At 44.4% G+C, this 72,089-nt stretch overlaps 2 protein-coding genes and 1 long non-coding RNA gene across 4 annotated transcripts; 2 read left to right on the forward strand and 1 right to left on the reverse strand.

The window, feature by feature from the left end:
* Positions 1–6,893: 6,893 nt before the first annotated feature.
* On the reverse strand, positions 6,894–9,291 carry LOC124699949 (putative cyclic nucleotide-gated ion channel 9). Its single transcript, XM_047232164.1, has 4 exons — positions 8,476–9,291; positions 8,082–8,389; positions 7,879–7,990; positions 6,894–7,784 (listed from the first exon to the last, which is right to left on the reverse strand). Exons 1-4 carry the CDS (start codon positions 9,289–9,291, stop codon positions 6,894–6,896), a joined length of 2,127 nt encoding a protein of 708 aa, XP_047088120.1.
* Positions 9,292–18,706: 9,415 nt separating this feature from the next.
* On the forward strand, positions 18,707–22,786 carry LOC124703792. The gene is made up of 2 exons (XR_007003297.1): positions 18,707–21,440; positions 22,511–22,786. It is a non-coding gene; the product is annotated as an uncharacterized LOC124703792 (long non-coding RNA).
* Positions 22,787–28,978: 6,192 nt separating this feature from the next.
* LOC124699950 (protein WHAT'S THIS FACTOR 9, mitochondrial-like) lies at positions 28,979–32,568 on the forward strand. Of its 2 annotated transcripts, XR_007001577.1 has the most exons (3): positions 28,979–30,532; positions 30,847–30,911; positions 32,551–32,568. XR_007001577.1 is itself a non-coding variant. In XM_047232165.1 (1 exon), the coding sequence occupies exon 1, from the start codon at positions 28,979–28,981 to the stop codon at positions 30,218–30,220; it is 1,242 nt and encodes a 413-aa protein (XP_047088121.1). In that variant the 3' UTR covers positions 30,221–30,674. The 2 variants fall into 2 exon arrangements, 1 of the variants encoding a protein (XP_047088121.1); XM_047232165.1 differs by lacking the exons at positions 30,847–30,911; positions 32,551–32,568 and having other exon boundaries at positions 28,979–30,674.
* Positions 32,569–72,089: the final 39,521 nt, after the last annotated feature.

The following is a 72,089-nucleotide window of genomic DNA, read 5'->3' on the forward strand; positions in this document are numbered from 1 at the left end:
AACTCAACAACTTTGAAAAATCACAATATAGTTTTTTGCGATGATCATATGTCACTACTTAACATATATTAGATAAAGAAAAATTGAAAACTTACATGAAAATATCGAAGGGTATTCATGAAAACCGAAATGGGTGCTTCTATGCAGTCATGAACCGAGCGGTTGAACTAGGACAACAATAGCTCATTCGTATGCAACAAGCTTCAAATATCACAATGTGGTACTACTTGACGTATTAGATAAATACGATTTCATAATTTTCAAAGGTAAAACTCTACTTCTAGGCACCCAACAATTTTTGCGAAAATATAATTATTTAAACTCTAAAGAACTGCATTTCTGCCTACTAAGAATAGTGCATGAGAATATGCGAATCAGTAATAAGAACCAAAGATATCTAGTGAAAGGCATTACAGGGGAAGACAAGCATAATATAGGCTTACAAATTCCTCAGCTATATCAAACATTGTATACGAAGATTGGCCCAGTGAAAGATTGGATTGAGGCCCAGCTTTATGACAGGACCACTCCATCTTTGTCACGACCTCTGTTGGGAAGAAGTCACGTGAAAACTGAATGAGAAACACAGCTTTTTTTAACTTATTATTATCATTAAATTTACATAGGTACAAGTAGAAGAAAATCAACTGTGGCACTGTATATACTCTACACATCAAATATTTAACAAAGAAAATTTAAATAAAGTTATGTCAAAAAAAAAACTAAACAAAGAAGCACTGAGCACAGAATGGGAACCGGAGTCGGAGAGCAATCCGTCCACGATTCATGTATGCATGGCTGATCGATCGAGGCGATCGCCCCAGGCCTACAAATATGACTCGAAAACAGAAGGATCTCATTAACACGCCCCGATCGATGCCGCCGATTCGACGACACCTCGATCGCGCCCGTTCCGCGGCGACGCCATACCCCAACGGCTGGCTGTCGCGACGCCACCGCCGGAGCAGAACCAGGCGCGCCGATGGTGATGGGGCCCTACCGGCCAACGTCCTCTCCGAGATCATCGCCCGCGCATCTTCGGGCGCCGCCGACGTCGCGCGCTTCTCCTCCACGTGCCGCCGCTGGGGCTTCGCCGTGGCCACGCACGCCGCCGCCATCTGCCGCTCACTGCCTCCGCCCACACGGTACCAGACGCACCTCACCCTCGGCTTCTTCCATCAAGAAAACCAAGACGTCGGCGCCTTCCACAGGCGCCGCCGACCTTGCGACTCTGCGCAGCCGAGCTTCGTGCCGACAGCGTCCGCCTCGCACCTCCTGGGCACGCTGTCGCTGGGCTCCCATCTCCTGGGCGGCCTGTTCGAGCATGCCCGCCCGGTCGCGTCCCGGAAGTCCTGCCGTATCGTTCCTCGCCACAGCAGCCTTCCGCCGCCATTTCGTTGGATGGCCTCCTACAATACCTAGCTCCACCCCATCAGACTAAGAGCTCGAGCACCTCCAAGCCAGACGATCTCCTCCTTCCGGAGCGCCTCCAGCCCGACGTGGCCTGAGATCGCCTTTCGCGTCCTATCCCAGCCCGTCAAGGAGGATCTGCCACAGCAGGAGCCGTGCAATTTGGTGCAGGAGCGGAGGTATCCCTACAAGTTGCCGCAGTAGCAGCTGGGCACCAGGCTGAGTGATAGGCGGCAGCGGCGAAATGTTCACCGGCGAGGGCGCCGGTGGCTACACCACAAGGATCTCGATCTCGTCGGAAACAATGGAAGGGTGAGGACGGACACTTCCTCTTTTGTTGGTATGGTAGATCTGCCACTATGCTTTCTTTCACTGGTCAAACAGCTCGGTGGCGACCTGGTGTTGCCTGAGGATAGCGCCTCCCACCTCTCATTTTTCAATACTAGCATTGGATGGCGCGGCGGCACGCCGCGCCTATGCCGTGGCTAGCTGATGGAAAATGGGTGAGATGACATGGATATGTCATTTAGATTGTAGTCTAACTTGCTTGTGGTTTAAAATTGATGGTGACGCCACATAACTCGAGACTGTTAAGCATGTGTGTGCTAACTATGACCAGCGAAATCAGAATTAAGTGAAAATATGAAAGAACATAGTTCATAATTTGTACAATGGAACTGAGCAACCAAAACGGTCTGGCTAGCATACTTGAAAGTTCTAGTAGTAAAATAACAATGTGATAGGGAAAGATAGAAAGTTGCATTTGGTTCACAACAACGGACAATAATTTAGAAGGTAAGGGAAAATAGCTTGTTGTTGACTAAAAGGATTGACACTTTTTTACTTCAATCGCATGGTTCACAGGACACAATCGATTTCCTTTTTTGCATCCGTTGGTGCCAAAGATGGCTACCTTCATTCTAGAGCCAGTGATTTATGTCAAGATTAGACTGTCACTTATTGCCACACCGTTCGCGTCAGCAAATGCATCTCATCCATCGAATATTCGGCCCGTTAGCAGGGTTCCTTAGACGTTGCTTGCGATGCTACCGAGTACAATCTTCTAAGAGAGCTTTCCTTTGATATTTTATTGAAATGCCGATGGTATTTTGTTTGGACTATGGGGATGTTGATTGACGTCTCTCCTGAGAAGGCAACACCTCTGGTAGAAATCCGACTGTTGATGGCCAACCTTGTTTCGTCGTGCCTCACGGTCGGTACCGATAGCCCTGCCATTTGATGAATTCTTTTGTCTCTTGTTCAAATTGCCAGATATCTTGCAGTCTAGCGATTGAAATAGGAGAATCCAGGAGGAGCTTTGGTGATGCCATTAGGTGTCCCGTCTCTTGCCGCGGACGGAGCTGCTACGGTATGAAAGAAGTGCAACAACATTGACATTCAGTTGGTTGCACTCTTCTCATATTGCACGGTAGTCTTCTAGTTATATTGTGAGGATTTAAGGTGTATATTACTGCATGATTTTCATTGTATGCGCTGTGCTGAACATGCCAACCAAATTCAATATATTTTGCAATATAGCATCAATGTAATAAATTCACAGATATAATGCAGCCTGCACATCTATAACCATAGGGCAGCAGTTTGTTTTTTCTTTATGCGTAAATAAATTTACCAAAAATGAATTACTAATATGGTAGTCAACGTCATCTGCAACCACAATAAAAATGTATCACTTAAAACCATTGCTGATACTTAATGATGCCCTAGTTTTTGTGATTTGAATGGGCCCACTTGACTTGGCATGAGCTTTCCTATACTAAGATACATGCTACACGCTTACATCAGGTTATACCTTTATTGTTCTGCTTGGGGATCTGGGACTCTGGGTAGATTGGAATGACAATAGAAAACATGGAGATATGAAACTCACTTGTTATCCAACAAATAACCTGATAGAAACAACATGGCGGATGTGAAATATTCACAAGATGCATCAGGATTCTTAGTTTAGATCTTATCACCTTCACTCATAGTACCTACCGAAGTTTGGCTAGCCTTTAATTGTTTATGTGCATTGACCGAACCATGTGAAGCATGGGCTTGTTGAAGCTGCTATTGTATCACGTCTAGTGGCGACATATTTCTTTTTCTGCCTGAAGCTCTGGAGTGCCTTCAGTAGAAACAACATGGTTTTACATTAGGATCTAACTTAGCCATTGTTCAGTCCTTTGGATTCTATGAAGGCAAAATCCTGTCCTCATGTGTCATGCCAATTGCAAGGTGATCTGTGTCAGATGGACAGCCAGGGACATATCAATCAGAGACAGAACTGATGCATGAAAGAGATCATCTTAGGCTGAACGTGCGCCCTCTGTCACACATGAGTCCAATGTCAATCTATGTACTCCCTCCGATCTATAATAAGTGTCGTCGTTTTAGTCAAATTCGCTCAAATTTAAACTAAAGCCACGGCACTTATTATAGACCAGGGGAGTAAAATGGTCTCGTTTAGCTACTGACTTCACCTATAAACTAATTAACTGACCACAGATCTAACCCTACAGAAAAATAGGTTACCATGTGTGCAAGATATCACTTTTTGTAGAGAACCAAACAAAAAGAAAATAAAACAAATGGTGAATACATTGAAATGCAGTACTATGTTAGGTTAAAAAACTACATATCCCTCACCGTATCAATTTTTCTGATAATGCATTGTCACCATGTGAATGAATAATTGAAAACGTGTGTACCAACTCGCTAAAAGTAAGGTATCACCATTTATAGAGAACCAGTTAAACAAAATGAAGCTATGGTCAAAAAAATTCAAGGGGAGCAGTATGTTAAGTTAAAATAGACTACCTGTCCGCCTCCCGTCATTTGTTAGCTAATACGTTCCGTACCAATGGACAAACTGAAAAATAGTTCCAAGCTTAGTTATCAGTTCTGATTCAGAATTTCATATCAACCAACCCGGCAGTTGTTCCACCATAATCTTTGTACAAATAAAAAATGACCACAGAAATACTTCAGCCTTCCATGTTTTGTAGAAACTAAGCAATTAGATGCATCAAAAAGAAGGAATATCACTATAGACATGGGGAACATGTTTGTTGTTCCAAAATGGTATTTAGCAATGTAGTCAAGGGAGTTTCTATATAGTGTTGACATACTGAAATGTTGCTGTGGAGAACATGTATCTATACCACAAACCATCGACCATGAGAACAATTTAGGATGAGATAAATTATAAGCGAAATAGGCTATTCATGTTAATTAATAATATATAATATATGAAAATAATATTACCTTGGCTCTGGTGCTATATTTGGACACCAATACCAATCGAAATTATATGCATCACCATGGAGAAGTTTTCTTCCAACATATATTTCATGTTACAAATCAGTTTGCTCACCTCGCAAATGCATAGAACACTGCATTTCAACTATTGTAGATGGCTCCTACTGGTAGTTTAGAATACCAACCACTTAGGAAAAAAATGTCATGGTATAATATTAGTCTAGTCCTGAGTGATAGTTAGATAGTGAATGCAAGATTGATGTGTGATCAAACTCTTTCTTTTAAAATAAATTATACCACCTCCATAATGACAAACACACTATAGCTCAATAAATTTGTAAGAAGATAGCTCACCTCAGATGCACTGAATGTCTGCAAAAACAAAAGAACATAAATCTCAGCCTAGGAAGATAAGGAGAAAAAGACTACCAAATTAAGAACCGGAATAAGGGCATATGCTAATCAATAATGCATTACTCATGAATAAAAGAAAGCTCTCTCTTACACTGACCTATGAGATGATTTTAAGGGCAATCAAATTAATTAATAGAGTGTAAAGGAACTCAACAAAGTTTCACCATGTAAAGAAGTTATTTCATATTTTAAAAACTGGAACTCATATGTGAGCACTAAATCTTAGCAAGATCTGATTGCTAACTGGCATTTTCAAACTTTGCAGATCCATGTCGTAAAAGGTATTTTGTGGCTTGTTGTGGACAAAATGTGCCACTGTCATTTAAGAGCAAACCGATACTCTGAATATTCAAATGTGGCTCGTATTTGGATGGCATTTTATTTTTTGGGGAGAAGGATGATCGTCCCAAATTTCAAATGAAAAAAGGTAACTCTCCTCTCTGAAAACATTCGAACATCGCTATCAAGTCGGATTTCAAGATATCCCAAAACTTTTGATAAAATTCAGCCGGGAACCCATCCGGTCCCGGCGCCCTATTCTTTTCCATTTTCATTATGGCCTTCTTAACCTCTTCCGCAGTAAAATCACAAATCAAAATCGCATTTTCCTCAGCAGAAATTTTCTTTATATCATGATTCATCGATTCGACCATAATACAAGAACTAGGTGGTGGCGGTCCAAAAGGATTTTTGTATTACTCACAGATATAATGTTTCAAATTTTCCTGACCCAAAATTGTTCCTTCCTCTTGTTCTAATTGGAAAATTCTCTTTCGACGACTTTTGCACGCTCATCCCACTTAGACTCCTCTTCACGACATAGCTTAGCTAAATCAGCATTTGCCTTACGCATGGTATGTCTCTCTTGAGCATCTAACGGGACTGTTTCCGCTTTGCAATCAAGGATCTCAACAATATTTAAGAGCCTATCTTTTTCAATTTTATATTGACCGCTTAAATTACGCGCCGAACCACGAAGATATTTTGCGGGAAATAATTTCTTGGAAATAGGCAAGAAAACGTCGATAAACACTTTTGTCTTTGACTTCACAGTGAGAAAATTTTCCATTGTTCTCTGAGATAATCAATAAAGACATTCATCATATTTTGGTTGTAAACTCATTTACTTACGCTACGCATACCAAAATTTAAGAAAGGACTATTAGGGTTTGTACCATAACTTGTATGGTGTCATTTTTACGGACTATGATGATGTTCTATTTAGTGTAAAAACGGTAGTCTCTAAAGCATAATCTACAAAAATATAATGGCATCATTTTATTTTATATCATCATTAATCCAATAAGCTTGCAGGCGGAGTTGAGTATCATGGATGGGGAAACTTTTGCGGGTATGAGGTGGACTTTGTATCACTCCTTGCGTCCATAGCTTGTTTGTGAGTCCTTATTACCACGTGCAACTTTTGTAAATGATGCAATTTCAGTTTTTCTTAACACATAATTCCTCTTTATTCATTCATAATCAAAGTTACATCGTCAATTAAAAGATCTTTTTTGGGTGATCGAGAGTTTAGGGATTCGCAATCGACTTAGACATAGCAATCCAGTATGAAATAGCAGACATATACTCCCTCTGTGCTAAATTGTACTAAGACATTTAAGTGTAGTAAAACAGTGTGTCACAACGTCTTATATTTCCACAGAGGGAGGGAATATAACTAAAGTTTGTCTAGATCATATTGACACACCACCCGATCCAGACGTCAAATCATTGACTCGGTACAGATGATGAAGGCTAAGCTATGTTAGGAAGTAGTAATTGGAGCCAAAGGCCGTGTGATATATTCAGTCATCAATGCCGAAGTCAGGCTCACGGGGCTTAGGCACGGGTACATGGATCATGACCTCCTCATCCCGCTTGGAGCGTTGCCTGTGCATCTTGGCGGCGAAGCGGGACACCAGTATGGTGGTCTTGAAGCTGGACGAGCGTCCCTCCTCTTCCTCCTCCTTCCGCCGCAGCTCGGCGGCCTTCCGCTTGAGGTGCCGCCGCCATGCCGCCTGGATGTAGGTGGCCGCCCAGGTGCGCCACTGCTGGGAGTAGAACCGGAACGTGTGCTGCACCTGCTTGCTGTGCATGCGGCGGAACTGCCCCGCCACGAACTTGAGCTCCTCGGCGTGGAGCGCGAATGCCTCGACCTCGGAGAGCGCCATGACGGTGCGCGTGGAGGAGGGCAGGCTGACCCCGGACTTGGGGTCGAGCGCCCAGGTGAGCAGCTCCTCGCCGCAGAAGTCGCTCTCCTGCAGCATGCTGCGGTTGAAGAAGCCGCTGCGGCCGCCGTCGGTGGTGATGCTCTCGAGGCTGCCGCGGATGATGAAGACCATCTGGTCCACGGGGTCCCCCTCGCGGATGATGTAGGTGCGCTCCGTGTAGAGCGCCGGCTTGAGCCGCTCGCAGATGGCGTCCAGCAGCCGCTCGTCCATGTTGTCGAAGAGCGGGACGCGGCGGACGAGACCCAGGCAGAGGTGCCGCTTGATGTCGCGGCGGAGGTCCTTGGGCAGGTTCTGGACCAGCGCCTCCTCGTCGACGCCGCGCGTGTTCACCCACTTGTACTGGTCGTAGCGCCGGACGCGCTCGCGCAGCTCCTGCGGCAGGAGGCGGTGGTGCATCCACTGCTCCGAGTCGCGCCGCTTCACCCGCATCTCCTCCAGGCGCACCGTCAGGGACTGGAGATACGTCTGCATTTGCGCAATTCCCCCACACGGATAGTCACTTGTCAGTACAGTTCAGCACAGACAGTAAATTAGTTCAATCTTGGGGGATTGGGGCTACCTGAATGTTTCCGATGAGCATGGCCATGAGGATGAGGCCGAAGGTGGCGAGCGATATGGCGAAGAGCGACTCCCCGGTGTAGATGGTTGTCTTGAGCCCCTGGCCAAGCGTACTGATCGATCGATCACCAAACTTAGTACTCTACCATTGCAACACAAATCCATCATGGTAGCTGCGCTGGAACTTGTGGATAATTACATTACCTCAAGTTGGCGAGGCCAAACCATAGGCAGAAGAGCAGCTTGGTGGTCATGTCTTTTGACCTGATGACCTCGGAGGTGACGGCGGAGGAGTAGATGCCATAGTCGAAGGGGTTCTGTCCGTCGGGCTCGCAGTTCTCGTAGATGACCTGCTTGATCACGGTGGTCCACTCCTTGAACTCGTCGTTGCTCTCCTCCGTGGAGCCGCAGTACATGTAGATGGTGTTACATCCGGGGAACTCGTCGCAGTTGGCCCTCCAGCAGTCGCTCACCCGCTCGATCGACAGCAGGTACCAGAACGCGCCCACGATCTGACACAATCAAGAATGCTCGATCGATCAGCGGATGATGAGGATGCAGGGTCATGATGGATCCGATGATATAGGGTGGGACGTACATGGCTGGCGAGCATGTACCAGAGGAGGTAGTAGGCGGCGCCGGCGAGGGCCGTCTCGGCGAAGACGCCGCTGGTGCGCTTGAGCTCCGTGGAGAGCGGGTATATCCGGACCAGCCGCGGCACGTACTGCGTGATGATGATGAAGAGCAGGTTGTCCTTGGTCTCCAGCACGGCGGTCTTGCTGTTGCTGAACAGGAACCTCCAGATGACCACCTGCGGCAGCGGCAGGATGGAGAGCACGTCGGCGACGAAGAACCGGCGGAAGTAGCGCTTGGCGATCTCGACCGTGTCGATGACCAGCTCGCCGCGGCCGAACACCCTGGAGGAGGGCGCGATGAAGGCGGTGCGGAACTGCAGCACGATGCGCGCCAGGAAGAAGAGGTCCACCACGGTGCGGAGCACGGCGGTGGAGATGGCCAGGCTCCTCTCGATGCCGATGCACATGTTGTTTTTGTTGTCATCCAGGGTCACCACGGGCCCGTAGAAGAACATGGGGTCGATGGCGATGGACAGGATGCACGAGATGAGGAAGCTCCGGTTCAGACGCACCAGGAGCCGGTCCTGCGGGTCGAAGATCTTCTTGGACGTGGTCTTCAGGTCCTCCTGGAACACCGCCGCCATGGCCGCGCCCGTGCGGATGGACCGCCCCAGCGTGCGGAGCTGCGCCGACCCCGTCGTGATCACGCCGCGCGCCAGGGCCTCCGGCTGCGCCAGCCGGCGCCGGGAAGCGCCAACCACGCCGCCGTACCCGATGTGGAAGGCGGAGCGCCGCCGCTCCCCGCCGCCGATGCCGGCGGTGGACGCCTCGTACGACATCCTGCTGCTCGCGGCGTCGTCGTCGTCGTCAAGCCTAAGCTACGAGGCAAAAACACGACGTTCAATTTCCATCCACCATGCATGAGGGCGCGGCAGCAAGAGACTAATGCCTTCGATCTGATGCGCGCACCTTACGAATTTCTTCTTGCTGCCGTCGATGAACTTGGTCTTGTAGCGGCCGCAGCCGAACATGATCTGCTAGCTGCTGCTCCTGGAAGGTGGCCGATCCGATTCATAATAATAATGTGGCCATGAACCAAATTAAGGTTCTAGATTCTTTCACTGCCGCTTCACTCTCTATCGATCGATCGATTCCTCCTCTCGACAAACAGATATCTGCCGCTAAAATGCCCAAATGCTTAAAAACAGAGAATTGTTATCTGCAATCAACGGAAGAAACCAAATTAATTTTCGTACGAGCTTTCACCTCTCGAATCAATGGATCGGTATGGAAAGAAACGAACCTTGTTCATCGCCTCCCCACTCCAAAACCGCTCTCTGCATCAGGAAAACATTTGGTTCCCCCGTTCGCATTCGGCCCAACCAACCACCATGCGGCTAAAAACGGCAAAGTGAATCACCGGCTGAGGATCCGTGGGCTAAACTTGGTGTCAAGTGGGATCTCATCTAAATCTCACTTGTAGTGCATTTTGCTTTTTGTAGTATAAATTTTGACACTAAATTTAAACTAGAAAAGTTAAAATACACTAAAAGTGAAATCCCACGAGAATCCCACCTTGACACCACCCCAATTTGGCCAGAGGCTAGTTTTGAGAGCTGCTTCTAAGCTTGAGTGAGCTGATTAGGAGTTGCAGATGCATGCTTGGGACCAATTATTTGTTCCCATCTGTTAAGTAGTGTTAATGTTTGGCTGAAAGGTTTGAAAGGTTGGAATAGGAAACTTGCGGCCGTGGTGATTGCAGTTGTTATTTGGGGGATTTGGAAGACAAAGGAGTTAGCATGTTTTCAAAGGAAATGGCAAGATGAACCAATTTGTGTGATTTACAGAATTTGCTATTGGATTGTTTTCCTAGAGCTCTTCGCAGGTGAAGGACCGCGCAAGGGACCGACTTCGGTGGCTCGCAAAGCTGGTGGAGCGAGTCGCGACTGAAGTGTTTGGAACGAGACGAAGCTGGAAGTCGTGGAATCCAAGGTTGACGATGTAGCTATAAGTTTTTGCTGAAGAAAGTCTTGCTTCAAGGGAAAGGATTATGTCAATTTGTCTCAGGCTGGCAAGAAAGAAAAAGAGGAGAGGTGTGTAATTCTGAGCTACCATCTGAAAAAGCTAATATGGAAGGGAGATGTATAAGTGTAGCTCTCAGTTCTTAGGAGTAATCCTCTGTAGCTTTGCTTCCCCTGCTATTTCTCTTCCCACTTTAGCTTTTTCTGTGTTTGTGTAGTCTCTCAGAAAAAACTAAACCATGGAGGTTAACTCTGCTTTGTTGCTGAGGCTGTAGCGAATTCATATGGTTTCTATCAATGAAAATCGGGGAGAGCCCTGTTAATCTAAAAAGTAGCATTTGCAAGTGACGGTACTAGTAGAATTCTTTGATTATGATATTTTGCTCACACTCAGCCCAACTAAGCAACATCGGATCTCAACCTAGTATCGCTCTTTTTTGTTGCTTTCAGATGCCTTCGACCTTTTCTTTCCACCCAAATTCGGTAATAACGATTTGTTGAAGGTTGTGTGCAGTGTCGTGGTTCAAAGGTCAACTGATCAATATACAAACCTGACGGAAAACCCATGAATAATGGTGGTAGGTTGAACAGTTTTATAGGGAATGCACATCAAACTAAGAAAAAAGGATGCACAATACAATTATGTCGTGTTTTAAGTTCTCATACTTTCTATTACAACTGATGATATTCCTATAGAAACTACAAACAAAACACACTTTTTTGCAAATTTATAGTTTAACCCAGGAGAACATTGAATACATATTTGACAATAGATAATCCAATAAACGAGAAATGCCAAAGAGAGAAGGAAAAGTCCTTGAGGAAATCCTGTATGCTCTAGAATTTTCCATTACTTGCACCTCGGATAGGCAACAGTATACTATACTCTATAAATGCATGTAAAATCATTAGATATTAGCCTTAGATCTTCATGTTGGAATATTTATGATAAAATTGGCACACAAACACATGTATATTATTATTAATATATTTGCCACTAATAATCTACAGAGGCACTATCCATTATATTTATATACTATATTTCTAGTATATATGGGACTTGATATAAAGGATTTAAGAGTTGGTGCATAAAAAGGAATCACCTCACGGTAATTTTTATTGCGGAGAAATGTGTAAATCAAATATTAACACTGTTCAAAAATTAAAATTTATTCTACTAATTATTATCACTATCATGTAATTAATTTTGGTAAGTGTAATAGTAGTGATCCTCCATCTACACACACATCTTATAGAAAACAATTACCTCTTGTAGGTGCGACAATACAAAGTTGAAGGTGTTTTCAATAAGGATAATTTTTTAACCAAACTATACAAAGCTGAAGGTGTTTTCAATGCATAGTCCGTAGGTTTTAGCATTATTGGTGTAATAGATTATTAACTTACCAATAAATAGATAATTGAGATCTTTACTCTAGTGCATTGATGTTCCCAAGAAATAAGAATCCCTCGGGTGTGTGGTAGTGGCAATACATTACATTATGCCATTCAGATCAAAAAAACTTACAAACAAGATTAATGGAGAATGAAAAGTTTCTTTAATTTACTTAGCATTGCACCCTCGATAAAATCCGCAAGCAAATCGGCCTTGGGGACAAGAACCCACATGTCTTGTTGAATGATCGTAAAAGACTAGGCTATCATCATGGTGATGGTTCTCGACATCGAACATAATTGACGAATACATCACCAAGTAAATAGTGCAGAACCGATCTCGATCGTGTATTTCTGTCGAGTCTGTAGTGACAAGAGCGTGTAGTGACGAGAGCATGTGTGGCGCCCCAACCAATACCTCTGTTCACCCGATCCGGCTGGAATCAATGGAAACAAAGATGAAAAACAAACAATGCATCAAATTTACAAGACATGAAACAATATTTTCTTCAAAAGGAACAAACAAAACAAGATGAAGAACTACATTGGTCGGGCAAGCAGGAGTGTAGGACCCACTACTTGTCATTCTTTCCAGTTGTCGGAACGTTGGATGGTTGTCATCTTCCCCTCCCTTGATTGCCCAAACGGTGTGGCCGGAGAACCACATAGGATATGTTGTCGTTTTTGACCCGGATGCCATTCTTCCAATTTAAACATAAGGCCATAGGCCCGGCTTTATAGATAAAGCCACAACGGCAAGCATAAGTTCGATACAACCAGCAACATCAACTGGTGCCTAGCACCCACGTACACACTAGAATAGTAGCTCATACATCCGCCCCTTGGGCACACCACAGAAGAAAACCCAGGTGAGGGAGCCGCAGAATCGGCCGTCAAGTGGCCTCCCTCCTCGTCCTCGCGTGTAGTCGCCTAAGCTCGCCCAGCGCCGCGTCCGGAAGGTCCCCGTCCCGCCGTCCGACCAGCACCCTCCAGCTCTGCATATGGATAGACATGGTGAAGAGCACATCAGCGAGGATGTCCGATCACCTTCCCCTCAATCGCTAGCTTGTTACGTGCGTTCCGCAGCGTCCAGCCTAAGGCTGCGAAAGCAAACCAAGCTAGCCTACGGAGAGGTCCGGAAAGACCTTGGACTATGGCGATGAAGTCGCCGACCCCGGTCGGATTCCAAGTACATGGAAGGAGTTCCCTCACCCCTGCCCACATAAACCTTGCAAGATGGCACTTGAAGAAGATGTGATCGCAATCCTCCAGCACGCCACACATTGCGCAGCTTCCGTCAGATGGCCCCTGCCTCTTAGCAACCTCGCTCGCCGACGGTAGCTTCCCCCTGATCAATTGCCATAGGAAGACTCTGATCTTGGGCGGGACCCTTGTGCGCCAGACTTCCTTAAAGTACGTGACTGCCGCGCCTTGCGACAGCCGCAGGTACATAGAGTGTGTGGAGTAGACCCCCGAAGGATCCAGTGCCCAAATCACCTGGTCCTCCCCCTCAGCGAAGGGGTGCAGATCAAAGATTCTGCAGAGGTTCTCCCATTCAACCATCTCGTCCGTACCGAAGGCTCTCCGGAACCTGATGCGCCATCCCCCCTCCGATCTCACCCCTGCTACCGTGGCAATTCCCAGCTCCACCACTGCTCCTAGCTGAGCCTGGGGATGGTGGTACGTGGTTGCAGGCAGCAATTAATGGATGCATGCACATGCAGTCGGGCAGTTCATATTTGCCGCTCAACTGGCAGCGGGTAACATGTTGCGCACCCCGAACCATTTATGGCGGCTTAGTTTTTCTGGTCTGTTTTCTTTATTTTTATGTTTTTTCTTTTTCTTTTTATTTCTATTTTCCTTTTCTTTCTCTTTTTTTCTATTTTGATTTCTTTGTTTTAATTTTATGTTTCTTTCATATTAAAACTTTATTCAAGTAGTTTTTATAAAATATCCATGGGTTTTAAAATATTACTTATGTATTCCAAAAATAGGTTAACACATTAAAATGTTAACAAGGTTTTAATAAATTGTTCATGTTTTCCAAAAATATGTTAACGAAAATTCGAAACAATGTTCACAGGAATCACAAAATGCCTTCACACACTAAAAATATATTCTTATCGTATCTAAAAGTTGTTCATGTTGTTTAAATAATGTTCACGAGGTTGTATATATTATTCATGTGTAAAAAACTATGTTTAAGGATTCTTTTTTTGCATGTATTCAGACAAATATTCATGGTTTTGAAAAATACATGTTCATGTATTCGCAAAAAACATTCTAGGTTCAAAGATATTCATAGTACAAAAAATGTCCATGTTCCGTTTAGAAAATGAAAAACATAAAACATACAAAAAGAATAGAAAATGGAAATCACCTATTATAATGTGCCCCTATTCTCTGCCTTAAGTCGGCGGTAGGCTCGCTCCGCATAGTGTGTTCCCGCCTAGGACCGCCAGGTAAGAAGTACAGTTTTTCATTTTTTTTTTCATTTTCCTTTGTGGTTGCATTTTGAAATATATAAAATTTAAAACTATTTAAATCTAAAAAAATAAACTAAAAGTTCTGATTTAAAAAATGTTCAAAATTTTAAAGGTTCATATAAAAATGTTCAAAATCTAAAAATTTAAATTTGAAAAAGGTATAAGTCTGAAAAGTTTAAACTTGAAAATTTTCAAAAAAAAATTCAAGTTTAAGAAAAGTTAAAAAAAAAACAGGGAGAACAAAACAAGACCAAAATAATGTACTCCCTCCGGCCCGAATTAATGCGCGTGGCCGTGTTTTAACCCGATTTTACGAAAACCCCCTTAATAGTTCAAATTCATTTCAAAATTGGTCCAAACCAAGGGGTCTTATTCTTCCTCGCATCGGGGCAGGCCGCGCGCTGCTGCCGTCGGCAGCTCCCCGGCGAGACGGAGTCCGCACGGATCCGCTCGCAGTTGGGAGGCTCCCGCGGAGGAGTCGCGCCGGCCGGCTGCTTCCCGTTTCCCTGCCCAAGCCGGCCGCTTCCCCTTTCCCTTCCCCTGGCGGCACCTCCACCATCGAGCATGGCCACCATCGGCCGTTGAGCTCCGGCCTCCTCTTTCTCAACACCCTCTCCGCCGCCGCCCCGCCTCCGTTGGACGCACTCGCTGCCGCCCCTTCCGTGCCCATCGATGCTGCCCCTTCCGCGCCCCTCTGTGACGTGGTCCTCCTTGGACACTCCTTTTCCTCGGTGAGTAATCCACCACAATACATGTTGCTCAAGCTTGTAGTCATCTGCCCTGTGTAGGAATTGTAGGAATTTGTCATTTATCTAGCACCTGTATTGACTCCAGTTGAGCTTGTTACCATCATATAGACTGTAGAGGAAAAGGTAAGGAGAGACAATTGTAAGCACAACTCGGAGTACACAGGCAATGCAGAGAGAAACAAAAGCATTATCGAAAGAAAAGCAAACACAGGCAGTGCCTAAATTGATGCCTGTATCTGAATTTCCATTTATTAGTCATCTTCAACAGAGATATATTTCAGCAGTTTTAAGATTTATTTGCACGTCAAAAATTGTGTTGAAGATTTCTAGGGTTGAAATACTTTCTCTGTTGTTTACAGAGTTCATTGATTTAATGCTGACAAATGTATCCAGAAAATATTTCTCTGGAAGAAAACAGCCAACTATTAGTGAGTACTCCTATTTTTGATGGAGTACTTTTTTTTATGGAGCTAAAACTGCATAGTTTAGGTACAATATGATATCCTCTTAAAAGCTAACCTATTAGTATGCATCTCATCCACAATGACCAACCTGGCAACCAGTGACACACATATCAGATAGCAGGAACAAAATGACAAGAAAAACTGCGTCATATGAGTGGGTCCAGATAGTTTCTTACAACATCCTTCTTGGAGCAGATTCTTTGTGGGAAAACATACTCTGCAGTTGCTGAAGTGGTGATAATTTTCCACTTGCCTTCTCCCGAACCTGGAGTACTGTAGTATCTGCATTAAAACCTCTATTAGTACAACATGGTCGATCAGTTTAGGGATCAATAAGTAGATCGTGCCCATAATTTGGTAACCATGTGTACCTTACTAAGAATGTGAGATGTGCTTCCTAGGTTGGTGCAATTGATCGACAACTCATCAGGTGTTTCCAGTCCCATCTGAACAACAGTAATGTCACAAACGCTGAGAATGTATCCTTCCCCTGCATACTTGTAGCCGATAGCCGATGACCGGGAGGACCGGGCATTGCAGCTTGTCATCCTCACTCATCCTGCCCCTGCAGATATATCCTGCATAGCTCCCCTGTATACAAATAGACACTAGTCATCTTCAACAAAGATATATTTCATCATATGAAGAAAAGACATGGAAGAAGGCACTCGATCTAGAGGAAAAAAATGAAGAACGTGATTTTTCAAATAAGCGAAAGGGCAGATGTGGTCGAAAGAGGAAAGCGCTTAATCTCTCTGAAAGGGTGCCTCAGGTTGCACTCAACAAAAGGGGTACATTGAGAGCGCTAGCAAGGTCCCTTGATATCCCTTATTCTACACTACAAAGACGGTTAACATGGGGCGAGTTAAGGCGCCACACCAGCAGCCTCAAGCAATTTCAATCTGTGGCAAACAAGATCAAACAACAACAACAACAACAACAAAAATGCAATGCCTTTGTTCAAAAAGATGGAGAACATAATTCACATAGACGAAAAATGGTTTGATATGACCAAAAGAAATCGAACGTATTACCTCCTTCCAGAAGAAGAAGATCATGTGCGCACTATACAAAACAAGAACAGTATTGGCAAAGTCATGTTCTTAACTGCGGTTGCGAAACCCAGACATGATGGGCAAAAAATGTAACCTTCGATGGGAAGGTAGGAATATGGGCCTTTGTCACTGAAAGTGCAGCTAAATACAACTCCAAGAATAGGACAAAAGGCACCATGGAACTAAAGACAATCAATGTTACTAGAGATGTCATGCGGGAATATCTCTGTGAAAAAGTAATTCCAACAATCGCAGAACTATGGCCCGATGATAGTCATGGGGAAACAATCTGGATACAACAAGACAATGCTAGAACGCATGTTCTGCCAGATGATCCCGCTTTTCTGGCTGCCGTTAAAAATTCAGGACTGGATATCAAGTTGACTTACCAACCTCCAAATTCACCTGACTTGAATGTCCTAGATCTTTGCTTTTTCAGTTCAATTCAGTCCCTAGCATTTGAGGGTGCACCTAACACTCTGAAAGAACTGATAGAATATGTTGAACAAGCTTACAATGCTTACAAGGTGGATACACTTGAGAAAGTGTTTATAACCTTGCAAACTGTCTTGCTGGAGGTTATGAAAGACGAAGGTGGAAACATATACAAGCCACCCCAAATGGGCAAGGACAAACTTAAAAAGGAGGGAAAGTTGTCTAACACACTAGAAGTTGACGACACAAACTCTATGAAAAAGCCTTGGAGCTGATAGCCAACTATGAGCAACAATGCGCACTACAAAACCGTGTGGTGGCATTGGCTCAAGAAGAGGAGCAAGAAGAGAAGAAGATCAAAGGAAAACAACCAGCCAAAGCATCAAAGAGAAAAGCATGCGGGACTGGCCCCCAAGTAATTATGGATGATCACATAATTATCCCAGGAAATACATATGAGACATGGTTGAATGACCCATCAAGCCTTGTCCGTCAAAGGCGTCGAGTCGAGACACAGAAATAAACCTCATCCGGGAAACCAAAATAGGCAAATTCCAAGCTTCAATACAGGAGAAGCTCGGCCAAGGAGAAGCTCATCCAAAATAGGTGCAAACAAACATTCCTAAAATAGCTAGCATGGAGTACTGTACATTAAACATAGGAGAAGCATGGTATATTGCAAAAAAATGTAAAGGTGAAAGATGGTTGTACTCAAGCCATATAATTGTGTTGGCTGTAATTGTTTGAACTCAAGCCATTATTCTACATCGCTACCTTCTAATCAAGGCATTATTCTACAACTGTGTTTAGTACTGTTAATATATGTACTTGAGCAATAGCAATGAAACAAAATGGCAATATTGTATTTTATGAGTATAACTTATGTACAGTTTAGTTTTATGAGTACCTAGATGTAGACCCTTCTCACTCTGCACTGCCAACATCGATCCTTGTCATTGATGGTCTCACCAATTGCCCTGCAGAGTCATTAGTATTTGCATCTTGTAGTCAGCTCCCTGGCAGGTAGAACACTTCACTGAAGCCCCAGACTTTTAGCCCTTGTTGTAGAAAGAACACGGTACAGTGAGATTTTAGAGAACACGGTACAGTGAGATTTCAGAACCAACAGACTGTGCTACATGCAAGGTTACACAAGGAAGCAGACTGGTAGATTGATGGCATATACTGGTAGATTGCAATGACAGAGACAAGGAGTAATAGATTGATGGCATATACTGGCAAGATCTTACACATAGTGCTTATATAACTACTATACTATTTGGGAACAAACATCTTTTTTGTAAGAATTTTAAGGCCTACTTTGAATTAACATGGTGGTGACACGTACCCACTTTGAATGTTTTCATTTCTGCAGGGATTTCTCTGTGTGCAATTTCGGTGCCGTCTAGCTATTTGTGGAAGATTTTGTTTTTTCATGGTGTTGCCACATGTGCAGTTCTGTGCATTTTTTTTCCTGCTGTTTCGGTGGTGTGATGTTCTGGTATATTGCCAGTGTGGTTGTAGCTGTGAATCTGTGAAGTCTGGCGTTGTGGTGGGCCTTGGTGATTTGATGTTTTGCACCGCTTTGACCAAAATCTGTATGTGATGTGGCGTCTATGGGGAATCTCGATTTCCTCCCCCTCTCTCTTTATCCGTTATCTTCCCCATCGGACAAGCTCCTCCCTACACTCCTACAGGACCTCCACCGGCCTCTCCTCACCGGAGCTCATCCTGCTCGATGCCCTACACCTCCACCAGCCTCTAATGTGGATTTTTGCCCATCTTCTTTTACGACACATGGTGCTCTGCTCGCCGTCGAGAGCAACAGCACTGCCCCTCGACAAACGAACGCAGGCGGCGCGGAGCCCTAGCGAGTAGCGGTTGCCGGCGGCAAGCAGAGCAGTGGCCAGCGCCTTAGCGGAGGCGGAGCCACAGGCGCGGGCTACCGGTGGCCCGGCCTGGCGGCAACCAGGCGACGGCAAAGCGCACAACCCAGCGTCCAGCCGGCCAGGTACTTATCACTTCTTCAGTCGGATGCGCATATGAGATAAACTTGGGTCGGGCGCTTCGTCAAAAAAAATTCCCACGCGCGATTTAAGGAGACACCGGGCGCTACGGAGAGGCGCTGTTTCTCAGCGATCTTCACGCCCATGAGAATCTTCACTCAATAAATTCGGCAGTTAAATAACAACTGTACCCAGGGCATAGAAAGAAATCATCCCAAATTAGTTCGTTTTTCTTGATGGTGGAACAATCCGTTGTTCAAAAGATCTCCATGATCTGCAATCAAAAAAGAGATTATTGGTCTCCAGCAGGGAAGGATGCGGAGTTGCAGCTTTGTAGGGGCAGTGGACTTTGAGTCAGCCGAGAGAGGTGAATCGCTGCTGGCTTCTGCTCACTGTGCGCGGCTCTAGCTACCGGCGTGCCTGCCGCGACAAGTCGACTCTGACCGCCCATCACCGGTAAGCCCTCCACGACCACACCACCGTGCTTCGCGGATTGGGAGAGGCAGGGATTGGGAGGCTGTTGCAGCTGACGAAAGAGACAGGGGAGCGTTGAATACAGTGTTGGTCATTAATGATTGTAAAAATATTGGCTAATTTTAATATATTGGTTCAAGTAAACATCGGCTACGCGTTGAAGTCCACTTTTCATTTCGTTGTATCCATTCTTTCAGGCCGAAAATAATAATGCCAAAAAAGATTTGGATTAATGTGCAGGTAGTAGCAGGTTGAGAAGATGAATGTGTGGATGGAATGGATTTTTTTACCGAGTTGTCGCAGATGCTTCCATGTAGGAGTGGAATATGTATGTGAATAATAACATATGGGAATGACCACCTATAGATTTGAGAGTGGAATTTCAGGTGTGTCGTGATTCACAAGCGAGAAAGTTAGCAAATAGTAATTTCTAGCATATGTCTCAAAACAATGGAAAATTTGGTTTTTATGTTTGCACTGTTTCTCATTATTAGGAAAAAAACATTCACGTTTATCTAATTCTGCACCGCTTGCTTACATGAAATGCTTCCATGGGAGCTTGATTATTAGCTACTTCAGCTTTTTGAACTCTAGGAAAGGACAATCATGGAGAGATGGACTGGAGCCACGATACCATTCCACACAAACGTCTGAAGCTGGAGTTTGTCGAGTTCTCTGTGGGACAACAAGTAAGAGGATATCAAAATGTGACAACCCTATAGCACATAATTCAGTTTTTAGTGTTCCATTTAACCTTAGGTGTGCAATTTGATATTCTCGGTTTCCTACACAGTATACCTTTGATATTTGGATGATCTATGAGTGTCCATCCAAGACATTGAGTTCCAAATCGGTATATAGTTCCCCTGTTTTGATTTTTGATAAGACATGGTTATTGTATCTGAGTGAGGATTTTTCTTGTTGCAAATTTAGATGGCCACGACGTTAAATAGGTTCAGAAAGTGTGACACAAATCGGAATGCTAAAGTTCCAAAGAAAAAATCTTTGAATATGAAAGCCCCTGATTATATGTAACTCTCCTCTGAAGACTCTGATCATGTTTGTTTTAGCATCCCTGGTGTGTCACTGGTCTGTTACATATTTTTTACTGACAATATGCACTGTCATTTGTCTATGTTCAGCATCTATTAGAGGTATAATTCCTTTCAGAGATCAATCATGAAGGTATGCTACTACTTTGTTACATACTATTTACTGAAAATATGCATTGTCATTTAGCAGCGTTGAACATGTATTAGAGCATAGTAGAGGTTAATTTCAGAGAAGTTTATTGGTTGATATTTTATATGTGTTAACAAAAAACTTGCATCTCACATTTTAGGTGTATTTTCTTAATATGATCAAAAGAGAAATGCACACACTACCATCAAATTAGTTGTCATCAGATCGACCTCATTGGATGGATATATTATCTGTGAAAATTGGCTATTTGGTGGTGGATAGTTTATCACCAGCCTTATTTTCTTTTCTTACCTTGGCAAGCCGAAAACTATTTTTCCTTTGAGACAGTCCCATGTGGCTGTGAGGCGAGCTAATCTTTCGAAGCGAATGGTAATTTTATTCAGCAATAGGAGCCACGAACAGCTAAATGGTAGGGCTTTGCTGCTGTGAGGCAACGCAACTGATATTATCATTGTGGTTGTTTTGTCCGAAGTGAATTTTGATATCATTGTAAGCTGTTGTAATATCAACATAGTTGCATATGACTTGGCAATTGGTTCAATCTGTTGGATGATTTAATCTCAGACTTATTATCTTCTGTGACAACTGGTAAGTACCTAGCCCTATGATGCAAAGAATGTTGGAAGAAACCTTATCTCCACGACTACGCATTTAAAAGCCCCAATAAGTGTCGGTGCCTAAATGCAGCAGCAGAGGCAAGGTATTTTTCCCAGGAGCTTTATAGTTATGAATTGCCAACTAAGATTATGCATAACATTAGAAGAAATATTTTTGCAAGTAAGCTAGCAAATCATGAAGAATGAAACTATCTCGTGAGTATTCAGAAGAACATAAGCATTTAGATATTCATACTGCACTACATGGAAACTATGTACGTTTACTTTGCCTCTCTGTCTCAGACCACAGGTTGGTGAGCTGCATTTTATTTCGTTAGAACACATCATTTTCACCCTTTCTTTCCAGTGATTTTGAAACTGGGCCAACAGGCCAAAAGTCTTGACTGGCTGACCTTATTCATACAAATTTCTCCAAGACATATTGTTGTTCGATTTGAATACAGTTATACTATATCTGAAGAACAAGTTTAGATCAGACATTTTTTAGCACTCTTGAAGACTCCAGCTAGGGAAATATTCTATTTGAAGTGCATAATACTATACAGCATGTCAATGGCCACAAAGTAAATCATGTACTACTTGATGAACCCGAGGTAATAACTAAATTATAATGAGACAGGATATCTATTCTACAATAATTCACTCATTTTGAAATCATGCGCTGACTAGATTTTTTCCTGAGCTACCGAATATGTAGTGAGACAATTAGAGTGCCACAGAAACATTTGCAACAGAAGTTGCTCTGTGCCCAGCGTTCAACTTTGTGTGGACTACAAGAAACCTAGGAAAAACTAATAAAACTCATCTAAATAATAATTTACCGTAGATTTACATCCAAATAACTAAATATAGCTGACTTCGCTATATGAGAGTAAACATAATTAAAATTAATTGATATTTCAAACTAAAGATAGGTCATATAATATTACTTAGTTCTATGTTTGCTTCAACGGACTAGAAAGAAACACAGCTACAGGGTTGCGTTCGTATAGCTCTGTTGCAACACAATACTCACACCATTTATATTTACAATCTTGCCTAGGCCTTTATGTCCCTACCAGTTGATATTTCTAGCTATGTACTATGGATTGTTGCTCTTCACATGTTTTTTTTTTTTTTTTGCAAGTTTCACATGTTGCTTATGGCTTGCCAGGAGAGTTGAGGGGTGGCGCTGTGGCACCGGCCGGACTGTGGAGCGGGGGAGCAGCCAGCTCGGCGGTGAATCAGGTGGAGCGGGAGAACCTGGCCGGCAGTCTGGAAGATCAAAATCACTGCATGAGGGAACTACTACAACGTCAAGGATAGTTTGGGACGTGACAATAATGCTTAACCTGCCCTTCATGTATTTTTTTCATAATTTATCTCTGTAGAGAGGGATGCAACTCACAATGTATTGATTGGGTGCATATGGAGTTACATATATAGGCCACGTCCTCGACTATACAAGGAAGGAGGCGGGCCCAATAATCAATACAAAGATATGTATCGCTATACATAATTAAAAAGATACACATCCGGATATACAAGATACACATCCGGATATACAAGGATATGTATCTCAACACCCCTCCGCAGTCGAAGCGTCGCCTGGTCGAACGCATAGACTCGAACACATAGACTGGACCGGAACTCCTCAAATGATGCCGTAGGGAGACCCTTGGTCATGATATCCGCAAATTGTTGGGAGGTGGGCACATGAAGTACTCGAATGTGTCCGAGGGCCACCTGTTCCCGAACAAAGTGGATGTCCAGCTCAATATGCTTGGTGCGGCGATGGTGGACCGGGTTGGCGGAGAGGTAGACGAATGTTGTCGCAATAGACCACGGTGGCTTTGGCAACAGGACATGAAAGCTCAACGAGGAGTTGCCGCAGCCAAGAGACCTCGGCAACCGCGTTAGCAACAGCCCGGTACTCCGCTTCGGCGCTGGAGCGAGAGACTGTGGGTTGTCGCTTAGACGACTAGGAGATGAGCGAAGGTCCGAAGTAGACGCAGTAGCCAGATGTGGAGCGACGCGTGTTGGGGCAGCCTGCCCAATCGGCGTCCGAGTAGGCGACGATGTCCGTGGCGGTGGAGGCGTGGAGGGAGAGGCCGAAGTCCATGGTGCCACGAATGTAGCGGAGGATCCGCTTGACCGCAGCCCAATGAGGATCCCGCGGAGCATGCATGTGAAGGCACACCTGCCGGACAGCATACCGCAGCTCGGGGCGGGTCAAGGTGAGGTACTGCAGGGCACCGACGATGGAGCGATAAAATGACGCATCCGTGGCCAACGAACCATCCGTGGCGGAGAGCTTGGACTTCGTGTCGACAGGCGTGGCCACGGGTTTGCAATTAAGCATACCGGCGCGTTCCAGGAGCTCGTGGGCGTACTTGCGCTGATGAAGTAAGAAGCCGTCGATGCGACGTACGACCTCGATGCCGAGGAAGTAGTGCAGGGGCCCCAAGTCCTTGAGGGCAAACTCAGCGCGAAGACGCTCGGTGATTTGTCGCAGGAGGTCCGTGGAGCTGGCCGTCAAGATGATGTCATCGACGTAGAGCAGCAGGTACGCGGTGGTGGCACCATTGTTATACACAAACAGCGAGGCATCAGAGCGGGTGGAGCGGAAGCCGAGTTGGTGAAGAAACGCTGCGATGCGCTGGTACCAGGCGCGTGGGGCCTGCTTGAGCCCGTATAACGAGCGCGAGAGCAGGCACACATGGTCGGGGTGGGCGCTGTCGAGGAAACCCGTGGGCTGCTAGCACAAGACCTGCTCCTCGAGATGGCCGTGAAGAAAGGCGTTGGAGACGTCCATCTGGTGCACGGGCCACGCACGGGAGACCGCGAGCTGAAGGACGGTGCGGATCGTCCCGGGCTTGACAACCGGGGTGAAGGTGTCAGTGAAGTCGACGCCGGCACGCTGGCGAAAGCCACGAACCACCCACCGCGCCTTGTGACGGTCGAGAGTACCGTCCGGATGGAACTTGTGCTTGAAGACCCACTTCCCGGTGATGATGTTGGCGTGAGGGGGTCGGGGAACAAGCGTCCATGTCCGGTTCCGCTGCAGGGCGTCGAACTCGTCCCGCATGGCCGCAAGCCACCGCGGGTCGCAGAGAGCAGCCCGGGCAGAGGCGGGCAGGGGCGATGGCGTGGATGCTGAAGGCGCGGAAGTCGACGCGGTGCAGACGTACTCGTCCGAGGGGTACCGTGTGCTCGGGACGCGAATCCCTGCACGAGCGCGCGTGAGGGGCCCCGTGGCCGGCGGCGGAGGAGGCGGTGGCGGAGCCGGAGGCGAGGCGTCGCCCGGCGAGGACGGTGCGACGCCTGAGCTGAGGCTCGAGGGCGACGCAAGCGGCGTCGAGGCGGATGAACCCGGCGAAGGGGCGTCGCCCGGCGAAGACGGCGCGGCGCCCGAGCTGAGGCTCGAGGGCGACGCAGGCGGCATCGAGGCGGGCGTCGGCGCAGGTGTCGGCGCGGGTGTTGGTGTGGGGTTACCCGAGACATGGCTCGAGGGTGACCCAGAGGGTGGCGAGGCAGCGCCCGAGACAGAGCTCAAGGGCGCGGCGGAGAACGACGAGGCAATGCCCGAGTCCGAGCTCGAGGGCACTGCAGCCGGCGGACCTGCAGGGGGTCGACGCCGGGGACCATCAGTAGTCGAAGGAGGAGTGGCGACCACCTTTCTCTGTGCAAAAGGAAAGCAATGCTCATCAAAGTACACGTGCCGGGAAGTGATGACGCGGTGAGAAACCGGATCATAGTAGCGGTAGCCTTTGGTGTTAGCCGGGTAACCGAGGAAAACACACGGAACGGAACGAGGGGCGAGTTTATGAGGAGTGGTGGCGGCGATACTAGGATAACAACGACAACCGAAAATCCGAAGACCGTCGTAGGATGGAGGGGAACCGTAAAGGAGGTGATGAGGTGCAAAGTTCCAACAGGGACGACACGGACGAAGGTTGACAAGGAGGGTGGCGGTGGCTAAGGCGTCGGGCCAAAAGGTGGGGGGAACATGGCTGTGGAATAGGAGTGTGCGGATGCAGTCGTTGAGGGTGCGGAGGATACGCTCGGCGCGGCCGTTTTGTTGGGACGTGTATGGACAGGTTAGACGGAAAATAGTGCCGTGAGAGGAGAGTAGGGTGCGGACGACGACATTGTCAAACTCTTTTCCGTTGTCGGCTTGTAGGGCGTGGATGGGGCGACCGAACTCGGGTGGAAACATAGGCGTAGAAGGCTGTGAGAGTGGTGGTGACATCGGACTTTTTACGGAGGGGAAACGTCCACACAAAATGAGAAAAATCATCAAGAATAACTAGGTAATAAAGAAGACCGAATTACTCGGGATTGGAGAGGTCCATACATCACTATGAATTAACTCAAAAGGAAAAGACGCAACAGTGGAAGACCGACTAAAAGGAAGACGAACGTGTTTACCAAGACGACACGCTTCACAACTATGTGAAGACTCGTTTAGTAGATGAAAACGAAAAACCCCTCATTATTTGGTGAAGCGTGTTGGCACTGGGATGTCCAAGACGAGCATGCCAAAGATCAACGCCTGCGGAGAGAGCACGAGGTGCGGCGTCGGGGGTGGAAGGCGACATCACCGGATACAAATCGCCGGGGCTCTCACATCGATGGAGGACCATCCGGGTGCGGGCGTCCTTAACAGAAAAACCAAAAGCATCAAATTCAACAGTCACAGAGTTTTCACGAGAAAGAGTTTTAACAGAGACTAAATTCTGAATAAGCTGGGGAGACACAAGGACATTATTGAGAGACACTGGTTTAGAAGTAGATGGAAAATTAGCAGAACCAATGTGAGAAATAGGAAGACCGGCGCCGTTACCGACAATGATGCGAGACTCGGTGGAAGTGGCAGAGGAATGGGAAAGGTTACCCGGGTGAGCGGCCATGTGAGACGAGGCGCCCGTGTCCATAAACCAGTTGCCGTCACCGGCGTAAGAGCCAGGTGCGGGCGCGGCGTGGTAGGCCGGGGCGTAGGACGGCGGCGTGGCGGTGAAGGCCGGGGCGTAGGGCGGTGTCGCGGTGAAGGGCACCTGGTGAGTCGACGGGCGCGGCACCGGCATGTTGTAGGCGTGGATGAGCCCCGTCCATGGGTTGTAGGCGAAGGGGTTGCTGTCGTTGAAGACCGGCGACATGATGACGCGCGCGCGGGGGATGGCGACGGCGCGGGGTTGGGGAGGAAGGCGCGGCGGCGGCTGCAGGTGCGGCGGCGGCGCAGCGTGAGGAGGGGCACACGCGGCGGCGGCACAAGGGCGGCGGCGCTAGGGTTGGAGGGTGGGGCGGCGCGCGCGGGGAGAGAGGGGCGCGGCGGCTAGGTTAGGAACGGTAGGTGTCTGATACCATGTAGAGAGGGATGCAACTCACAATGTATTGATTGGGTGCATATGGCGTTACATATATAGGCCACGTCCTCGACTATACAAGGAAGGAGGCGGGCCCAATAATCAATACAAAGATATGTATCGCTATACATAATTACAGAAGATACACATCCGGATATACAAGGATATGTATCTCAACAATCTCGACATGATTCTTGAAAAGCCAAAATTTTATTTTCTGGCAGCCTACAAAGTAATTTCCCCTAGGTTATTGTTTATGTCATCGTACATTACTCCAGATCCCTTATATGTCTCAAACTAGAACAGATAAATTTAGAGATTTTATGTTTTCATTAGAACAAGTGAAATGATGATGGTACTGAAGATGAAAGAATAAAGAAGAAAGGTTGACAACAATGATTTGAGAAGTTTACCAACAGCATTTGAGCTATTTTATGGTTGTAGATTCTCAGGTTCTACATGGAGTTGTTGTCACTTTAAACCAAATTCACATTTTCTTTTTGGCACCTGCTCTTCAGATGTGAAATCCAGAGTGGCACTATTTAAATTTAGGTGTTATCAATGAGTAAGATTGTGGCTGATAGTGTCCATTCTATCTCTATTTGTTCTTAGATTTATGTATCTTTCAGTAGCTGTATGCACATGTACTACACAAGTACAACATGGCCCGGCTACAGGCGACGCAATGACACTCTGCCCCCTAAAATATTCTGCCATAATCATGGCTACGCAATGACACTCTGCCCACTAAAATATTCTGCCATAATCATTCAAACTTTGCGAAGTTTTGGAATGATCTTTTATTCTTCAACTTACAGCTATCTTGAGGGTGCGGCGTGCCGCCGCGCCTTTCTTTGCTAGTAGAGAACTAGCTGGGTTAGATAGAGAACTAGCTGGGAGCCTGGGATAGACAAGAATCTTTCCCCACTATGTTGCTGTAAGAGAGAACTAGCTGGGACATTTTGTAAGCTGGGTAGAAGACTAGTTTAAACCACAAGCCATAAGTCAAAAGAAATAAAGACTGAAATGGCTTGAAGCTAAAACTAGCATAGCATTCATCTTTGGCATTACAATTTCTGTTCAAGGGACACTGCTACTTGAGATGAATATTACAGTACAAACATAACTACTCAATAAGACAACAATACACTGGAAGAAACCAAGGAGACGTAACGATTCTGCTGCAATCGTCCCGCCGCTACACCCACATAAACAGATCCACATAAACAGATATGTGACACTGGCTGGGTCATTGACAATTGGAGACCGGACACCATGTATCATTGGAAATCAGAGCACAAGCGGGGCGACCTAAGCTACAGCTAGCAGCTTAAATCAATTTTGGGAATGCTGTGGAATGCTTCAAGCAGCAAGTGCTGGAATTATGTTTTACAGGAACATAGAAAGGAAGCTGATAGGTAGTGTCTCGGAATCAAGGATTGTTTCAGGTTCCATTTCACTCTATCACTGTTGTGTATTTGTACTTGCCCATGTAGTGTGATTATATTGAGATACCTGATTCAACTTTTTGGTTGGTGGTACATCAAGAAGAAAACTAAATCTCTATTACGGAGTACCATCTAAACACATAGAATTGCAAGTCAGTTGTTACCTTGGGCACACACTGCTCCGGCGAGCGGGGGTGTCGGAGGGAACAGGGGGCGAGTTCCGGTGAGGAGTGGACCGTGGGGGAGGGGGAAGAGCTGCACGGGCAGAATCCGTGGGTGCAGGAGCTCCCCGGGCTCCGGCGGTGGAGGAGGAGTCCGGAACTCGCCGGCGCCGAGTATCCTCGAGGTACCTCCACACCCTCTGGATTCACCCCGCCGCTGCTATTCTCTAGATTTTTTTTTCGATAAAGGGAATATATTAATATCAAAAGATACCAATTAACCCAGCCTCTGCAACAACGCCCCACCCTAATGGCAGTACGGATGCACACAGCCAAAAAAGAGTAAAGAAAATTTGAAAAATGTACAAGTCTGAAAGTTTAAACTTGAAAATTTTCAAAAACTAAAAATTCAGGTTGAAGAAAATTCAAAAAAACCGGGGAGGACAAAAAAGACCAAAATAATCTTGTAAAAACCGATAGAAAATCATAAAAACCATACTACCGTGGCTAACGGGCCTGGCCACGGTGGGGTTCTGGCCTGTAGCCCATATACCAAATTCATCTCAAAGGAAAAACGCCTAGGCTTGGGTCGCCTCGTTGAACCCTCTCCCTCGCACGCCGCCGCATTTACCCAACCCTCCCAAAACCCGCCGCCGGCGAGAAAAAAATGCCTCTTCTGCCTCGGCGGCCGGTGGCGGCGCTGTACGTGCCGGCGAGGGGCCTCCTGGAGGCCCGCGTGCCCTGGGGCCGGGACCGCGCGCTGGACCACGTCGTGGAGCGGGAGCGCCACCTCGTGCCCTTCCTCCTCACCAAGGACGCGCTCCTCACGGCGGCCCCGCCGCCGCACGCCGTGCCGCTGCACGCGCTGCCCTCCTCCATCCCCTTCCCGTTCCGCCCGCTCCGCTTCCTCCGCCTCTACGGCTCCGCCTTCGCGCTCTCCGACCACCCCGTCGCCGTCTCCCCCACGCACCGCCTCAGCGCGCTCCACCTCGACGAGGCGCAGGCCGCCGACGCCACCCGCGCCGACGCCGCCGACCGCCTGCTGCGCCTCCTCATGCTCGCGCCCGCCCGCGCGCTCCCGCTCCACCTCCTCGCCCGCCTCCGCCTCGACCTCGGCCTCCCCGCCGACTTCCCCCGCTCGCTCCTCCCGCACTACCCGGACTACTTCGCGCTCTCCGCCGACGGCCGCCTCCTCGAGCTCGTCTGCTACCGGAAGGACCTCGCCGTCTCCGACGTGCAGTCCTACGCCCAGCGGACCGGCGGCTACAAGGTCGGCGACCCCATTGCCTTCCACCTCTCCTTCCCCCGCGGGTTTGAGCTCCACAAGAACGTCCGCAAGTGGCTGGACGAATGGCAGAAGCTCCCCTACATCTCGCCGTACGAAGACGGAACTCACCTGGGTCCGAGGAGCGACATCACGGAGAAGAGGACCGTGGCGGTGCTCCATGAGGCCCTCAGCCTCACCATCGGCAAAAAGATGGAGAAGGAGGTTTTGGTCAAGCTTGGGGAGGCTCTACGGCTGCCGCCGGGGTTCAGGAAGGTGCTCGCCAAGCACCCAGGGATTTTCTACCTGTCGCATAAGCTGAGGACACAAACCGTGGTGCTCCGCGAAGCCTACCGGAGGCATATGTTGGTGGTCAAGCACCCGATGATGGGGATAAGGTATCAGTACCTGCATTTGATGCATATGGGGAAGGAGGAGGCTGGGAAAGCCAAGGGAAAGGAAAGGAAGACGGTGCGTGGCGAGCAGATGATGGGAGATGAGTATGGTGTGGATGAGGAGAATGGGGAAGAGGAGTACGACGATGAAGAGGATGAGGAAGATGAGGGCGATGACATAGAAGCTGGTGTTGCCTCAGAGGATGAGGATAGCGATGATGAGGATACAGAGAACACTGCAGAGGGATAAGCTGGAGAACTGCAGTCAGAGACATCAGGAAGAATATAGTCCGTAAACTGAAAATAAAGCCTGCATCGTAGCTGTTCTTCTAATGCCTTTGTCGCCTTGTTTTGAGTTATGACTGAAACTAGAGTCTGCATCATAGCTGTCCATAAACTGGAGAGCGGTAGTCGTAGACATGAGGAAGAATACAGTCCGCAAACTGAAAGTAGAGTCTGCATCATAGCTGTTCTTCTAATGACAATGTCACTGTGCTTTGAATTACATGAGTTCGGAGAAACAACTCAGCAACAGAATGTACAATCAGAACTTTTATAGCAGGTATAAACCTACTAGAAGATGGAGCTTATTTTTGTTTTTCTTGTTTGTGAAGTAGCCGGTGATCGTTAAGTAAAATCATTCTTATTGTACCCTGGCGCCTTCACCTGAATTATTAATATATATCTTAGATTTTCGGAGTATATTACTGATAGCTTCTTTTCTTTCCTTAATGTGCTAATCTCTTGTTCAGTTGAAAAACTGCTCAATGTGCGTCACTTTTGTTCTAACTCTGTACTTGCAACCTTCGGAAACCATATACTTGTAAATTTATCATTTTGCTATTCTGACAAGGTTTTTTTTTCCATGGCAATCAGTTGAGGCCATCCTTTCTATAGGTTGATTATAATCGTGTATGAACCAACTTACCAAACATGAAACAGTATGTTCCTCTTGTACTCTCATATCTGTATAGATTCACATCTTTTCAAACGTATAGATATGTTCCAGATATTCTTGTGAAAACGTACGTATATAACTTCCTTTAAAAGGGGCTAGCCTATTCAGCCTGTGAGAATTTCTTCTGATTGGATGGCCCGATTCACCCTAGACTCAGCTCTGGCTGCTTCTTTACCATCAGTTTCTGCAATTTGGCTTTTACTCTCTTTTGACATCGTGGCGTGGCTGCCATCCAGCCCAGTCTGAGCCTCTGAGGCTGGTCCTGCTCTACAGGCAGTGTAGGAATATTTTTCCTGAGTACTGCACTTGTTTGTACAAATTGTGTGGATGTTTTGTTTTTTATATTCCGCACTAAGCAAATATAATCATCTATAGCTGCCTGTATGAGAAATAGTGAAAAAAATAAGTTTAACATAGTTATCAATCTCTACTGCAGATATCTTGAACATAAAGAAGGTATCTGAACTAGATTTTTCATTAATATGTCTCAATATAAAGTTAGCGTAAATTAATTTGTTCTATGCTTGGTGGATGCTAACGGGGATGGTGGACATCGTTCGATCTCGAGATGGCCATGACCTCCCGGCTGTGTGGACCATGGACAGGGATGGTGACCCTTGCTGGCACATGTGCTATCTTTCTTTTTGTTCCTGTTCTCATGTGTTGGGAGTTTTTTCTAGAGCCTTTGTTTCCTTTAAAACCTCAAACAGACAATACATGGCTTGATTGTTATCAATATTTAGGATTTGTTACAGTGACATATAATCTATGTGACAATGCTCATTAATTACCAAAATTATCTTGTTGTGGCCATATTAACTAGTATATTGGGTTGATACATGCTTGATGCTACAGCTACAGGTGGCAACTAGGAATTTTGGAAGGCCCCAATCTATGATGCATATACCAAATGGATGAACCTAAGAATTTTGGAAGGCCCCAATCTATGATGCATATACCAAATGGATGAATCTAGGAATTTTGGAAGGCCTCAATCTATGATGCATATACCAAATGGATGAATCAATTTTGTTCCATTTCTGCATTTAGGATAGATCCTTCCTTGATTTTAGCAGCTCTGGCTTCAAGGTCCCAAGTTAAGGTTTTGCTTGCTACTTTACTCCTCAACGTCTTTGTTGTGGGCTACGTTATCAAGGATGCAATTTGTGTGCTAATTTGGATGGCTTATAGTGACACTCTAGTGCAGGTCAGTCGAACTGTTTGGTTTAGATTGTACGTAGTGTGGAAAATAATACTTGAGCTAGCTTATATACATGTTCATCAATGTTCTGGATTGAGACAAATATCGTTCATTAATCTAAGTATTAATTAATTTGTCTGTTTCCTTCCTCATTAACTAATTTGTATGTTTATATGTCGCCGATTAATCTAGCATACCTAGACAGTTAGCTGGGTCCACGCTACTTGGACATACAATTCAGTCTGAATGTTTCCTTTTCTTTAACACATTATCTTGCCATTGAGGTTTGGGATTAGTTCGTTGCTCTGTTTTTGTTCAGCAATAGAGCTAGCTGAGAGTGCAAGTTATGAGTTAGCAAACTACAAAATATACTAACTTAACATGCAATTGTTTCCTCTGTTATCCATCCATGCTTCCGCAGTAGAAGGTGAAAGCAAAGCCGAAAATAGAAGCACCGAAACTGATCTAAAGAAAAAAGTGGGGCTGCAGGCAGTCGAAGAACTAAAAGGAGCAGTTGGTAACTATCTTATGAATTCCTTGTATTGTTCATTATCTCCACATATTTTTCGAGTGGTAGAGTTCCTCTTTTGCTTACCATTTTATCCGGTTCAATCTTCCTAGCATAATAATTATTTGAGTGGTAGCATGCAATAATTAGTTTCAGCTTCTTTGTATGCAAGTTTTCTTACAATCTGATTCAGTGTTTTATTTTGGTCTTTCGATGTAGCTGCCACTTATTTTCCTACTTTTAGTATTTAGTGATCGAAAATTTGGGAACCTCGATTGCCCTTCTACGTGTGGAATGGCATTCAATTTTAACAAATAGGTGAAAAAAGGAAAAAATAATTGTTTCTTTTCTCTCCTTGGCACCCGCGTAAATGATTTGGGCTGCTGCGTATAAGAGGTTTAATATTTTTACATGTTGGCATGTTGCACATCGAATCATGAAGAAATATTTAGCTCATTGACTCGAGGAGGTTCCAAGATGGTTCATGGGTTTTGTTCTGTCGTGTGCTATCCTGTATGAATTGCTCGATTCTTCTGAATAATAACCATAATGGTTAAGATAAGTGTTCATGTTTTGTGTAACTAGTTTATTGGTTCTATTTGTCATTATCGCTCGGCACACTGGCTGGTGAGAGATCCAAAAATGTTCTCTACCACCGAAGCCTGAAGTGAATATGTAATAATCTATGGTCAAGCTATGTTTGCCCTTTACAGCGTTGCAGGATGTCCTGTATGATTGTTAACGTAGTATTAGTTTTGATTTTACTTTGTCATAGCGGCCTCTTGAACCCTGGGTGAGAAATTGATGAAAAGCGAAAAATATGTTAGCTTCCTAATAATATCTACATGAAACATGATAATGACAAGGAGAACCAATAAACTAACCCGGAGTATAGTTTATCAAGGTTGTTTTGATATTCCAAAGACACATGGGAGTTTAAGAAAAAATGTTTGACAATGATTTTCTTGCATCTTCAGAAAAAGGGAGACGCTCAACAATGTGGCTCTGCTGAAGGTATGTCTTATGCGCTCTGATATTTAATTATTTACTACGAGCATCGTTTAGTTTAGATAGAACAGGGTGCTTTGAGACTGATGTATGCGTTGTGTTTTTCTATTGTTAAGAAAAGTCATTCTTGGGCTTTATTCTGCAAGGAGATTGTGTGACTCCTTACAAGCATGCCATATCTAGTTAGCCATCCCGGTACTAGGTAAAGTTCCCTTGAGTATTAGGGTGATGGCTTACATTCTTGGGCTTTTGTTCCGTTTATTGTATAGATTATGTAAGAGCAATCCCAGTCTGTTCATTGGTCTGTGACATCTTTCCCAAACCATGGTTCATCTATCATTGGTTATTTGGTTGTAGATTTGTAGTTGCTCATCAGACCATATGAAAATTCAGTGTGATATACAATAAAAGTGTTGCACATTGTTTTACCATGCATTTTATATAGGACCCGGTGATCCCATCTAACCATCTTGGCTGAGCTTGTTCAATGCAAATGAATTCAACCATGTAAATCTCACATCTTATATTGATACTATTAAAACTGAATTGCCCCTTATGAATTATACTGAAAATGAATTTGTAAATTAGTAAATTGGAGTAATAAAATATATTTCTATAAACATGAATGCAAATAACAATGTTCAAGACATGGTGACCATGTTTGTGGCCGCTTTGAATGCAAATAACAATGTTCAAGACATGGTGACCATGTTTGTGGCTGTACATATGGATGAACGGTGAACAGCAAAAGAAAACAGATTTGATGAGTTCTGTGAGTTTTCCAAGTTATGTAATGTTGGATTTTTTTTCTCATTCTTCTATGATATAACATAAATTTGTAAAATAAATTTTGTTTGCATATAACATGGATGATGAAGTTTCTGTGATTAATCAAATTGTGTTACTAAAATTACATAGTGATGGATCTTTCATAATGCAATTGACAATACTTTTCCCAGTTTTTTTTTCGAGAAAACGAAAGATATGTCGCGTTTCATTTCATTGAACAGGAAGAAGACAGGGAGTACAACCTCCAGAAGGAGGGACACACACACCTCTATTGTTGTTTTTCACATTTTTATGCGAGAGAATGTTTTTTATTTACCTACTGTTGTTCAGTTCTCATATGACTACATTAAACCTATTTGGACAATTTGATAAAGTGATGGTGTATTTTTGTTCCAGCTGGTTTATCTATTGCCCTCTGTCATGTATTGTGCTATGATTTCTTAGTTCCTTTACTTCCAAGGTGAGCTCAAGTTTAGTGATATAAAAAAGCTATAGCATCTTGCGTTTTTTCTTTCTACCCTTGCATTTCATCACTTTCTGTTCTGAATGGTATGTCACTCTTGGTTGCCCCTTTCTGTGCTTTGATCTCTCTCACAGTAACCTCTAAAACATTTTATAGCTTATCTAAGTTTGCGTTGTCTTGTACAGAGTTAGTCTTCATGTTTTTTTTGGCATGGCATACAATTTTTGGTACGAGTACAGAAACTAAGGCTAACATGACCAGAAAGAACCTGGAGGGGAAGAAAGTCAAGTGGTAGGCGAGGTGCGTGCCTACAGCCTTTTATGATAGTTATCTAAACGTGTGGTGTTTGCATTTTGTTTCTACTTATCATACACTGCTTCCTGGTCTGACACTACACTACCTTTATGTTTTAGATACCTCTGTAGGCCGCCTGCTGCTTCCTTCTTCATGTTGTAGTGAAGTACTCCCTCCGTTCTTTTTAAATTGACTCAAATTTAGTACAAAGTTATACTAAATCCGAGTCAATTAAAAGAGACCAGAGGGAGTACTAGCTTTTGATGTTCTAAGAGCATCACTAATAGAGCCCCTAAACCCTCAAACCTTCAAAGCAGTTTAAGGGTTGAGAATGGGCATTTTTTGGCACTTTTGAGGGGTGAAAAACAGGGGCAAAGACTAGAACCCTCAAACCCTTAAAATTGAGGATTGAGGGCAAAGACTAGAACCCTCAAACCCTTAAAAACATTCATTTGATATATCACAATTATCATCATCTCAATAATGGTTTGAAGCACATAATAATCATTCTAGTTATTATTACAACACCAAATAGTACTTTGAAGCACATAATAATCATTCAAGTTATTACAATAATTGTTCAAATCAAATAGGACATAGAAAAGTAAAACAAAGATAGATCATGGGCCTTGGCGCCGCCCATCCAACTGCCAATGGTGCTCTACTAGATCATCCTGGAGCTGGCGCTCGGGGCGGCGCAGCTCGGGTCCGGTCGGGGGCGGGCGGCAGGGCGGCGGCCGGGGTCTGGTCGGGGGAGGCGGCGGGCGGCAGGGGGCGGCGCGGCCGGCTCGGGGAGGTGCGGGAGGCGGCAGGCGGCGGGGGCGGGCGCGGCGGCTCGGGAGGTCGCGACGCGGGGTGGCGGGCGGCGCGGATCCGGGGGCGGGGGAGCTCGCGGCGGCCGGCAGGGGTCGAGGGGAGGCGGGCGGCGGCCGGAATCGCGGCGGCCGGCGGCGCGGAGGCGGGAGGTTGGGGAGGGGAAAATTCCCTCCTGCGCGAGTTGGACGAGCAGTGGGGTTTGGGGCAGTTTGGCCTCCCCAACCCTCACTTCTACAGGTTGAAATTGGGTTTGAGGGTTAGACCCCTAATTGTTCTGCGCGTTTTTTGAGGATTTGAGGGTTTAGGGGCACTACTAGAGATGCTCTAAAGCTGTCATCGTTAACGCCCTAACTGTTGAATTCGTGATATAAACCTGAAAGTAAGCAAACAATCTACCATGCATACTTAGGAAAGTTATACCAGTATTGATTATGGTACTGGTGCTCTCTCTCTCTTGGTAGCTGGACATTATGTGTTTCGTATCATCTGAGCAATTTTTTTTTTACTTGCCTTGATTGCTCCTGGTTCTTAGATGTCTTACTTTGCTTCTGTATTTGGTGTACATAGACAATGGCTGCACTAATCTACAATAGCATTAGCAATCTAGCATGTTGTGCAGCACTTGTAAACTTATCTTTTCTTTGAAAGAGGAAAAAGCTTTGCACGCGTCAACTTATGATACATAATAATGCTCAACCATCACTGTACCTTTCCTTGCTACACAGGGTTTTCAAAATACACTAGCCATGGTAGACATGGCCCTCGAATTAAACTAAATTCAAGCTTCACATCTGAATATAAATAATGCTGTGCAATCTGACCCACATAACACACCTACACAGTACACTAACCACGGACATCACATCATTCTGATTCTAGAAAATCTCTCCATCGCCTGTTTTTCTGTAGATTTCTTTTTCTGGATTTCACCACTGCTTTTGCCTCATTGATCCCATCCCATGCTGCTAAAGTAACATACTTCTGTGGATTTTTCCATTCCCTATTATTTATTAGCTTACTTGCCAAATTCCAGAGCCTGCCCCCTTTTCTTCTCCCAGTTCCACTCTTTTGTCCAAAAATTCTGTATCTGCAATTCATCATCCGCATGGCAGCATTGCACAGAGCTTGACTACGATAAGGCAGGGGTTACAACACTAGCCGGAGCTCGTCTTGCATGGTGATGACAGAGGTGCCATTCAAGGCCTCAGGTTTGATCTTATCCCAATAGTATTTCTAGCTCCAGATATGGGTTTAGATGTTCCAATCTACATAAGCTTGTCTGTGGCATCTAGAGCATGTTCCAATCTTTCTAAGCTCGTCCAAGGCCTCGGCAGCATGTATTGACCTTGCCCAAGGTGGCAGCACAGTAAGAAACTAAGATTCTAACAGGGAGAGGATGGCCTAGTGCTTCTGGTGACTGATGACCTCAAGGAGTTTCTTTCTGAAACAAGTTGCAATGGACTTCCTGAACTTTGTGCTAATATGAAAGTGTATTTAGTTTTTCCATAATCAGTGCCCTTTTAGTTTATCACCATTGCGAAGTCTGCAGAAATTTGTGACGCGCTGATTTTAGGGGCATGTGGCCTATTAGACTAAATCTCTGTCCTGTTCCAAAATTGCAAAACAATCAACGGCATAGACCAAATGTTCCTTCAGTTGCCTCAGTATGAGGGGAAATACTTTGGTCAAGCTCTGTAGCCCATATGTTGTCCTGTTGGGCTAGAAGCTGCTAGACACCTACACCCACATCTGGAACTAGAAATACTATCGGGATAAGATTAAACCCAGTTTATTGCGCTGCCCAGTCTAATATACTTTGTATTCGTTTAACCTGCTTAATGGTGATGCCCAGTTGTGGAACACAATAAAATACTAAAATTTGCAGTGATGTGGAATTTAGTTTGAGAGAATGTCAGATAATTTTCCCAGAAAAAGGTCAGGCAATTTGCGCCAGATGTGAAGTTCCATTAGTTTGTGTTTCAGTTTTGATTTTTTGTAGCAATATTTCAATATGAGTTAATATCGTTCTATACTAGCATTTACCATTCACATTGCTTGAGTGATTGGGTTCACCATGCTTCTGTACAGGGAAGGGTGCAATGGGTGATAGAGGCCTTGATGATACCCATCTGTGGATTGTTCGCCCAAAGATCATGTTAGAGAAAGGCCTACTACTGAAGTTGCTGACTTGTCGTGTCTACAGGTTAACATCTCTAGAAGGTGTTGGAAAATAACCTATGGTAGCAGGTGCTGGAACATGAACAATAATATAGAGGTAAGTCATATTGATTTAAACTGCATTCTAATTAGTTGTATGCACTAGAGAATATAAAGGGACTAGTAACCGAACTTTGCTAAATATGATTGGATGAGTAAAATTTTGCTATCTGCTTTATCCTTGTTGATGGTGTGTCACATTTGGTTATGATATAAGCTGCTCTTGCCGAATCTCCTCATCTTATTATTCTGGCTTATGATTCCATGCCAAGTAACGCACAACGTAACGGGGAAAAGAAAAAGAAAAAGAACACTCCATTTGATGGTTAGTTACTAATAGTTTGGTGAGAAGACAGTAAGGATAGCTACAGCACCTGCTACCATAGGTTATTTTCCAAAAAGCCTTGGTCCTATTCTTTTAAGAGGGACCTCTTCCTTCTTTCTTACAGAATGAAGGATGACCTAAAAACCCCTCTCTTAGCCTGACTAGACTCTTTGTAGTTCTCTTTGGGTTATGCCCAGGGCTAGGGAGGAGGCGTTTTGGCTCATAGGAGCATTTGCACCTATTATGCAAAATAATTAAAAAACAATTTTAAAAATGTTAAAAATTCTGACATAAAATTTATGGTGTACGTTGTGACATTTTATGTTTGTACATAAGTTTTCGTGAAAAAAGAAAATTTTATGTGGCATGTACAAAAAAGACAAAAAAAAAGTCCTGTACGTAGTCGTGGTGTAGCATCAAAATTTCTCTTTTTTACAGGACAGAATTTTTTTTTCTGGAAACTTATGTACGAACATAAAATGTCTAGATGTACATGCAAAATTTTATTTCAGATTTTTTTGACACTTCAAAATGTATTTTCACGCAATGGGTTCACATGCTCCTATAAGCCAAAGTGGATTTTCCCAGGGCTAGGCCCTTTTGTACATTCCCTCCTGTCTTCTCCTCTTGTACATGTTTTATCTCTTTAAATAAAAATTTACTGTCGGGGCCTACCCTACAGTTTTCAGCTAAAAAAAAAGGATAGGTACAGCATCATTCCCCAAAAGCGCCATGTGAACTGTTGGGTGCTGTTTAGTCACCTTTATGCTGTCTACTCTGCTGAACGATTCACTAGCTTCAAATGCTGACTTACAGGCCCAAAAAGCATTCAAAAGGTTCCCTGCATCTTGTAATTGAATATGAAAATTTTGTTGGTGTAAGTGCTGATTGTCTTTGTCCTTTGGTCCAGGGGTCTTGACCTGCAATCTTATATGACTGAGCACGCGTTTATCTACTGAATCTTGCTTTTTTTTTTCTCCTACTTTGTTCATCTGGCAATATCATTGCACAGTGCATTGTTTTTCATCAGATCTCTAGAAGTCTTATTAAGCTTTCACAGACAAACCTCCTGATTTGCACTAGGTCTGTCCACACGTGGATAACTGTCTTGGATAGTTTGAACTGTGGGAAAAAAACAGCAAAGTATAGATTAAGGCGTTCTTCAGTAACACCAATGCACAGAACTAATTGTAGCCACATATATATTATTCGAGTGTGTACCTACCACACGGGCGTCAGCATTATTAGTGACCATTGCATCTTCTGAATTATTTTGTATGGATTCTTTTGACTTGGTAATCGTCTCTGTTTATCTTCTGTAGCAGCTGGCCCTAGAAGAAACACCATTGCGCAGAAGATGGCGGGAGTACATCATCAGTGAAAACTATTTGTGGTAGCACCTACTAAGGTGAGATCCCCCCTAATAAATCCTTAATGTTTGTACCGGTTCCTTACTAACGTAGCGGAGCCTGAGGGTCAACGTATGGGGGAGTCTAAAGCGCAGGGACAGAGTTGAGCGACGTTTCTTCTTATGTGGCAGAGATGCTGACTTGGATAGGCTCTGCATGTGAAGAGAAATAGGTTAGTGGATTGTCTCTGTTGGGTAACGACGAGTGAGGTGAGACATAACATGGTAGATACTTGGACACAGCCATGTGACCGAGCACCCAACCGAGGGGAGTTAAATGCCAAGTGTTGGTACCACGGTACACCACCATGTGTTAGCTCCTGGACCTCGGAAGGTTTCGGTCATGTGGTCATCCGGAACCTGAATGTGGCGTGCGTGCTAGATTTTGTATTCAGTGTTTAGTGGTCACCAAACGTAGGATACAAATGGTTCACGCTGGTCGATAACCTTAGTGGCGGCGCATTTGTTTGGCGGGGTTGCTGAGGCGTAACATGCGCTAGCATCGTCAGCCTCCTTTTTGCGGGAGCGATCAGGATTCAGGTACTGGCGAAGTGGCAAACCAACTGCCCCTATCTGGAACAAGCATAGATAGACCAACTAACGAGCGAGCGAGTTGGGTCTAACGGGAGGCCCAGAATCGCTCCCCGGCATGTCGATCGTATCGATGAAAGCAGGCCACATGACTGCAATCGGACCGTTCACACGTCAGGTATGCAGCGGTGCGTCGGCGAATGGATGGATGAATGATCAACTGAAATTGCAACTGTAAAGTTGTGTATCGGCAACCGGAACTGAATGTAGTGGCTCTCGTGATCCCCAAAACTTCGACACAAGCCCCTTCCTAATTCCATGGATATCGTATCATGCATGTGCACCTCATGGGAGGGACACACACGCACCAACCACGCACGCACTCTCAACTTTGGTGAAATTTCATCCGGCGTCCACTGTTAACCAGGGGATTGCCACTAAGGTAGCTAGCCACTGATTTTCTGGTAGGTAAGGCCAATGTCCAATGGTTTCAAAATCCACATGTACTAGTAGCACATTTTTTCTTTGCCACAATCCTTGTTAGGAAAATAAAAGCGACAAACATGTCTTAGAATTCTCTCCAACTTCTCTACGTGTTATTTGATAGATGGTCTGTTCTGTCCCAACAAGTTCTCTTGTTCATTTGGTTGATTGCATCACTGCATGCGTATAGAAGACACTTTTTCCCATAGTTAATTGATCTTAGGCATTTGGTTGACCGCGCTGCTCCCACTAGTTATCATCATATACTCAATGATTGGGGAGTTTGGTCATGAAATTACTTAAACGCGTCCAGACTACTTTTCAGCCAATGTGTGGCAGCGTGTTCATTTGCCTTTTCTTTCTGTCTTTCTGGCGAGGCTTTTGGCCTGGCCAAGAAAGTCGCAAACTGTCGTGTATCCATTAACTACCCTAGCCTATGGTTGATATTCAAGGCCTAGCATGTACGATATATGGTCTGGCCCTGCTTAGGATCTAGCAAGCCGGATCTTGTCCATATTATAACCTAATCTATCCCACTACAAAATGGTTGGATCGTTAATCGCATGTGATCAACATAAATAAACAAATCATGCCACATCTGCGAGATAATGACTGGCCCTGGAAAGCCCAGCATGCGCGGCGCGCCTGTATGCAGACCGCGGATCGCTGCATATTTTAAGCATACTAGAAGATTGCTAGCATACCCAAGTACCCAATCATACGTAACTTACGTCGGTTCATCAGTTGATCCATTTGTTTAATCTTCTCTCTCAGACCAGCTTAGCTACCTGCATTATGCCGACGGCCTGTCAGTGTCGAAAGGATTTGAAGATTCGTGCGCTGTGTATGTCATCGTCATTGATGGATCGACTGGGCATGAAGAGGTTTTCTGCCCCTTCTTTCCCAGGCCGATAACATACATTACCGTATCCATGCGAATTAAAAAAACCCTTCGTGGTTAATTTGGATAATGATGTTGCTCAAAAGTTGATGATTGCATACTTGTTAGTTAGTTTGGAGATCACTAGAGGTAGTTATGCCGTGTGATCATCTGATCCCATTTTCATAATCCCTAGCACGATCAGGGCGTCAGCAAAGTGAAGTGGCGGAACAAAAGGGAGCGTTCCCACCACGTCATGCAATATTAAGTGGCAGTTAGTACTTCCTACATGCATTGTATATATTACCATCACACGGCTTATTAATTAGATCCTGAACCACGCATATTAACCGTGGTGCATAATCTTCTTGAGCGAAAAGGGAACACATGTCGATATCTGTTCCTTTTTGCAAAGAGATGAGCGTTTTCCATCTTATAATTTTCATTTTAATTACTTGGGTGCTTGGCTAGGTACAAGGAAAAAATGCAGGAACAGAACATCATGTCATGTTGAATCATGCAGGATTAGAAAACTGCAGAAACTTACATCAAACTAGAAGGGATGTCATCACGAAAATAAATAGTAAAAATAAGTTTAAGTGAATAGGTGCTAATCAAATTTTAATTATTTTGAGCAAATTTAGGCTTGGCGAGAACAGAAAGCCAAAAGATCATGTTAGAGAAATACCCACCACTGAAGTCGATGACTTATAGTGTCTGTAGTTGAATATCTGTAGCAGGTGCTCAAACATAAACCTATAGTAGCAAGTGTTCGAACATGAAAACAACATAGAAGTAAGTAATATTGATTTAAACTGCATTTTAATTAGTTTTATGTAGTATTGGATGCAGAGTCCTAAATTAATTGGTAACCGAGATCTGCTAAATATGATTGGTCGGGTGAACTTTTGCTAATAATCTATCATTGTTGATGTTGTTTTGCATTTGATTATGATATAAGCTGCTCTTGCCGAATCTCCTCATGTGATTCTTCTTTCGTATGATTCCATGCCAACTTGCCAAGTAATGCAGAACTTAATGGGGAACAGAAAAAAAGACAAAAAAAACACTCCATTTGATGTTAGTTGCTAGTATAGTCTGGTGAGAGGACAGTAATGATAGCTGCAGCATGTGAACTGTTGGGTGGTGTTCAGTCACCTTTTTATGTTGTGGAATAGGCTGAAAGTTTCAGTCACTAGCTTCAAATGCTGACTTACATGCCCAAAACAGCATTCAAAAGGTTCGTTTGCATGTTGTGATTGAGTATGACGATTTGGTCGGTGTAAGTTGTGATATGCACATTGTGTTGCCTTTGGCCTTTATTTGGTCCTGTTGTATTGACCTGCAATATTATATGACTGGGTACACATTTGATCTACTGAATCTTGCTTCTTCTTTTCCTAGTTAGTTGATTTGACTTTATTATTGTACATCGTTCTTCAGGTGATCAGGTCTTTAAAAGTCTTACGAACCTCCTGATTTTCTCTAGGTCTGTCTTTACGAGGATGACCATCTTGGTCAGGTTGAACTGTGGGTAAAATATAACACTGCAAAGTACAGATTAAGGCGTTGTTCAGTAACACCAATGAACAGAACTAATTGTAGCCTTCGAGTATACCTACCACACGCGTTCAGCATTTGCGTCTTGTGAAATTATTTTATATGGATTCTTTTGACTTGATATTTGCTTTCTGTTGTTCATCTATAGCAGCTGCCCTAGAAGAAACACCATTGCACAAAAGATGGCCAAACCGCCGCGGGTAGTGCATCATCACTGAAAACAATATGTGGTAGGGTTTTTTGAGAGAAAAGAAGAATCTACTACTAAGATGAGACCTGTCCCTTTGTTTGTACCGGTCGTTTCTTATCTTCCTCGGTTGGGTAACGACGGCTCGACGAGTGAAGTGACACATACATGGATTGCCCATGGGAGCAGCCCATAGGCCATAGATAGATACTTGGACACGTCCATGTGATGGAGCACCCAACCGAACCGCCGGAAGATAAGTGCCACCATGTGCCACTGCCTCTCGCCTCCAACTCCGAGTTGAGCACCACCGTTGCAGTGGCCACCAGTGCTTGGTGCTGAGATCCCGACAGTTTCTTCAGGAAGGTTTCGGTCATGTCGTCCGGTATCTGAATGGGACGTGCATGCTACATTTTGTATCCCGTGGTACCAATGCAAGATAAAGATACACATGGGTTTTGTTTGTCGATTCGATATAGACGATGATGATAACCATACGTGGGTGCCTTTGTTTGGCAGGGTACGTTAGCCAGCGCTGCAGATGGAGAGACGTAACATGTGCTAGCAACATCAGCCTCCTTTCTGACGGGGCGATCAGGATTCAGGTGGTGGCGAACTAAGGGCATCTCCAACGGGGCGACCCATCCCGCGCCCGCGCGTCCGGATGGGTCCAGCCGGACAAAAACCCGGTCCAACGCGGGGACGCACCGCAAAAGCGGACGGCCGCGGCGTCCGGAACGACGCAAACCCGGCCCAAATCTGGGCTAGGTTTGCATGGCCGCGGATGGCACGCGCCGTCCGCTCGCGTCCGCGTGCTCGGTCGCCTCGTCTCCCTTGGGCCCACCTGTCGGTGACCGGGGAGTCTATTAAATGGGGACTCGGAGGGGATCCGGCCCTCCACTCCGGTCCCCACTCCACTCCCCGAGCAAAAATCGCCGCCATGGCCCCGAAGCGACGGCTCGCTCCCGGAGCGAACGACGACGAGGCCGGCAGCGAGTCGGCGTCGGCCGCCGGCGCCGCGACCATCGTGCGGAAACCGAGGCGGCCTCCACATCGGAGAGGCCGCCCGCCGCGGCGCGGCATTGCCGCAACCGCCGCCGCCGCTGCTCGAGCCCAAGCCCGAGTCCTCGGAGGAGGACCCGGACCTCCGCGCCGCCCTCATCGTCTCGGCGGCGGAGGAGGAGGCGAAATGGCCGCAACTCCATGCGGCCATTCGCACCTCCGAAATGGAGGAGGCGGCGCGGCGGGAGGCGTGGAGGACGCGGAGGGCCGGGAGCTCTACGCCCGAGCCCTCCGGGCGCGACGAGAGGAGGAGGAGGAGACGGCGCGGCGGAGGAGGGCCGGGCGCCGCGCCGCCGAGCAGCAGCCGCCGCCAGGAGGAGAGGTGCCGCCGGCCGGAGGAGTCGGCGCCGGGAGGCCGAGCGGCGCCGCCGGGCAGAGAGGCGGCAGCGCCTCCAGGCGGCGCGGTGGCTCCGGACCCCCACTCGCCGTGGGAGGAGGCCCCGTGGTCTCCCTGGCCGGAGTCCCGCGCGCGGTCGAGCCACAACAGTGCCTCGCCGCCCGGGGACCTCGACGACGTCGCCGACGACGCCCACAGGGGCTAGGCGGCGCACCGGCGGCCACCGCGCCGCCGACCAAACCCTAGAGGGTTTTTTATTTTCTGTTTATATTTTAGTTTAAATTTAAAAGCCCATATAGGGGCTTCTTTTGTTAGTTTTATTTGCCCAAAATAGGGCTATGTACTAAATTTGCCCAAAATAGGGCATATGTTTAATCAAATATCGTTTAAATTTGCCATTTTCATTTTGTTTTCGTGTTTCTCCAATTTGCGATGCGTCCGCGCGTTGGGCGCAGCGCGCGACCCAAACGGACACGCGGACGCGGGCCGCTGTCCGCGTGTCCGGGCGGCGACCCAAACGGCCCAAAACGGACGGCCCAGCGCGTCCGTTTGGGTCGCCCGGTTGGAGATGCCCTAACCGTCCCTATCCGGCCGGAACATGCACTCACGCCAGTCGTAGACCAAGCAACCAACGATTTCAGTCAAACGGGAGGCCCAGAATTGCTCCACGGCACATCGTGCCCAGCGAACGCAGGCCACAGGACTGGAATCAGGAATCGTATCGTCCGTACGTCAGGTAGGCGCCGGTGCGTCAGCGAATGGATGGATGACAGGATGAGTGATCTAATTCCTTGGCTATCATCATATCATGCATGTGCACTTCATGGGACACAAAGCACAACCACGCACGCACTCTGTAAATTTGGTACAAATTCACCCGGACTACACTGAATTTAGCGGATTAGTACTACTAGCCACCCATTGATTTTCTGGCAGGTGAGGCCAATGTCTAATGGTTCCCTTCTTGTCTTAATTCTTAGAGTGAATTCTACCTTTTACTCTGTAATTGTGCATTCGTGACACATATTACCTGATTTAGTGGGACTTCTACCAAAGTATCACATTTAGGAGACTCTAACAACGATTAAACCCCAGTTGAGCATTTCGATTGTTGTTGTTAGATAGGATCGACATGCATTATATATGTCGATGTGGCACGGCAAAATGCGTAAATGTCGTCATCAGCGATTATGTCCATGACTTCTTCTATACATATGTTCCATTCTTAGCCGCTGTCTTGATATTTTTGGACCTTGATCATCACCCTTGTCCCGACACAGATCAGAAAATGATGGTCTAAAGCTTTTTAAAGGGGTAAATCTACACGAATTTTCGCTTGAGGAGGGTAATTAGTGTCACAAATACATAACTAGAGGGTAAAATGTGGAAAACACTCTAATTCTTATAGCAGTTGTAATTTAAATATGAATTAAAACCATAATTAAGAATTATATACGGAGGAAGTAGTATAGTTTTCTTTCTTTCTGTTAGGAAGAAAGATGTGACAATCGTGTCTTAGAATTCTCCCCAACTTCTGTATGTATAGGGTCACCCTAGCTGGCGATCGTTTGCTCAAAACCTGCCTAGCGATCACTTTCCGACAGCTCTTTTTGGTTTAATCGTGCGGGAGTTCGGCTCCTCTTTCTAGCAAAACAATAATTACTGGATGACCCGTACGTGAGCAAACCTCTTTCTTCTCCTTTCTTTGACTCACGTCCACGTTTAAAGAAAGGAGAAGAAAGAGGTTTGCTCACGTACGGGTCATCCAGTAATTATTGTTTTGCTAGAAAGAGGAAGCGAACTCCCGCACGATTAAACCAAAAAGAGCTGTCGGAAAGTGATCGCTAGGCAGGTTTTGAGCGAACGATCGCCAGCTAGGGTGACCCAGTATGAACACGTGTGAACGCAATTAAAACACTACGTGATACAAAGCGGAATTGAGTCGCGCTCGCGCGAGCGCTCCGCGCCGGCAGAAACCGATCGCTCGAGCGAGCGATTGCCAGGGAGGGGATTCGGTATGTATATGTGATAGATGATGTGTTCTGTCCCAACAAGTTTCCTTGTTAATTTGGCCGATGGCATCACTGCAGACGTATATAAGACGCTTTTTCCCATACTTAATTGCTCTTAAGCATTTGGTTGATCGCCCCGCTCCCACTAGTTATCGTCATGTATCAATGATTGCGGAGTTTGTTCATGAAAATTAGGTAAACGCGGCCAGACTACTTTTGCAGTTGATCTGTGGCGTGTTTATTTTCCCTTTTTCTTTCTGTCTTTTTGGCGAGACCGTCATCTTTACTCCTTAAAGTTGTTGCCGAAGAAGCCCTGTACAATTCGTAGCCGTACGCCCTATGCCTATGTTTGATATATATTCAAGGCCTAGCACGTACATATATGGACCAAGCCTGATCTTGACCATACTATCCTAGTCTGTGTCCCACTACCAAATGCTTGGTTCGTTAATCCCATGTGATCAACATAAATAAAAAAATTATGCCATGTATGCTGGATAATGACCGGTGTTGTAAAGCTAACCATGCTCCCCGCTCTTTATGCAGACCGCGGAAGGCTGCATATTCTCTTTACTACTACCTATTTGTTCCGTTCTGAAATGTAAGCCTTTGTGGCTAAAAGGGCTTACATTTTGGAATGAAGGTAGTAGAAGATTGCTCGCACACCCAAGTACCCAATTATACATAACCTATGTACGTCTGTTCATCTGTTGATTCACTTGTTTAATCTCTCTTGGACCAGCTTACGGCTACCTGCATTATGCCGACAGCCGGTCAGTGTCGAGGATGCGAAGATTCATGCACATGTCATCGTCGGCTGAGCGATGGGCATGCAGATTGCATATGTTATTTGCTTTCTTTTATCCCCGATCGATAAGATTCATTCCAATATCCATGTGAAGTAAACAAAGCGTGTGTGGTTAACGTTGATAATGCTGCTCAAAAGTTGACGATCGCCTACTTGTTCGTTAGTTTGGAGATCACTCGAGGAAGTGATGTCGTGTGATCCTCTGATCCCATTTTCATAATCCCTAGCACGATCTGGGTATTCATCGTCAAAAGTGAAGTGGCCGAACTAAAGGGAGCGTTTCCCACCACGTCATGCATGTGGAGTATAAATGTATAGTATATCACACCGGTTAATTCGAGCCTGAGCCACACACGTTACCGTGGTGCAGGAACTTCTTGAGCAGAAAGGGAATATACATGTCGATCTCTGTCACCTTTTCTTTTCCTTTTGCAAAGAGATGGCCGTTATTCCATCTTATAATCTTCATTTTAAGTATTTGGGTACGTACTTTGCTAGCTACAGGAAAAAATGCAGCAATAGAGCATCATGCCATGTTAAACCATGCATGATTAGAAAACTACATGAATTAAGGAATTGTAAGACAAGTTAAAGTGGAGTATTTTTTTCCCGAAAATGAGAAATGTACTATTTTATATGTACGAAAAAGTTCACATATATTTCAACCTATAAATCAAACAGCATATATAGAAAAAAGCCTAAATGGCTAACATACTTCACCTATGAAATTCTTTTGAATTAATGGAGCCCTTGCAAAAAGATTTTCTATCGTGTTTAATAACACAATACGATATACCTGTAAGGGCATAATTTTGTTAGAATATTGTCTGGTTGTTATATAACATAAGAGAATTTTGGAGGGAAACACATAAGAGTTATGGCATGTAACTAACTTTTAAGTTAAGGAGTGTCTAATAGGCATACAAGTTATGACATGTGTAAAACTTTAGATTTTCACCATACTTTCTTCACCTCTATTTGCACGGCTCGCTCATGTTTCCTGAGTATCCTTTGACGGTTAATTTGAGTAACAATAAATGATTTTTGTATCATAAAAATAACATCATTGATTTTTGAAATATAAATATGATAGTATAGTCTGTAAAACATGTTTTGTTGGTCAGACTATAATGGTAGAAAATCATCCATACACTTCAGGATGGGACCCTCTGAGCTGATCCTTGGAGAAATTAAGTTGTTGTTGGATGTGTTAAATGATTCATTATCTCAAAATATTTTGGAATGCCACCTGGGGTTGGAAGATCAATGAATGATGCTTTAAAGTATATCAAGGAGGGAATCTAGAACAATGAACCCGGTTATTCCTCAGCGAGACGAAAAGGAGTACAAATTCAGGCTATTCCAACCTTGCCAATGGATGGAAAAATTCTCTCAGCAAGGTGGAAAGGAGTACTAATAAAGTTTGTAATTCACGACATTCCAACCTTTTCTATATCTTGTTTTAAGCTACTAAGAGGCCTATGCGAGCATATTAACTCCATGATTCGGAGTTTCTGATGGGGCTCAAAGAAAGGTAAACGCAAGCCACATCGGGTTTCTTGGGAAGTAATGGCGATGCCAAAGTATGATGGTGGCCTGGGTTTTAGAGACATGGAGCTATTCAACTTGGCACTTTTGGCCCGTCAAACATGGAGGTTGTTCACTAGCCCTTACTATGAGTGGTAGAATTTTAAATTCGGTCTACTTCCCCAATGGGAACATAGTATCAGATGAACTCGGATCATAGCCGTCTCAGATTTGGCGGCCAATATGTGTACGGAGAGACATGGTCTAGCTTGGTTTGCTTAAACGCACCAGAACATGAGAACACACAACGGTTTGGAGTGACAATTGGCTTCCAAGAGATGTACAACAACGCCCGAAAGTTTCTACTCCGAGCTATGGGTGTTGTAATTAATTGATCATGGACCATTTAGCAACGGAACATACATTGTAGATCATGGACCATTTATCAGAGGAACGTACATTTTTTCTGCTAATGGACATAGAAGGTGGTCTATAACGCAGGGCACTGGTGTCACGACAATTTCTGGGCGGCACTTTGATAACATGGCAACTTCTCGGTGTGCTCCGAGTTTGACCGGCGAAATTTAAAGCCACCTTATATTTTGTGACGGATGGAGTAGTAAGAAAGATTGATAAATAAGGGTTTAACCATTGCTTACTTTTTGGCAGCAGAGCCAGAGAATTCTAGCAAACAACTACTTCTACTACTAGAGAGTACTATATATGTATGGGTTATTTTTATTTTAAAAAAGAATATGTAGATTATTGGCACAATTAATGGAGAGATGATGAGGTCATAGAATACTGGGTTGAAGATTTTGCAGATCTTCCTTGGACAGCGATGCAGGTGAAGTGGTGAGGGGTGACCATGGGAAGTGGCGATGGGTGGCTAGGTCACATGTGGCGCCATGTGCCGGCGTCGGCCCTGGATGTTGATCGGTCGGTTATCTCGGTACCCCAGCGCCGCGCGGGAGCTATCATGGATAGATGCATCAATGCGTGTGAGCTCGAGCTGGTCTAAGTGGTCTCCATGTCCATGCCGGCAAGATATCTCACCTCAGATCGTCAGTTATGTTCGCTGTTATCTGAGTGTTAATTTTCTTCTATTCTCCTCAGAAGTTAACGTTGGTTTTCTGCTGCTTCATGCATGTATGTCGTCTCCGAGCTCGCAGCTACCACATGGAACTATGGAAGTACCATGCATATAGATCTTATATAGATCTTTGCGGGAGCTTAACATGGACGCTCATAGGCCGGCCAGAATGTGCATGCACGTAGATACATTGGGATCCGGGACATACAACAAGTTGATATCGATTCTGCGAGAAAACTACTGTAAGTCACTTGTATCGTTCAGACATTCAGACCAATGTGACTCTGAGGGGTCGATCTATTCTTAAACAGTATACCCTACTACGAACTTGTAGTTCTTCATTACAAATGTGGCCTGGCTCACATCCCTTGCTAACTAGATAACTCGATCAGTAGGAGGAGTACCACGTTGTTAATTGTTAATTAGCTAATTAAGCAACTAACTGGGCGGCGCCGCGGCGGTCGAGCGGCTGGCTGTCTGTCAGTGTGCGCAATTAATTGGACCATGTTGATTCGTGTGATGACCATGTTGGACCTTACTTAACCACTAAGATCAGGGATTAATCAAATCAACTGAAGCACGTAGAATATTCTCCCCAAGTCAACAACAGCACGAGAAAGCAAGCACTCCACCTACTTTGTTTAGATGGGACGACCGTGTGACCTACAAGAGGCTCCAATTGCAAGCTCTCACGTTCTACAATCAATTCAACTCTTAGTGTGTGTACAGATTATATGTTAACCATATGCTCCATGAACCTTTCAATATAAAGACTCATATGTACCTGAATCTGGCCTGCATGTCCCCCAAATCCCGATTAACATTTCTTTAAGCTTTACAATCATTATCTCGCGTATAACAAGCTTATATGATCATGGCAAGTTGCTCATGTCGCTAGGATTATGTGCTCTTGCATGTGAGCCGTCTAAGATTTGGATCGGTCGCCAACCGCCAGAACCGGCCGGCCGCGCCGCCCTGACGGGGGCGGCGGCCAGGCGCACGACATGGCCGGCACGATCTCGTCTGACCGCACACAGTCTCTAATGCGTGCAGGTCCACTACCCGCTCTGCCAAGTGGTTACATTAAGTCATTAACATCTCGATCGATCGATCAACAACTGGATTGGGGGCGCTGCCTCGCTAGCTCGAGCCCCGTGTTAACACTGTATGCCAAATACTGTACTCCGGTTCGTAGTTAATCATTTGGTAGCAGAAGCTCAGGCCCTTTTTCTGTTTCATGTTTTCAGCATGCATTTGGTTACATGCCGTTTCCGTATACGGTTACCACGGTCGTGGTGAGCTTACCATACCGATGAGTAGTGCATACATGGTGTGTTCGAAAGAATAACATTTCACGCAAGGTTAATATATAACACACAAAAAACAACATAAACATAGTTCTAGCATTGGATTACGTTGTTGCACCACATGTCCACAAACAACTGCTCATGATGCAACAAGAGTTCATCGACTGAGGGGTTAATAAATATCTCCTCGTCATACCTAGCTACCACAAAAAATATACAGATTTGGCATCAATTGTCATCAAACACTAGTAGAAAACATGCCTTTCGTCAGGCCCCTTTGGTCCCGGCCGTGTCCTGGGCCGAGACCAAAGGCCTGGCCACGTCTCCCCGAATCCGCCTAATCGTACGGCACCCATAGGTTCCGGTTCGTTAGGACCCATTTGTCCCGGTTTGTATCTCAAACCGGGACTAAAGGGTTTTGCGGCTCGCTGCGCATGCCGGCACCCCCTTTAGTCTCGGCTGGTGACACCACCGGTACATAAAGTCGGACGGTTCGTTCTCGCGGAAGACGATCGTCCTCGCCATTACTGGCGCGGAAATCGATCAGCCACGGGAATTTGGGTTGCCGGCGCCAGCGGCCAGCCACGGGAATTGATCACCTGGTGGCTAACCTGTTCATCTTCATCTTCCTTTCCTTTATATGCCTCACATCTTCTCCACCATTGCCACACACATTCTTCACATCTCCATCTCATCTCCTCTACCAAAAAGCTCTCCTCTCCGTCGACGTTTCGGACTCAATGGAGCACCTCGCACGCGACCCGGCTCCTCGAACTCGGGTATACCACCTCATGGCCGAAGAGATGTCTTTCAAGATCACGGTCGCTCTCCGTGCAAGAAGGGTGGAGAAGTGGATCCGCGCCGTGAAGAGGGACTATCTCGACAACACACCAATCAAGTGCATGGGCTTGGACTGCAAGTTCACCAACCCTCGCGAGGGTGATCAGCACGCCTCCGTCCTTCAACTCTCGGTGGCGTCCGAGAATTTGGTATTCTAGATTTGTGAGGCTGATGAAGTGCCACAAATTCTCAAGGAGTTCTTGCAGGATGAGACCATCAGATTCTGCGGCGCGGCTATCGGCAAGGACGTGGAAATGCTGAGTCCCTACGGTATTCATATTACTTATGCGTCCGACCTCCAGAAGATACTCCCGAATCCCATCAATAATACCATTCCGAGTTTATATGATCTGGCGAATTCTATCATTGAGACAAATCTCGAGAAGAAGAAGAGGAAGAAGTACAAGAAGAAGGATGCCGCGGAAGAAAAAGAAGATGAACTGATATTTGGCTGAGCCAATGTTCCACTGAGCTGGGAGCAAGTGCGCTATGCCGCTCTGGACGCTCGTCTGGGCTTCGAGATGGCTAGAAGTTATTAGGAGCTAGTTGGCTACAATAGCCATGTCGATCGTCTCAACATTTAAAGAACTATGTGTATGAACTGAACTATGTGTATGAACTATGTGTCTTTCAATAATATCGAACTATGTGTATGAACTATGTGTCTTTCTATAAATCATCTTCAATATATATCAAACTATGTGTATGAACTATGTGTCTTTCAATATATATCGAACTATGTGTATCGAACTATGTGTATGAACTAGCGACATATTTTCTTGTGTATTTTACATCTGTGCATTCACTCAGTCCTGGGGCAGTTTCCTGTATACCAAAGTTATATTAGTCCATGCCTCTCCAAGGAGGATGGCCATGGACGCCTCGTGCATGCCGCCACCTCCACGTCAACCTCCATCACCATCACGCTGCACCCGGCGCTCCACCATCACGCTGCAACCAAAGAAGATGTCGTTTCAATTGCGGTTTATAGATTTAAAGATATTATTTGTCCAATTGCGGTTTACAGATTTAAAGACATTAATTATTTGGCCATATTATATGAATAATGCATAGATTGTTTGATAATAATAATAATAAATGAATAAAAACATAATTATTTCATATTCAAATTCCTATTTTTCTAACAATAAAGCATATACTATTTGTCCAATTGCGGCTTAAAGATATAAAGATATTAATTATTTGGCCATATTATATGAATAATGCATAGATTATTTGATAATAATAATAAAAAATGAATAAAAACATAATTATTTCGTATTCAAATTTCTCATATTTTTCTAATAATAAAGCATATATTATTTTTCCAATTGCGGCTTACAGATTTAAAGATATTAATTATTTGGCCATATTATATGAATAATGCATATATTATTTGATAATAATAATAAAAATGAATAAAAACATAATTATTTCATATTCAAATTCCTCACATTTTTCTAATAATAAAGCATATATTATTTATCCAATTGCAATTTATAGATTTAATGATATATTAATTATTTGGCCATATTATATGAATAATGCATATATTATTTGATAATAATAATAATAAAATGACTAAAAACATAATTAGTTCATATTCAAATTCTTCGCATTTTTATAATAATAAAGCATATATTATTTTTCCAATTGCGGCTTACATATTTAAAGATATTAATTATTTGGCTATATTATATGAATAATGCATATATTATTTGATAATAATAATAATAATAAATTAATAAAAACATAATTATTTCATATTCAAATTCCTCACATTTTTCTAATAATAAAGCCTATATTATTTGTCCAATTGCTTTTTACAGATTGTTTTTTATTTCAAAAAATACAGAAATGTGACATAGTGGTATAATAATTAATAGGATTGATATGGTAGTATTTAAAACAGGGTACAATCACATTCGCGGGAGCATAGCAGGAAAGAACCGATGAGTTAAACGTGCTGAGGGTGGAGTAGTGTACAGATGGGTGACCGACCGAGAAGTGATGACCAAGTCTACAATTTGACTACAGATTAAGTGTAAATAGTATTAAAAATGGTCCAAGTGAGAGAGTAACAAGTCAAACAATTAGAAAAAAGAAAAAAGAAATTAGAAAAATGAAAAACATAATTATTAAAAATAATAGTTAGTCCCGGTTGGAATTACGAGCCGGGACTAAAGGTTCTCCAGCCCAAACCCTGTATCGCGGCCACGTGGAGGGCCATTTATCCTGGCTGGTAACCGGACCGGAAGCCTTTAGTCCTGCATGTATAGTCCAACCGAGACTAGAGCATGTTACGGGCCAGGACCGAAGGCCCTGTCTCCACTAGTGAAAACTAGCTACTTCGAAAATATACATAATATTCTTGATGTTCGTCACCATCACCATCACAACACAAGAACGAGCACCACAAGAAGAACCCAATAGTCAGATTCCTCAAAGGTAATACTTTTACAGAAAGGCAGTAAACCAGGACATTCTGCAATTAAGGCTCATCGCAAGGTACCTGGTGGCGTGCACACTATGCTCCATAAGGTGGCTAAGAGCACAGTGGGTCACGGTGGGAGAGATGGGTGCCTGTGGAACACGCCCAAGTTAGATCATATTCATCTGAGCATAGTTCGTGATGGGCTGGTTGAGTAGATTTGCTCCGGGGCAACTACACAGCCATAGTAATTGAGAACAGACTCTACAACATCCTTGAGGTACGCCTCCTTGAATCCACGGTCCATTCTAACCCCTCTCTTGAGGAGGTCACACACCCCATTTAGAACGAATTTGAATAGAGCAGGTGGCCATGTCATGATGTTCATCTTCGTCATCGGGCATCACTTATCAGGCACCGACATGTAGCAAAGCGACACCACCGCCTCCGCCTGCAGCACGTAGTTTGCAGACAGATATGGCGAGTTTTCCCTCTCCTACGACACAAATGGAAGTACCATAGGACAAATTAGCAAGCTCTTACAACAAAGCATGGAGCAAACACCTTCATGGGAGCTAATTAAAAAGCTTTTACAACATAGCATGCATCAAACACTTAGGAGGCAAGCAAATTAACAACCTCGTGCAACATAGCACGCATCAAATACCTTGCAGACAAGAACAATAACAAGCACTTAGAACATAGTATGCACCAAACACCTTGAAGGCAAGCACAATACTAACAATCTCTTTTGCCTGCTAGCATGTATAAGTCCAAAGCTAGTACCAGGAGAGCACATACACGTTGTAAAAGTAATCCTCGTACCAACTATTACACTTATACGTGGCCTACACATAAATGAAGATCACACTTCGCAATGAACACAAGCAGAAGGCATAGATCTGCCAGTACCGGACGCTTCATGAACAAACTACAGATCTAGCATGAACTAAGTACCTCTAGATCTAAGGAAACAAGGCTGGACAAACAGATCTAAGCTAGGGTTCCATGTTCACCTTGATCCGACGGTCGGACAAAGTGGACGAAGTTGGCATGCCGACGACGATGAGGAGGATGGCTTGCTGCAGTGGGGCTATACCGGCCAGAGAAGATGCAGTCGCTTACCTGCTTGTCAGTGAGGGGGTGCCCTGTACGGAGAGCTCGAAAGGGGGGGAATGGTGGCGGGCGATTTTCCGGTGATGCGCATTGGTCTAAATAGGTGCCGAGTTTCGGCAGGAGGTGAGCGAATTTCTCCTGAGGGATTTTCCCGCCATCTCTCGCTCGCATAAGTTGGGCGCAAAATTGTCTTCGCGAGTGCGAGAAGAGCTTGGCTCGCCAAAAACGCCCGAATCGAGCGTGTCTCCTCATACATACTCTGCTGCTACGAGAATCATGTGAAACAGGGAAGCAAAAAAGTGTAAAATCCAAACTCCCGTTTCTTGCATCAGCGCATGCGGGAAATTGCTTCGCGAGGAACCAAACAGACCCAAAATGTAGATCGATGTAGTCACAAAGTGTCAGTTGTGTGGCAGCTGGGAGCACACACATTGCACTTATGTATACTAGAGTAGCTACCTACCTGAGCTATCGGATGTTATACTCCTTCTTTTTTTCGAAATAGGAGCATCGCCCCGGCCTCTGCATCAATAGATGCACACAACTTTTTATTAAAAGTTTTAAAATTTAGAATTCATACAACTCATGGATCACATAAAGTGTACACAAAGATTAACCAAAAGAAAACAAAAAGAATGAGTCTCTTAAGCATCTTGTAATCTTCTAGTAAGCGGACAGCCACCCAGGTTGTAGATATCTCGAGCTACCATCTCCAGACGGATGCATCCAGAATCCATATGTGTACGTTGTGCCTCCGGCAGAAGGTAAGATCATTTGTGGATCCAATGTGTAACCATACGGATAATTGTAAAAAATGAGAGTTCGTACTCTTGTTAAAAACAATGTCATTACGGCAATTCCATATAGCCCACATCAAAGCACAAATACCCGTCCGGATTTGTTCTTTGGACCTTTTGTCGATTCCATTTAACCAATTTCCAAACATATTTGTAACATTGGCCGGCGGAGGGATATTAAAAGTAAACTGGATGGTTCTCCAAATAAGCTTAGCGAAGGGACAATCGAAAAATAAATGATTTATAGATTCATTAGCATCACAAAAGGCACATTTTTTACATCCATTCCAGTTCCGTTTAGCAAGATTGTCTTTCGTAAGAATCACCTTTTTATATAGAAACCACATGAAAATCTTAATCTTCAGTGGTACCTTTATTTTCCAAATATATTTGCGCAAGAAAACCGTATGACCGTTCATTATGTCCGCATACATAGATTTGACCGAAAAGATACCGGAAGTCGTTAATTTCCAAACAAAAATATCCGGATCCGCCGACAAGTTTATCCTAATTAGGCGGTGTAAAAGAAGTAGCCAAACATCCATTCTATCATTAGATGAATTCCTTCTGAATTCGATATTCAGCGAATTACCTATTAAAACATCCGATACCAAAACGTTTCTCCGGCGTACGATATTATATAACGAAGGGAATTGTTCAGCTAAGGGTCGGTCACCTAACCATGTGTCTTCCCAGAATCGCGTACTTTGACCATTTCCAACCGTAAAAGAACCCCGGGAGAAAAACTCGTCTTTAACTCCCATAAGCCCTTTCCAGAAAGGGGAATCAGTGGGTTTAGCTGTCGCTTGTGAGAGCATTTGAGTCCGGAGGTATTTGGTATGCAGCAACTCTTGCCATAGCCCTTCCTCGTTTAAGATTTTAAACAACCACTTGCTGAGTAAGCATCTATTTTTGATATCTAATACCTCCGCACCGAGACCCCCTTGATCTTTAGGTCGACAAATAATATTCCATTTAGTTAACCGATATTTACGCTTATGCTCATCATTTTGCCAGAAAAATCTTGACCTATAAAAATCTAATCTTTTCCTAACCCCTTTTGGTATTTCTAGAAAAGATAGCATAAACATTGTGATACTAGTCAGGACGGAATTAATCAGCACGAGTCGGTCTCGGTATGAGAGTAACTTGCTTTGCCAGCAGCCCAACTTTCGCTCAAAACGGGTTTCCACTGGATTTCATTGCTTATTAAGAAGAATTGTGATACCCAGGTATCTAAAGGGTAGAGAACCAGCTTCACAACCAAAGATTTTTTTATACTCATCCTCTTGATTCTTTGCCTCTCCAAAACAGAAAATTTCACTTTTATGAAAATTGATTTTAAGGCCAGATAATTATTCAAATATGCAAATAATTAATTTCATGTTGACGGCCTTGTGAAGGTCAGGCTCCATGAAAAGAATAGTATCATCTGCATATTGTAGAATGTAAACTCCCCCCTCAACTAAATGTGGGACAAGACCACCTACTTGACCATCCTCTTTTGCCCTCGCAATAAGGATAGCCAACATATCAGCCACGATATTAAAAAGGATAGGTGATAGAGGATCTCCTTGCCTCAGGCCCTTCCTAGTTTAAAAATAATGGCCAATGTCGTCATTAACCTTTACTCCCACTGACCCTCCCTGAACAAAACTTGTAATTAAATCGCACCATTCAGGTGAAAATCCTTTCATGCGCATAGTTTGTTGGAGAAAAGGCCATTTGACTTTATCATAAGCCTTCTCAAAATTACAGTACCACTAAAGTTTGATCCCTTGCCGCCTTGGAAACGTTGAGATCGCTGCTGCTAAATGGGACCCGCATGTCATCCTCTATGTACTATAAAACTTTCTTTTCTTGAATTATTTTTGGCTCCTCATATTTGGTCACTTGCCTTTTTCTTTCGATCCCGTGCAGCCTCTCAAACGGTGATACCGCTGGTGCTAAATGGGACCCGCATGTCATCCTCTATGTACTATAAAACTTTCTTTTCTTGAATTATTTTTGGCTCCTCATATTTGGTCACTTGCCTTTTTCTTTCGATCCCGTGCAGCCTCTCAAATGGACCGCTGCTGCTAAATGGGACCCGCATGTCATCCTCTATGTACAATCAAGTTTCTTTTCTTGAATTATTTTTGGATCCTGATATTTGGTCACTTGCCTTTTTCTTTCGATCTCATGCCACGTTTGAAATGTTGAGGAACCTGCTGGCTCATGGGACCCGCATGTCATCCTCTATGTACTATAAAAGTTCTTTCTTGGTTTTTTTTCACCCTCTGATTTTTGGTTATTTCCTTTTTCTTTTGATCCATGCCGCCTTTGAAACGTTGAGGACTCTGCTGGCTCATAGGTCCCACATGTCAGCCTCTATGTACAATCAAGTTTCTTTTCTTGAATTATTTTTGGATCCTGATATTTGGTCACTTGCCTTTTTCTTTCGATCTCACATGCCACGTTTGAAACGTTGAGGAACCTGCTGGCTCATGGGACCCGCATGCCATCCTCTATGTCCATCAACTTTCTTTTCTAGGATTTTTTTGGCACCCTAATTTCTGGCTACTTTCTTTTTCTTTTGATCTCAAGTCGCATTTGAAACGTTGGGACCGCTGCTGCAAAATGGGACCCGCATGTCATCCCGTATGTACAATAAAAGTTTCTTTTCTTGGATTATTTTCCACCCTCTGATTTTTGGTCACTTGCCTTTTTCTTTCGATCTCATGCCTTGAAAGGTTGAGGAACCTGGTGGCTCATGGGACCCGCATGTCATCCTCTATGTGCTATAAAACTTTATTTTCTTGGATTTTTTTCACCCTCTGAATTTTGGCTATTTCCTTTTTCTTTTGATCCCCTGCCGCCTTTGAAACGTTGAGTAAGCTGCTGACTCATGGGACCCACATGTCATCCTCTATGTACAATCAACTTTCTTTTTCTTTTGATCTCAAGCCGCATTTGAAACGTTGAGACCGCTGCTGCTAAATGGGACCCGCATGTCATCCTCTATGTAAAATAAAGTTTATTTTCTTGGATTATCTTTGGCTCCTGATATTTTGTCACTTGCCTTTTTCTTTCGATCTCATGCCGCCTTTGAGACGTTGAGTAAGTTGCTGGCTCATGGGTCCCGCATGTCATCCTCTACGAACAATAAAAGTTTCCTTTCTTGGAGTTACTTTGACCCCTAATTTCTGGTTATTTGCCTTTTTCTTTTGATCTCCTGCCCACTTTGAAATGATGAGGACGTTGTTGGCAGGTCGGTCCCACATGTCATTCTCTATGAACAATAAAAGTTTCCTTTGATGGATTATTTTGAACCCCTAATTAATTTCTGGATATTTCCTTTTTTTTTCTTTTGATCCCCTGCCGCCTTGGAATAGTTGAGGATGCTGCTGCCTCATGGGTCCCGCATGTCATCCTCTCAGAACGGTAAATGTTTCTTTTTCTTGGATTTTGTTTACCAAATGATTTTTGGCTTATTTTTTCTTTCGATCTACTGCCGCCTTTAAAACGTTGAGGACGCTGCCGGCTCACGGGTCCCACATGTCGGCCTCTATGAACAATAAACGCCGAGGATGCTGCTGCCTCATGGGTCCCGCATGTCATCCTCTCGGAACAAAAATGTTTCTTTTCTTGGATTTTTTACCAACTGTATTTTTGGTATATTTTTTCTTTCCATCCCCTCGCCGCCTTTAAAACGTTGACGACGGCTGCTGGCTCATGGGTCCACGATGTCGCCCTCCCGTACAAGAAACATGTGATATCTTGATTATTTTGCAGACAATAAACAATGTATTGCGCTCTGAGCTATTGCAAACGGATAAATTAAATATTTATTTTTACATAAACAAACTTATATGTTGAATCTCCTTGTTTTTTGTTTTTGCGAAGCATAGGACTTTCCTGTTTTTTTAGAAAAATCCGAACTTTCCTGGAGTGGACTGAAATTGTACGAGTCAAAAGGCCCAGCAGGACAGTTTGAAGGCCCAGACGGCCAGATGCAGCCCAATTAGAATCTTTCTTTTCTTGGATTTTTTTCACCCTTGATTTCTGGCTACTTCATTTTTCTTTTGGTCCTGTGCCGCCTTGGAAACGTTGAGACCGCTGCTGCAAAATGGGGCCCGCATGTCATCCTCTATGTACAATAAAATTTCTTTTCTTGGATTTTTTTTGGCTCCTGATATTTGGTCACTTGCCTTTTTCTTTCGATCCCGTGCGACCTCTCAAACGGTGATACCGCTGTCTGCTAAATGGGACCCGCATGTCATCCTCTATGTACAATCAAGTTTCTTTTCTTGAATATTTTTGGCTCCTGATATTTGGTCACTTGCCTTTTTCTTGCGATCTCATGCCACGTTTGAAACGTTGACGAACCTGCAGGCTCATGGGACCCGCAAGTCATCCTCTATGTACTATAAAACTTTCTTTTCTTGGATTTTTTTTGGCACCTCATATTTGGTCACATGCCTTTTTCTTTCGATCCCCTGCTGCCTCTCGAACGGTGATACCGCTGCTGCTAAATGGGACCCGCATGTCATCCTCTATGTACAATCAAGTTTCTTTTTTTTGAATTATTTTTGGATCCTGATATTTGGTCACTTGCCTTTTTCTTTCGATCTTATGCCACGTTTGAAACGTTGAGGAACCTGCTGGCTCATGGGACCCGCATGTCATCCTCTATGTACTATAAAAGTTCATTTTCTTGGTTTTTTTTCACCCTCTGATTTTTGGCTATTTCCTTTTACTTTTGATCCCCTGCCGCCTTTGAAACGTTGAGGACTCTGCTGGCTCATAGGTCCCACATGTCAGCATGTATGAACGATAAAGCTTTCCTTTCTTGGAGTTTTTTACCCCTAATTTCTAGCTACTTTCTTTTTCTTTTGATCTCAAGCCGGATTTCAAACATTGAGACCGCTGCTGCAAAATGGGACCCGCACGTCATCGTCTATGTACAATAAATCTTAGATTGTTTTTGGCACCTCATATTTGGTCACTTGCCTTTTTCTTTCGATTTCATGCCGCCTTTGAAACGTTGAGTAAGCTGGTGGCTCATGGGTCCCGCATGTCATCCTCTACGAACAATTAAAGTTTCCTTTCTTGGAGTTATTTTTGACCCCTAATTTCTGGCTATTTGCCTTTTTCTTTTGATCCCCTGCCCACTTTGAAACGTTGAGGACTCTGTTGGCAGGTCGGTCCCACATGTCATCCTCTATGAACAATAAAAGTTTCCTTTGGTGGATTTATTTTTGACCCCTAATTAATTTCTGGCTATTTCCTTTTTTTCTTTTGATCCCGTGCCGCCTTGGAAACGTTGAGGATGCTGCTGCCTCATGGGTCCCGCATGTCATCTTCTCAGAACGATAAAATGTTTTCTTTTCTTGGATTTTTTTACCAACTGATTTTTTGTTTTTTTTATTTTCGATCCCCTGCCGCCTTTGAAACGTTGACGACGCTGCTGGCTCATGGGTCCCGCATGTCAGCCTCCCCGTACAAGAAACATGTGATATCTTGATTATTTTGCAGACAATAAACAGTGTATTCCGCTCTGAGCTATTGCAACGGATAAATTAAATCTTTATTTATACAACTTATATGTTGAATCTCCTTGTTTTTTGTTTTTGCGAAGCATAGGACTTTCCTGTTTTTTTTTTTTGAGAAAAATCCGAACTTTCATGTTTTGGAGTGGGCTGAAATTGTACGAGTCAAAAGGCCCAGCAGGATAGTTCGAAGGCCCAGATGTCCAGATGCAGCCCAATTGAAATCTTTCTTTTCTTGGATTTTTTTCACCCCCTGATTTCTGGCTACTTTCATTTTTCTTTTGGTCCTGTGCCGCCTTGGAAACGTTGAGACTGCTGCTGCAAAATGGGACCCGCGTGTCATCCTCTATATACAATAAAGTTTCTTTTCTTGGATTATTTTTGGCTCCTGATATTTGGTCACTTACCTTTTTCTTTCGATCTCATGCCACGTTTGAAACGTTGAGGAAGGTGCTGGCTCATGATACTCGCATGTCATCCTCTATGTACAATAAAAGTTTAATTTCTTGGATTTTTTTTCACCCTCTGATTTTTGGCTATTTCCTTTTTCTTTTGATCCCCTGCTGTCTTTGAAACGTTGAGTAAGCTGCTGGCTCATAGGTCCCACATGTCAGCCTGTATGAACGATAAAGCTTTCCTTTCTTGGAGTTTTTTACCCCCTAATTTCTTTTTTCTTTTAATCTCAAGCCGCATTTGAAACGTTGGGACCGCTGCTGCAAAATGGGACCCGCATGTCATCCTCTATGTACAATCTAGTTTCTTTTCTTGGATTATTTTTTGCTCCTGATATTTGGTCACTTGCCTTTTTCTTTCGATCTTATGCAGCCTCTGAAACGTTGAGGAAGCTGCTGGCTCATGGGACCCACATGTCATCCTCTGTACTATAAAAGTTTCTTTTCCTGGATTTTTTTCACCCTCTTATTTTTGGCTATTTCCTTTTTTCTTTTGATCCCCTGCCGCCTTGGAAACGTTGAGTAAGCTGCAAAATGGGACCCGCATGCCATCCTCTATGTACAATCAACTTTCTTTTCTTGGAGTTTTTTTTACCCCCTAATTTCTGGCTACTCTTTTTCTTTTTATCTCAAGCCGCATTTGAAACGTTGACACCGCTGCTGCAAAATGGGACCCGCATGTCATCTTTTATGTACAATAAAGTTTCTTTTCTTGGATTATTTTTGGCTCTCGAATCCCGATATTTGGTCTCTTGTCTTTTTCTTTCGATCTCATGCCGCCTTTGAAACGTTGAGGAAGTCTGCTAGCGCATGGGTCCCGCATGTCATCCTCTATGAACAATAAAAGTTTCCTTTCTTGGAGTTATTTTTGACCGCTAATTTCCGGCTACTTCCTTTTTCTTTTGATCCCCTGCCGCCTTGGAAACGTTGAGTAAGCTGGCCGACACAAGGGGCCCGCATGTCATCCTCTATGTACAATCAACTTGCAAGATCTTGGAGCGAAAGAGCTTGTATAAGTGGGACCCATATGTCATCCTCTATGTACAATAAAAGTTTCTTTTCTTGGATTATTTTTTCTCCTGATATTTGGTCACTTTCCTTTTTCTTTCGGTCTCATGCCGCCTCTGAAACGTTGAGTAAGGTGTTGGCTCATGGGACCCGCATGTCATCCTCTATGTACAATAAAGTTTCTTTTCTTAGATTTTTTTTACCCCCTGATTTTTGGTCACTTGCCTTTTTCTTTCGATCATATGCCGCCTTTGAAATTGAGGTCGCAGGTGGCTCATGGGTCCCACATGTCAGCATCTATGAACAATAAACCATTCCTTTGTTGGATTTATTTTTTACCCCTAATTTCTGGCTATTTGCCTTTTTCTTTTGATCCCCTACCCCCTTTGAAACGCTGCTGGCAGGTCGGTCCCACATGTCACCCTCTATGAAGAATAAAAGTTTCCTTTTTTGGATTTATTTTTGACCCCTAATTTCTGGCTATTTGCCTTTTTCTTCTGATCCCTGCCGACTTCGAAATGATGAGGATGCTGCTGGCAGATCGGTCCCACATGTCAGCCTCTATGAACTATAAATGTTTCCTTTCTAGGATTTATTTTTTACCCCTATTTTCGGGCTACTTGCCTTTTTCTTTGAAACGTTGAGGACGCTATTATCTCATGGGTCCCACGTGGCATCCTCTCTGAACGATAAACCTTCATTTCTTGTTAACGACGGAGTTTATCGGTATTATTTTTGCGGACTAATACAAGCTCTTTCGCTCCAAGATCTTGCAAGTTGATAGATTAAATCATGGAATTATCAGGATATGTTTTAAATGTCAAATCCACTTTATGAATTTTTAAAAATACCGTTATCCATGTGGGTATGGAGCGATCAAGGATTTTCATATTGGGCATGAGCAGTTTCAAAAATTGGAACCCAATAATTCAAAATAAATAAAAACAACTTTTATGTAGAATCTCCGTGTGTTTTTTTGCCAATCATAGGATCTGTGTTTCATTAGAAAAGGGCCAAAATTGCATGAGCAGAAAGACCCATTTGTAGTTATTGGGCTTCGACAGCCGGAGCAAGTAGACCGATAACAATTACCATGTAAATGTTCGTTGGCAACCCAAAAGTGAAATATTGGGCCCAACAGGGGAAGGTTGAACAATACTTTTTCTATTGGGAAGGTGGTACATGGGGTTATCGTGACAAAAAAAATGGAACATGGGTTACTGAAGGTTGCCCATTTGTGCCTAATATGTTTGTCAGCAGGAGCTTTACCTTCCGCCGCCGCCGCTCCGCTTCCGCCTCCGCCGCCATGGTCGAGCTAGCGGTACGGCGGCGTCTCGAGCTCGGGGTAGCGCAGCGTCCGCGCGCGCCCCAAATTAAGGTACCTATTAAGCGGAGATACGTACCGGCGACGAGCACATCGGCCTCGCGACGGCACCTACGATAGGCTCGGGCTGGCCTTGGGGCATTTACCCCTAGCCTCTTCCATGCTCAAGTTTTAGAAATGTTTACGGCTCCGTTCAACACTTGGATCAAATTTGTCAACATGACCATTTTTATGGAGTAGCAACAAGTTGAATCTCTCAAAACTCTTTAAGTTACGCAATATAACGACTAATTGGTACTACCTTATACAAAATGATTACATATCCTTATTTTGGAAGCAAGCAATCACACACTTATAGTTTGCTAGTCAGCTGCAAGTAACGTTAAAAATCGGCAATTATAATGAATAAACCTGTAATTTTCACTTAAAATGCATTAAGGAGCATCAAATTTGACAAATCAAACCATGTCTTACCGAAAATTGACATGTCTTTCTCATGCGTAAATGTAAAATTATCCATGCATGTGCGTTTATACGAGGTTAAGTTTTGCACGTATTATTTTTTGTAACTTTTCTGACTACCTTCAAAGCTCCAATCCTTTTTCATCATCTTTGTTGTACCGCACTGATGCAAGTGAATGCGAGCTGCTCGCCAGACGCGACTTCGTGTCCGATATGTGTACTATGCCTTCTCCATCTAGTGCTAGTTACGCCTCTGTGCTAATTAATTCTATCCCCAGTGACTACATCCAGCACAAACCTCTGTCATTGCAGCTGTGACTCACCTCGACCATTGGAGCCCAATCACAAGAGCGAGCTCAGTCTCAACCAGAGAGGCATGTGTCTCATGGTTAGCTATCTACAACTTTCTGTCTTACTAAAACCGTGCCTATCATAGAGATCACCTCGCCGGTGTAGCAATGGGCTGCAATTAGGCTGCTAGCATGAGCGAAGGGGATAAGGAAGAAAATATTAAAAAAATGGGGTGGGGCCAACAAGCAGGAAAGCTATCTATAGCTTTATGGATGTTTCTGGAAATGGGTAGAAAATAGTAGATGACACTATAGCAGCGAATCCCAGAGACCAAGGCCGTTGGATGATGTCTAATGAACGGCGAAGCTGTGTTCAAGAAAAAAACGGCAGAACAAAATAGGCGAAATTAGCTTGAATTTTGATATAAATCTTGGGCATTTTCCCTCGAACATGATGTACTACTACTACGTACTCAACTTTGGGTAGTCTCCGGACTAGTCTCCCTCGTCCACCAATTATTATTATACTAGTGCGGAAAGTTGAGGGAGTCCCTAGTCCCGAGCACTTCGCCCACTTCCCACGGCCTCATCCCGGAGATCTCACACCAACCACCTCACCGTCGACTAGCCGCCGGTCTACACCCCTCCGAAGAATCCCCAATGGCGGCGACGCCCCTACTAGAGCGCTCCTCACGCGAGCGCATCATCGAGTCTGGCCCACATGTCTTCCGTGCCTGTCGTGTGTCGGCAAGCATGACCGACTTCTCCGTCGACGAGCCGCCGGTCGTGGGCAAGGGCGAGGCGTCCCCGTACACTATGACAGTGCACATCTTCTTCTCGAGGACGTACGAGCTCAGGAGGATGGCCGGCCCCCTCCCTGCCCCGCTGGATGAGGACGATATCACCACTACACCCTGCGAAGAGGTGGTGCTGGATCTTGGCTTGCCTCCGAGGGAGCTACGTAGTGGGGGCTATGTCGTGCGAACTATGCGCGAGATTCTTGCCCGTGTATGGCTGCTCAAGAACCAGAACCTCGCGGAGGAGGAGTGGGACATCATCATGCCTTACGATGTTATGCACCTGATGTGGCAGCAGGCGTGTCGTCGGGTCGGTGGCCTCCACTTCGACCTCACCCTTAGGGTGGACCACCGGCTCATCGTCAACTTGCCGGCGCTGCAAGACAGTTGGGTCCTAGTTGCGCCGGAGGACGGCCACTACAGCATATGCATGCTGGGGCTGTCGCGGCGGGGATGCAAACACCCATTCCATAGGAAGTGCATTTTCTCCTGGTTTGTAACGAACGCCAGCTGCCCTATCTGCCGCGATAAAGTGCTGACCCATCTTATTTTCGATTTGTAGCATAGTATGAATAAAAACCCTGTATGATAGGGATGCCATGCCAATTTGAATCCTATGTCAAGAGAAATTCTATTTGATTGTGGTTATAAGATATTTTGCATTAGTCTGATCTATTATCATTCTATTTTCCTATGGGATATGACCCTATGAATCAAACAGCCTGGGATTACTTCCACACAATTAAGTTTATCCAACTTTTAGTAGGACAACAAACATAAATAATTAGTCATCATGGGATTACAATCCAACAGATAATTGTCTTCAGGACTCATACATTTTCCAAATAGAAAAATCAAAACAAATCATGGTTCTTCATCTCACAGCATGATACAGAGACAAGAGTCTAATCATCATCATCATCATCATCATCATCATCATCATCATCACCTCCGTCTTCATTCTGATATTCGTGCATGGTCTCATCCTGCTCGTCGTGTCCATTCTCCTCCTGAGATTCACCAGGTAGCTTCAGTTTATCCATCTCTTTGTCGACTATACTAACCTCAACGAGTGAAATCTACTTCTCCATCATGTGCGGGGAGACACTGTATCCAACGAGGTTTCATCAATGTCGGCAACTTTAGTTTGCCTAGAACCAGCGAAATCATCTTGCTGGGCACCAATTATTGGATCCGCATTCTCATCCAAATCATATATGTTCCTTGCCACAAACTTTTGCACATCACTGCCATCCTTTTCTAGATCTGTCTTCCAAGAAAAGTACCTTGGCCGCTTGAGGTACCAAAATATAAGGATCATCCTTGTACCATCGAGCGATAGTATTGACTGATATGAAGTACCCATCATTTACGGCACCTTTGCCCTTGTTTGGATCTTGGTTGTACCGGTAACACTTAAATAGAACCACGAGATCGGACGAGTAACCTTATCACTATAGAACAAGCTGAATAACCTCTTCTATGTGACCATAATGGTCAAATGACTACGATCTCTTCTTTACGGTTGTCAAGTGATCTCCATTGGTTGTGATGCCACTATTTCGTGTCTTCAAATGTTGTTCACGCTCATAGGAGCTGTAATGGACACCATTGGCATTGCAAGATGCGGCTACCAACACCCTCTTATCTGGACCACGTGATAGGACAAGGAGATCGGCACTAACAGCGCCTGGATTCTCCGCATGGAGTTTCGAGATCTACGATTACAAAATAGACAAGAGGTCATCTCATGTGAAAACACATAGACAAGTCAGAGTGCAGTTGAACATCTTACATGTTTCTCAAACCAGTCCTGAAACCCACTCCCACGTGCCGATAGCTTTCCATTCGTTTCCATGTACAACACTGCAAAACATAGCCAAGTCAGACTGAATATATTTCATTTTGATACAATTTCATAGTATATGTGAGGAGCTGAGGATTTCGTGTGCATAGTACTCACTTAACATATTCATCAACCTCTGCAGCATTATTCGGCACATACCAAGACAGTTTGTTCAAATTCGGACTTGCTCTAATGTTTTTTCGGTCCTCTTTCCTATTAGCTCAACACCATGATTAGAAACAGATCCTCCAACTTCCAAAATTCTGCGACCCCGGTTGAATGCTGGTCTCAATATCGGGAATATATCTTGATGCAAATGTATATGCTTCAACAGACAATATACGCCACTGCAATGCAAGCCTCCGGTCTAGCTTTGTTCCTAACTGTATTCTTGAAAGTGCACGAGTCGACGTTCTATAGGGTACATCCATCCATACTTGTACCGGACCTCTTAAAAGTGCCTCATCGGGTAGATGAACAACCAAATGCACCATCACATCAAAGAACGCCGGAGGATATATCAGCTCCGGCTTGCACGGGATTACTTGCTATGTCCACCTTAAGACGTTTTACAACGGCTCTCGCTTAGAGTTTTACTACATATTTCCCTAAAGAACCTTCCCAACTGCTGCAATCACGTTGTACATATTTGGCTTCACTAAATCTTTAATGCCAATAGCTAAAAGCCTTTGCGGCAGGATGTGACAATCGTGAGTTTTCAACCCTTGGAGCTTGTTTCCTTCAGCATTGAGACAATTTGCAATGTTGGAAGCAAATCCGAACGGGAACATCACACCTCGGAGGTACTCACAAAATAATCTCCTTTTAGGCATCGGCAATGTGAATTCCGCGCCTCGAAGTTTATAATGTTTTTCCTTGCCTTTGTTCACTTTGTCATTACGATCCAGTTGCAAGTGCCTGTTAACATTCAATGTTGCACAATCAATCCTAGCATTTGAACTATGTTTTGTCTTGGATGGAATGTTGAGTAATGTGCCGACAATGATGTCACATATATTTTTCTCCATGTGCATGATATCAATATTATGCCGAAGCTTCTTACCAGCCCAATACGGCAAGTCCCAAAGAGTGGACCTGCGCTTATAAAATATTCCCGGTCTATCATTTTTCATTTCCTTCCTCTTGGTACATGCTGCTATTTCACCTCCCATCTTCCTTTTGGTAGCTTCTAGACTCAGTTCATCTCCTCTCTTCTTCCTTTTTCTACCTGCTACTCTGCTGTCTTGCATCTTCGTATTCTTCTCTGCTGTGGCGGCTGGTGGTTTTCCTGGTTTAACATTTCGACCGCTTCTAGGTGCGCCTCCAACTCGTGACTCGTAAAGTGCTTGCGGTTCGGTCTTTGCACGAGCACTGATCACCAATAAATTGCAATTTTTTACTATTTTTTCGGAAACTGTGACCTATTGGAAGGAAACGGCGATGGCCCATATAGCATATCTTGTTTATTATCCTCACTGCCAGCTGATCTGTATCACAGTGAACACATGCATTATAACCTGATGTTACTCTGCCTGACATAGTGCCCAAAGCTGGATAATGATGGGTGCAATACAGTACATCAACACGTAATAGAAAATTTTGTTCTTTAGGTTGACACACATCCCGTGTAGGGACACCCTCCCATAATGTTTGCAAGTCTCTAATAAGAGGCTGCATGAACACATCAAAATCCTTCCCAGGAGATTTGGGACCGGGGATGAGTAAGGCCATCATACAGTTCGACTGATCGGTGCATGTCCAGGGAGCCTGGTTGTAAGGTGTAACTAGTACTGGCCACATGCTATACATGTTGCTCATGTTGCCAAATGGGTTGAATCCATCTGTAGCAAGGCCAAGTCTCAGGTTCCTTGGATCTGCAGCAAAATCCGGATGATCCGGGTCGAATTGCTTCCATTCATCGCCATCGGCGGGATGCCTCGGTAAATCGGGGTCGGGCGTGAGAATCTCTTTGTGCCATCTTGTTTCCCGAGATGTTTGTTCCGAAGCAAACAACCTCTCGCAATCTTTGTACAAGTGGAAAGTATCTCAGAACCTTCCAAGGAATCTTTTTCTTACCACCAGCTCCATCATGTTTCCATCTTGATTCCTTACATACTGGACATTCATCGAGGTCATTATACTCCATCCAAAACAGTGCACAGTTATTTTTGCAAAAATCAATCTTCTCATATCCAAGTCCCAGTACCTTGATGTACTGCTTCACCTCATAAAAGGATTTTGGCAAGTCCAGCCCCAGGGAGTGCATCGATGTATGTCTTCGCAACTGCATTGAAGGCTTTATTGGTAATCCCCTGGTATGACTTGTCATGAAGTATTTTCACAATTAATTCGAATCTTGACACAACAGAACCAGGGGCCACTAAGCGCTTAGCATTTTCTATCAGGTCATGGAAAAGAGGCTTTTGTGATAACCATGGGGCTGTTGGCTTGCATATGGATACAGATTCCGTAACAAATTAGCAGTAGCCTCATCCTGGACGAGATCTTCAGGCTGATAACCATCAGAATAAAGAGGATCAATAATCTCAGGCTGATCATAGTGTTCACCATGGTTAATTCACCTGATATATGTCCGGTCCATCCCATAAATGAATAAATGATCTGAGACTACATGTTGAGGCTTGAACCCAATATTCAAACATACGCGGCATGGACAAATCACTTCCTTTGTTGTGTCGCCGTCTCTAAAATCACTAACTTGCTTCATGAAGTCTTCAATACCACTCAAATATGTTGGTGTGTTTAATGAGTGAAATAATATCCAAGTTACGTCCATCCGTTGAGGGAATAGATGGTCAAAGAAGCGATAAGCTATTTCAACAAACCAGGTCACCTACGAATGTAAGCAAACATACCTGAGCAAACAGGTCGAATATAAAACTATAAATGCTACATTATTTGAGCCGATTTCAGCAAACGAACTGAGTGCAAAACTACGGCTACCTAGCGAACAGATTTTTTTTTAGGCTGACCACTGGGTTTCCCCACTTTGTATTTGTTTTTCTTTTTATTAATAAAAAGAGGGAAATATGTACAAAAGTTGCTGGAGAGCAGCAACTAAAAGGATCATAGATCCCAAACAGCAAAATATATATATAATGTTCTACCCATGATATGATTTCCTCTTTGCCTTATGAACAAGGAGAGCAATTTCATCCTTGAATCTCTTGTGCCATCTGTAAATGCTTGGGGGGGGGCGAACAGATATATCAAAAGCAATACAATACCAACACATTCTTTCTTCTTTTTTGCCGTAATTCCGCCGATCTATTAGCGAGTGCAAAGAAGTCAAAAGTAATAAGATTACAAACGGGTCCATAGACCACCAGGGCCGTACTCGAGAATACGGAGGGCCCTGAGCAAAACAAGAAATAGAGGACCTCAACATGATCATTGGCAACTAAAATGATTTTATATATACTACTCACTC

Source organism: Lolium rigidum, chromosome 3 (genome assembly GCF_022539505.1).
Source record: "Lolium rigidum isolate FL_2022 chromosome 3, APGP_CSIRO_Lrig_0.1, whole genome shotgun sequence".
NCBI lineage: Eukaryota > Viridiplantae > Streptophyta > Magnoliopsida > Poales > Poaceae > Lolium > Lolium rigidum.

What these genes read in the sequence shown, in the direction of transcription:
- LOC124699949 (XM_047232164.1), bottom strand. Translation starts at nt 9,291, where the DNA reads ATGTCGTACGAGGCGTCCACCGCCGGCATCGGCGGCGGGGAGCGGCGG. An exon ending in GGTACATGCTCGCCAGCCAT is followed by an intron (nt 8,390 to 8,475) that starts GTACGTCCCACC and finishes TGATTGTGTCAG; the next exon opens with ATCGTGGGCGCGTTCTGGTA. An exon ending in TTTGGCCTCGCCAACTTGAG is followed by an intron (nt 7,991 to 8,081) that starts GTAATGTAATTA and finishes TCGATCGATCAG; the next exon opens with TACGCTTGGCCAGGGGCTCA.
- LOC124699950 (XM_047232165.1), top strand. Translation starts at nt 28,979, where the DNA reads ATGCCTCTTCTGCCTCGGCGGCCGGTGGCGGCGCTGTACGTGCCGGCG.